The 60577-nt window shown below is 49.0% G+C and overlaps 2 protein-coding genes across 3 annotated transcripts; one reads left to right on the top strand and one right to left on the bottom strand.

The window, feature by feature from the left end:
- Positions 1-27173: 27173 nt before the first annotated feature.
- On the bottom strand, positions 27174-54001 carry NSDHL (NAD(P) dependent steroid dehydrogenase-like). The gene is made up of 8 exons (XM_068533611.1): positions 53918-54001; positions 47307-47421; positions 43458-43616; positions 36618-36764; positions 33292-33420; positions 30695-30837; positions 29360-29462; positions 27174-28542 (listed from the first exon to the last, which is right to left on the bottom strand). Exons 2-8 carry the CDS (start codon positions 47376-47378, stop codon positions 28210-28212), a joined length of 1086 nt encoding a protein of 361 aa, XP_068389712.1. The 5' UTR covers positions 47379-47421; positions 53918-54001; the 3' UTR covers positions 27174-28209.
- Positions 54002-54204: 203 nt separating this feature from the next.
- CETN2 (centrin 2) lies at positions 54205-58329 on the top strand. 2 transcript variants are annotated; one of them, XM_068533049.1, is made up of 5 exons: positions 54205-54319; positions 55180-55338; positions 55597-55725; positions 57132-57269; positions 57703-58329. In XM_068533049.1, the coding sequence occupies exons 1-5, from the start codon at positions 54221-54223 to the stop codon at positions 57790-57792; spliced, it is 615 nt and encodes a 204-aa protein (XP_068389150.1). In that variant the 5' UTR covers positions 54205-54220; the 3' UTR covers positions 57793-58329. The 2 variants fall into 2 exon arrangements, with proteins under 2 accessions (XP_068389150.1, XP_068389151.1); XM_068533050.1 differs by lacking the exon at positions 54205-54319 and adding an exon at positions 54374-54456.
- The last annotated feature ends 2248 nt before the right edge of the window (positions 58330-60577 follow it).

The raw sequence follows: 60577 nt of genomic DNA, 5'->3' as shown, positions 1-60577 counted from the left end.
GTGGTTGAGAATCTGCCTGCCAATGCAGGGGACACGGGTTCGAGCCCTGGTCTGGGAAGATCCCACATGCCGCGGAGCAACTGGGCCCGTGAGCCACAACTACTGAGCCTGCGCGTCTGGAGCCTGTGCTCCCAACAAGAGAGGCCGCGATAGTGAGAGGCCCGCGCACCGCGATGAAGAGTGGCCCCCGCTCGCCGCAACTAGAGAAAGCCCTCGCACAGAAACGAAGACCCGACACAGCCATAAATAAATAAATAAATAAATAAATAAATAAATTTATAAAAACAAAACAAAACAAAACGCGTGGGCCTTGACAGGGCGGCTCCTGAGCGCCCCCTGCTGCTTCCAAGTCCTCCTCCTCCAGGAAGTTTTTTCTGATCCTCCCCTACGCCAGACGCCCACAGCCCCTTGTGCTGATGCCACCTCTGTCGCTGACTTATGCGTGTCCAGAGGGTGGAAATGAACAGATCCAGAGCACCTACTGTGTGCCTGGCCCTGTGCTGGGTGCCTCTCATCAGCTCCCCACAGCTGAGTACAGAGCCCCCAGCCTGGCCCCGGCTTCTGAAGGCCAGGCCAGGAAGGCACACGGGCTGGGGCTGGGAATTGATGGAAAGTGGGGGTAGGGCAGGTGAGGTGGATCTGCTCCTTCTCATCCTGGGGTGGCCCAGGGGTGATGAGGTGAACAGGCCAAGTACCAAGGCCAACCTGCAAGCTGGCTCCTGGTCTGTGCATCCATCTCCCGGCCACTTGCTTCTAAGTGGTGAGCAGGGCCTCTGAGCTGGCCTCTGAGCTGCCCCTGGTTTTTTGGATGAGGCAGTGGAGACCCTGGGAAGGTAGGACACTCTCCCCCACCCTCCGCCACCTTCCACCACAGCTCTAGGTGACCTGGTGAGGAGGGAGTGGGAACCCAGAGCCCCTCCCTACTGTCCAGGCCTATTGGCACATGGGGCCCTGCCCCCTGTCCCCAGCCAGGTACCACGATCAGAAGTCCAAAAGGCCATGAGGCCCAGGCACGACTGGGTCCAGGTGCCAGAGGCCTGAACCACCGCTAGGTGGGTTGTGAGGGGCTCTCTCTCAGGGTTCGCTGAGTGGTCCTGAGATGCGGCCTTCCACGATGTCAAGACTAAGTGCAAATGGCCCAGTGCGAACACAATTCCTATTGTGCCTCAGATGTCCCAAACCCCAGGCACAACCACCACCGACCTCATCTGAGACCCCAGCAGCCCTGGGTCTTACCCCCTTGGACCGTGGAGCTGCTGCCTGGGCGCCCCCGGCTCAGAAGCAGCAGAGTGGACAGAGCAGCTGAGCTTTCAGTCTCTTTCCAAGGCAGAGGTATCACTCTGCCTTTCCAAAGAGGACGAGGCTCTTGGCTCCCCTGCCCCCATGAAACAATCCAGCCACAGAGCCTGCTCACTGCAGATCCCGTCGATAACACCCAGCGGCGCTTGATTCGGCGCCTTCTGTCTGAGAAGCTACCTTCCCAGTGGCCCTTCAGGGACTGCCCTGTGCCCAGCACATGCTCACCACAAGCAACCGGTGAGCCTCCTGCTCTGGGCTCCAGGGTGAGCTGGACTCTGGGTCTCAGTTTTCTCATCTATAAAATGGACACGGGGAGAACTAGCTGATGTGAGATAGCACCCTGGCTCCAGGCCATTTACTAACAATCAAACCCTCTCTTCCAGAAAGAGTGAGGACGCCAGGACCAGGCCAGCCTTAGGTGCCTCTCTCCTTAGTCTCTTTGCTCAAAGTGAAAACCAGAAAACTAAGTACCCTGCCTCAGCCGGCGGAAGCCCAGGAGGGATGCTTAGAGAGGGTAAAGATTATGGATGGGGAAACTGAGGTCCCGAGTTGTCCCTGTCACCCGGCTCATCACTGGCCGGGTTCCCCCCGCTGACTCTGCCGTCCGCGCCAACGGCGACTCGACAGCCCTACCTGGCACAGGTGCCCGGCTCGCGGGGCGGGCGGAGGGTCGGGCGGGCGCGGGGCGCGGGCTCCCTCAGGTGGGCAGCGCCGGCCGGACGGGGCCGGGCCGGGCCGGGCCGGGCAGCGGACGCGGGGTGCGAGGCGCGGCGGGGAGCGCGCAGGGCGGCGAGGAGACGCGGACTGGCCTCCGCCCGCAGGAGAACAAACAGGTTTTCTCCTGCGCCCGAGCCTCGCCCCTCGCCCCTCCCCTCGGCCGGCCCCCTTCCTCTGCCCTCTCCCGGGGTAGGTAGATGCGCCTGGCACATTCCGCGCATTCTCCCGCCAGTGTCCTCGGCCCGCCCGCCCCTTCCCGGCCCCGCCCCGCGGAGCTGCTGGAGAAATCAAGGCCGGGGCTCCCCGCACCGAGCCCAAAGCGAGCTCCAGAAGGCTCTGCAGCGGTGGAAAACTTCCAGGCAAATTCCTCCGGGCTCGCGGCCCCGGGCTGGGAGGCCTCCGCCACGTGAAGGGCCCGGGCTGCCCAATTGCGCCCCTGCCCGCGCCCGACGCGATCTGGCCCCCGCTCGGGGCGATGACTTGCACAGATGCTGCGGGTTAATTCTGTCGAGAACTACTGTTCCTAGATCCATTTTACAGATGGAGATCCCAGACAGGGGCGGGGAGGGGGGCTGGGGGCTGTCGGCTGAGATCATGCAGGAAGTCCCGGAGGCCGGGAAGGAGAAGAAAGTGAGAGAGCCTGCTCCCCGGCCGCGCCTGAGAAGTTCTCACCCTGGAAAACCATCCTGGGGGGACTTGGGGTTCCCAAGGCACTGCAGTGAACACCCTGTCAGCCAGCCAGGCCACCCCCACAAGCTGGGTGGGGAGACACAGGCAGACCCCGAGGGCCAGTGCAGTTTGATAAGTGTCATTCAGTCCTGCTTTTGGAGTACTTGTGTCATTGTCATGCTTGTGGAGTACTTGTGATGGTTAAGGCACTGGGCTGGGGGCTAGGATGGAGGGAGCGTCAGAAGAAGCCCCTAACCCTACCTGTGGGGCTTGTCCAAGAGACCGCACAGAGTTGGCCTATGAGGATGACAGGATCAAAACGATGGACCAACAGGTTCTTCTTCATCGATCCCTGCCAAATCGATGTCCCAAAGGGCCCTCCAATCCATCCACTTCTCTCCATGCCCACTGCCATCACCCTAGTCCAGGCCTGGGCTCCAGGATCAGCGTCCTCCGTGGTTTCCCTGCCTCCGGTCTTGCCTGCCTCCCCATCCAGTCTCCACACAGAAGTCACTTTAAGACTTTACACGTGGCTCCACTGCCTGCAGCTCTTTGATGGCTTCCCATTGCTCTCGAGATAAAAGGAAACTCTTTAAGGGGCTCAAGGATTCGGCTGTGCCGACCTCTCTCTGCAGACCCAGCCACTCTCTCCCTCGGTTCAATACATTCCAGCCACACTCACCTCCTTCCGCCTTCTGAATGCATCCTGTCTCCTTGAGACTTTTGCTCTTGGCACCACTCAGACTCCCTAGAATGTACTTTGTCCCCTTGTCTGGTTAGTGAACTCATAGTCATTCTTCAAAACTTTACTCAAGTGTCTGTAAATCCTCTCCTGACTCTACAGGCCACCCGGGGTGGGGCGGGGGGGAAGATCACTTCCTTCTGTGTGCTCCCCCAGTTCCCTCTGACTACATCAATCAAGCATAGTGGCTGTCACCTTTTATTGTTCTAGATGGTGAGCTCGGGGAGGGTAGGGCCCTGTCTGAGTCATCACTGGGACATGGAGACCAACATGGCAGGTTGGAGGGGATTGAGAGGTGATTGAAACTCAGGAAGCTGTCCTTGTTCTTCTTGGGCTTTATCAGGTAGGGAGGAGCCTGCCCTGTGTTTGTGTGAATATGTGTGTGGGGTGTGAGGGTGGGGATTGTATATAAAGTATAACGTCACCTCAGTTCATCTGTGTCTCTGGCCAACAAACGTTTCTCTGCTTCCAGTCTGGTGGCCAGCATCTAACACCTTCCCGCCCCCTGACCTCAGGCTGCTGGCGGCCATGGACTTGGCTTGGCATCCTCGCTCCCAAACATACTCACTATATGACCTAGGGTGTGTTTCCCCGTCTCTGGGCCCCCTTACCCTTCCAGAGCCCCTAGCTTAAAGAGGTAGAATGGAGAGGACAAGAGGTGAAGGAATAGAGGTAAGGATGAGAAAGAGGGTGGCCCTTCTCTCTAAGGCCACCAGTAGGAAATGGCAAGCTGACTCCCGAGCCCTGAGTCTGGGTTAGCCAGCTAGAGAGTACAAGCAAGAGTGCTGTTCAAAGCCACCAATGGCCAGTCAGCGAGGGCTGCCTTGGGCTGGGCTGCCCTGGGGCCTCAAGCTCTTCCCATATACCGGGTGATTCAGCCCCTGCCAGGTCAGATCCACCATGACAGTGCCAGTCGACCTTTCCTTAACTCCTCCCTCCCTGCCAGGCTTCCAGGCCCTGCATCTGATCTTGCCTGCAAACGGGTTTGACTCGAATGGTAAGTGCCTTGCCCTGCCCTGCCCTGCCCTGCCCACCTGTTCGCTGTCCCAACACAGCCCCCACCGCCCCTGCCAGGGCCACCCCAAGCCACATCAGCCAGCGTTCGTCAGCCTCCTCTTTGACTCCTTGCCCTCGGGCACGTGGACCCAGACACACCAAGTGCTCTCGTCCCAGCAGGCCACTGCACGAGATGTCCCCTTGCTGGTGACCTCCCACCCATTCTCAGCCATAACGCTGGCTCCTTCATGAACTTCCCCTTGGCCTAGAGCTCGAGGGCCAAGACCCTTGTGGCTGCTGGCTGCCCCCAGACTGGGCTCTACCCCTGTCTGGCTTGAGCTTGGCCCTGTCCTTTTCTACTCTCAGCTCCTCCTGTGCCTTGACACCCATCTCTAGCGCCAAGGCTGACCAGCCACCCAGGCTCTGGCAGAGTCCTCCTGAAGGCCCCCAGCTCGAGCAGTCTCCCCGTGACAGGCGGGCCCTCAGCAAGGCCCTGCTCTGAGGCTACAAGTGCTGCCTCTAAGTAGGGTGGGCTGAAGGGTAGGGCCAGGCTGGGCTGCCTGGAAGGTAGAGGCAGGAATGGGCAGGTGTTGACCCCCTATATGCTGAGGGGAGCCATGAGCCTTGAGCCGGCAATGGAGGCAGATTCTTTGGGAAGCAAGCAAATGACAGGGGGACAGGTGACTGTCTGGAAAGAAGTGGCCAACAGTACTCCTCAGCTCCAGGATGGCCCCATTCAGATCTCCAGGGCTGGGAACAGAATCCAGGCAAGCCAGTCTAGCCGAAGAGTTCCCAGGTTAGGGAGGAGGACCATGGGTGGGGCCCTGAAGACTGTCAGGCCCCAAAGCCAACACAGGCAGAGTGTCCCCACATTGGAGGGGACAGGAGACCAACAGCTGACCCAAACCCTGCCATGGTGCAAAGGGGGAAACAGGTCCAGAGAGGGACGGCATGCAGCAGCGGCCACACAGCCAGTCTGAGGCAGAGCTGGGACTAAAAGCAGGGCTCCAGTTGCTGTGGATGGATCCCCCACCCAGCTAGGGTTCTCAGGTTCACGTGGAGGGAGGGCCGGGCTCCTGTTGGCACCCTAATCCCCTCCCTCCTTCCCTTCTGCTGGGGCCCGCCCTGACACCTCATCCTCCTAAGCTCTTTAACCAGTCTCCACTTGCTGGGTGACTCCATTGGCCCCAAGCAGGGTGGGTCCCCTCGGGGCAGGGGTCCCCAGGCATGGTTGTAGCCACAGGGGCCCCTGCGGAGTCCCAAACCTGCAGGCCAGGCCTCTGAGTCTGTAAGCAGCTCTCCGTGTTGCTGGGAGGTGGTCCGACCCTGCAGTGCGTGGACTGAGACCCCGCCTGCCTGGTCTTGCCTTTGAGGCCCCAGCCCTACCCTCAACCTGCACTGCCCCTCCCTGGCATACATACATACTCTCACTCACCAAATGCCCCGTTTAGGACCTCCTGTCCCCCACCGCACTGCAAGCCCCACCACAACCAGAGACCAGTCAGACCCAGTCCTGGCTTGGGGTAGCTCCCAGTCTGGTAGGGAAGGCAGACCAGTTCAGCTCCAAGGGGCAGAATCCACACCCGAGGATTTCTTGCTCTGTGGACAGTGGCCCCGCCAGGAGCAGGAAGGTTGTACAGGCAGGCCTCCCCAGCCACATGGACAAGTCCCACCCCTGCAGCCTGGACTCCCCACTGCCTTTTGAATCTACTACTTTGGATAAGCCCAGGAAACGCTCAGCCATCAGTCTTGGCCTGTGTGACCTGATGCCCCTGGAACGCAGACTGCCTTTTGTCTCTGGCTCTGAAGCAGCCCCAGGCCAGGCCTCCGGAGCACGAGTGCACAAGCCGAGCCAAGGCCTCGCTGGCAGATAATCCCCACATGCCCTGAAGAATGGCTTTTTGCTGCTTTAAGAATCATCCACAGATCGGAAAAAGAATGTTCTAATTGGAAAACCTCCCCGCCATGGTTTTCCGGAGTTTTAGTACAGTTGGCCGGCAAGGAGGCTCCTGGGATGAGGAGGAAGGGAAGTCATGAGGAGGAGAAAGTGGGCTGGCTGCCCAGCGCCCCCTCGTCCCCCGAGCTCAGCAGCCTGGGGAATCTGGAGGCTGTCTGGTCCTGCTGGGAGGCCCTCCCCCGAGCCGGGCCCAAGCCCTGTCCCCCAGGGACCCCACTGTTGCCCCAGAAGCCGCCCAGGCCCCCAGGACCCTCTGGCAGGACCGATGCCCACTGGGCATTGTGAGCATGGGCCGAGAAGAGGAAAGGTGTGGAAGCAACCATCTGCTCAAGAAACAGGAAGGTGCCCCCAGACCTGACTGGGGCCCTGGGCTGGGAGACCTAGCCGAGGATGCAGGATGCATGGGAAAACTGACTTCTGAACAGCTAGATCTGTCTGGAGAGGGAGGACTCTCTCGCTCAGGGGCCCTGCTAAGCCTGGCCTGGCTAAACCACTCGTGGCGGGAGCCGAGGCCACAGCGACCTGAAGGGCTGTCCAGCTCCAAGAGTTGCTGATTTGTTCCTTTGGGTCAAGCATTGACCTTGCACTTGGGCAATGCCCACCTGGGAAGGGGAAATGCAGTGGATCCTTGAAACTCCTTCACACGGGAGCGCCAGGTTACTGAGACTCACCTTAGTTTTTCCAGAAACCTCCCTGTGTGCTTAGACAGTAACCTGTACTTGGGGACTATGAACTTGAGCACATGGCTCTAGGCTCCCTGGCACTGTGCCCTCCACCGCTCCCCTTTCTCCCCCACTTGCCCCCTTTGTGACCTTGAAGACTGCAGCTCGCTCACCAGCACACCTCTGTAGAGCTCCACTGGCCACACGTGGCTATTTAAATTTAAATGAATTACAATGGAATAAAATTGAACCTTCAGTTCTTCAGTCACAATAGCCACATTTAGCCCCATGGGGCCAGTGGCTCCTGGAATGGACAGCACAGATAGAGAACAGTTCATCACCGCAGAAAGTTCTATTGGACATCGCCACTCTAGCTGCTTCACTTCTCCTTAGAGGGAAGCTCTCAACTTCCTCCTTAACTGAAGCCGGGGTCCCTCCACTAAGCGAGGTGCCCCCGTAACCTGACCCAAAGGACGCGTTTCCTTCTCCCATACCCCACCTACTTTGGGGTAGACTAGTCTGTCCTTGGATGAAAACCTCTCCTCCTTCGAGGCTCAGGCCAACTGGCTAACGCACTCTCCAACATTCAGTCAAGTCTTTGCAGCGGGCTCATTCTTCTTTTCCACCCAGAGGTCACTGCATGTGAGAAAGTGATTGGGAGAATGGGACAGGACAGCAGTGATGTGGCCTCCCAGTTCTTCGAACCTGACATCTCTGAAGACCCTGTCAAGTCCACTGCAGCTGCCTCTTCCCACAGGCGCAGCCTACATCTTGTTGTCACCTCTGGAGACTCTATGCGGGGCTTCCACTTTCTGACCCCTGTCTCCTCTCTTTCTGCTGGGCTTGTTCAGCTACCTCCTGATGAAAGATACCACCAACTGTCTTTCCAGCTCATGGGGACCTCCTGTCTGTTGGTCTGCTTTCTCCCCATCCATTAGCCCTTACTTCCCTTCCTTTCTCTCCCTATCCAGCATAGAGTCAATGGCCCATCACTTCAACACCTCTTTTGCTAACATCTGAATTTCCCTTGCTTTGCTGTCCCTCTGTCACCTCCACCTGACACTGCATCGAATCTGGACAAATCTAAACATCTGCTTTCCTCCTGCCTGCCCCAAGGTGATGAAGGTGCTGGCAAAGTTCACACAATCATGCAGAATGGTGCCAGTGTAAATTCCTGGATCCCACCCCTTCTCACCTCCGCAATGACTTTGTCTTTGTAATTATCCCTTTCTCTTCTGCATCATAAGAAGGTCCATTTTATTTGGAGAAGAAGAGTCTCACTTGACCCCACTCCCACCTCCAGTTAGTGCCCCATTTCTCTGCTCCTCTACTGAGCAGAACTCCATGAAAGAGTTGTCTACACTCTCTGTCCCTGCTTCTTCTCATTCTCTCATAAACCCATTCCCATCAGGATTTCAACCCTACTGCTCCCTTAAAATCGTTCTTGTCAAGGTTACCAGTGATCTCCATGTTGCCAAGCCTGGTGCTCACACCTCTGTCTTCGCTTAACCTCTAAACCACAGTTGATCACTCCTTCATTCTGGAAAAAACATGCTTCTCTTGGCTTCCCTGACACTCCACTTCCCCAAAGGTATTGAAGGTTAGGAGCACAAACTCTGGAACTGGACTGTCTACGTGCAAATCCTGGCTGTGCCAATTAATAGCTGTGTGACCTTGGGCAAGTTACTTTCCCTCTCTAGGTTTCCATTTCTCACCTGTACAAAGGACGTGAGAATACCAGCATCTACCTCCTGGGGTTGTTGTGAAGGTTATACTGGTAACAGATAAAAGTACTAACAATAGAGCTTGTTACATGGAGAGATGCTCAATGAAATCACCACATGGCTGTTGATGGGGTTCAAGACACACTACCCCCAAACATGGCACCTTGGCATGTTGACTATTTTAAGATGAAGGAGTTTGAAAAAATGGCAGAAGCAAGAAGGTCTCTCTGACCTTCCCCACACTCCTGCCCTTCTCCCTGGAAGCAGGTCATAAGACCCTCATGTGAGAGGTGCCCTCCCCATACCTGGAGAGAAGGAGTATCTTTATCTCTAAGACAGGGGTAATGCCAGGAAGAATCCACACAAACAGGCCTTGCTAAGTTCCCCCCAGTTTACTACACTTTGCTCAAACTCTTCATCAAACCTAGCATCAAAACACTCAGGATTAACCATTCCTTCAGGTCTTCATTTCCTTATGAAGGCTCCCAAGCTTATGTTAAATAGATGTGTGTGCTTTTGTCCTGTCAATCTTTCTTTGTCAGTCTAGTTTTCAGACCTAGCCGGGGACCCTGAGAAAGTCGAGGAAAACTTTTTCCTCCCCTACAATGTCCAAGGGTTGACTCAAACTAAAGACATACAGATAGAGCTCTTGTGCCCTAGTCCACACCCTCCAAACCTCTCTTCTCTAGGTCTTCCTCATCTCCATCAGTGGCACCTCCCAGATGTGCACGTCCAAAGGCCCAGGTGGCAAACTTGATTTTCTTTCCTTCCCTCATTGCCTACATCCCATCAATCAGCAAGTCCTGATCCCGGCTCTACCTCCAAAATATACCCAGAGCTTGACCACTTTTGCCCACTTCCACTGCCACCACCATCCTAGTCCAAGCCATCACTCTCACTCACCTCCTCCCTCGTCTTCTGGCTTCCACTCTTGCCCCGCTGCATCTACTCTCCTCGAATCAGCCAGAGCAGTCTCCCCCTGTGCTCTCAGTCTGAGCGATACGGTGACTTAATTCACCCAGCTCTCCAAGCTGGAAATTGGGGTACCATCTGAGACTCCTCTTTCCCTCTCTCCCTCCAGCCTCTTCTCCCAACTCTCAAGCTCCAAGGTCCCGTCACACTGGACTTCTTGCTGATCCCCACATAAGCCTTGTTCTCTGTCTCCAAACCTTAGTGTTGACTGAGTTCTCCCTGCCCTGGTTAACTCCTACTATGTGCACACCTCTAGCACGAAGTCATCCCTAACCACCAAGACCCAGCACTCATTACCCTGCAGCGTCACCGTCTCCTGTCTCTCTCCTCCCTTCCACTTGGATGTAGGAAACATGTCTCATGCTCACCTGCTCACCCAAGCACCTGGTAGGGTTCCTGAGCGGGCACACAAGAAATATTTGCCAAATGAATGAAAAAAGGGATAAACGTTCATGTCAAATGCGGTGTATTATCAAATAATGCACTGGCTTTTCAAATCAGTGAACTAAAAGTGTATCACTCAGTAGATGACGTTGGAATGACTGGCCATGTGGAAAAACAAGCTGGATTTCCTACCTCATACTCCACACCGAAATAAACTCCAGATGGCTCAGAAATTTCATGTAAAAAAAAATGAAACCATAAAAGTACTAGAAGGAATCCTGGGGTGGGGACGGCCTTTCTAAGTATGTCATGAAAACCAGAAACCATAAAAGAAAAGACAGAGAAATTAAAAACTTCTGTATGGCAAAACCCATCATAACTGTAGTTAGACAAATGACAAACAAAGAAGAGTTATTTGCACTGCATGTGACAGGGAAAGACTTAATTTTCCTAAAATAAAAAAGGGCTCCTTTCAAAGCGAGGAAAATGGGCCAGCAAAGAAGGGAACAGACAATTCACAAAAGAAGACTTGCGGGAGCCTCCATTAACATCATGTGAAGGAAATACAAGTACAGTCTCAGAGAAGTTCAAGTTAAATTAGATCTGCAAAACCCGGGGTTACCTGAGGTGTGGGAAAATGGTCACCCAGGGGCCCTAGAGGTGGGAGGATTAATTGTTGTGACCTTTCTAGAAATACATAACAAAAAGAACGTTGAAGACTCCCTTTGACCTAGCAATGCCAACATTCAAAAATTCCTTCTGGGACTTCCTTGGCGGCCCAGTGGTTAAGACTCCGCGCTTCCACTGCAGGGGGCACGGGTTTGATCCCTGGTCCAGGAACTAAGATCCCGCATCCCGCATGCCGTGCGGCGCAGCCAAAAAAACAAAACAAAACAAAATAAAACTGATTCATTGTGCTGTACACCTGAAACTAACACGACATTGTAAATCAACTAGACTTCAATAAAATTAAATTTAAAAAAGATTTTTAAAAATTCTTTTTATTATCTGATATATATATAAAATGACATATATGTATATTATATAAAATGTGATGCATCTAAACATCTACCCACCAGCCAGTGCCATTATCTACACCTTCTGCCCTCTGTCCTAGTACTTGGGATGACCTGTCCTGGCTTGGGCCCTTGATTCCATCTCCTGCCACCTAGTCAGGGACGGCCTGCTAACATTTTTTTTCCTTTTCTCCTGGGTCATCAATTATTTCTTCTTGGCTGGATCATTCTGATCAGCATGCAAACATGCTGTAATTCTTCCCGCCATCAAAAAGCTTTTCCTTGCTTGCATCTTCCCCTCCAGCTACTCTCCATTTATTTCCCTTGTCCGTTTCTCCGTAGCAATCCTGGAGAGAACTACCTACACTTCCTGTCTCTGACTCCTCTATCTCATGGCCAGCACTTCACAGAAATGGCTCTTGTCAAGGTCACCGGTGCTCTCCATCTTGCGAAATCCAATGGTCAGCTTTCAGTTTTCATCTTACTGGATATGTCAGCAGCATTGGACACAGGAAACACTCCTTCTGGAAACACTTTTCACTTGACCCCTTCTCATTGTCCCCACCCTGTCCAACCTCTTCACTTTGGAGGGTCCCAGGACTCAGTCCTTGGAACTCTTCTCAATGATGTTCATTTTTATGGTGTTTTCTATCCATCTTGTGCCTTTAAACACCATCTGAAGACTGGCAACTCCCAAATTTACATCTCCAACTCAGGCCTTTCCCCTTAATTTCAGATTCCTATATCCCAAGGCCTATTACAGAAATGAAATCACACTATACATGCTGTCACGTATCTCATGGAAACTGCTTTTCCCTATTCTATGCATGCCTATTAGGCACTGTACTTGGTGTCCCAAATGAAACTCCTTATCGGCCCCTCCAAACCTGTTCCTTCCACAGTTGTCCCCACCAAAGTTAGGGATACAGAAATCTGGCCACTTCTCCCCATCTCTTCTATTTGGTGGTTTTGCTGTTAAGAACAAGGCTGCTCTGGAATTCTTGTACACATCTGACCACCTGAGGGCCACGAGAAGGGGCTATTTCCTCCTCACAGTAGCCCCTCTGAGCTACTGGCCACTGCCATGTCAACACACATGGCTCAGTCCCTTCACAGAGCACGTCACGTGGTGGTCGTGTGGTTTGCCTCTGTTTCCCCCACAGCCCGTGAGCTCTAGAAGGCAGAAACCAGCTCCCATTCATACCCCTCCTCTTCGCGACAGGCCTGGGGCCTGGCACACACTCAGTGCTCAGTAAGTGTTGGGTCAACGGAGTGGAATCATCTCCAGTATAGAAAGAAAATGGAGATGCCATTTTGCAAATGCTCAGTTTCAAAAGTCAAGGTAGAGTCACAGCTGGAGGTGTCCCAGCATCACTGTCCAATCCGTCAAGTGGGGCCCTCCCCAGGGAGTGGCTTGGAGGAGGTGACACTCTCTTGGACATATACCTTCTCCTTAATAGAACAGCCACACAAAACACAAAGCGTATGGGACTTCACAGTGCCCACCTCCCTCCCCTCCCCCACTGTGGGCGGCAGGCACCCAGCCTTCAGCTGTCCTTGCATGATTACTGAGTCTGGCCACTCTGAACACTTGTGTGAGGATAATATTTGTAGGAGCCCAGTAAATACTTGGTATGTTTTTTAAAACAGGTTAAATTGTGCTTTTTCAAGTTACATCTTAAAAGTCATACATACTTGCTCTAAAATATCAAAATTGCGTAGGATTGTATGAAGTCGCCCCAGAAGGTGATCCTGGAGCCTCCTCCCCTGCCCTCTCCCCATGACACAGGACAGAGGGAAATGACATTGGGAGGCAGGCCTCAGGTGGCCTGCACATTTGTCTCGTACGGGAGACAAAACTGCAACAAGTCACTGAGTCCTGAGGCAAGAACTAGTGCCAGTTGGGCGAGGGCAGAGGGCTGTTGGGGGAAAAGTGAAAGAGATGGTCGTGGGAAGAGTGGACTTCAGGGGAGCCTGGCCACGGCGGAGGCCCATTTACAAAGGAGTTCCAAGCTCCCTTGAGCCTCAGGCCTCAGGGAAGGAGGAGACAGAGATGGCAGGTGAAATCATGTCCTCCTGGGGTGGCAGAGAGCTCCTTCAGGTCATAGGTCTTGGCCCCTGGCTACACCACAAGGGACATGGGCTGCTCGGTCGATGTTTGCAAAAAGATGGAGAGAGGGAGAAAGGGAAGGAAGTGGGAAATCTCCTGTCGATGAAATGCCACCAGCATCAAGGTTCTTTGCCGTTTATTCCCTACATGTAAAAGCTGGACTCACAGCAGCTTTTCCAAGCCCCCCCTCACTATGAAATCAAGACTCCATGTAAAACTAAGTAAACGTGGAGTCACATTTGTCCGTCTTCAATTAGCTCATCTTGTGGCCACTTTGGTGCAGGTTTCTTGCAGCAGCAGGAACATTCCTATGTGGCTGGGATAGACTTTCATCTCCTCTTTCCCTGGGCCCCACTCCCAGCTTTGACAAGGGAGACCGCCACCAGCCCTGTCCTCCCTAGGTTCAGAGGAGCTGAACCGTGTGGCCCATCCACAAAGAGAGAGGCAGGTGTTTGGGGGCATTAGAACAAGAAATGGGCCAAGCCCAGAGGGAGTTTGGGTCGGGAATGGGAGAGACACAGAGAGGGTGCCTGCTTGCTTCAGTTGCTTGCGCGAATGTTTTATTTGGGACTTAGAGAAGCCTCGTTAAATAACTGAGGAAGGGCGTGAGACTGAGGGGCCTGTGCAACAATCAGGTGGAGAAGACTGACTGACACTCAGATATTACAGGGCTGGGGCTCGGAGGCACTGTCCAGGGTGGAGGCCAAGCGTCTGCGGGCAGAGGTAGCTTGCGATGGCCGCTGGGCAGTAGGGGAGGGTTGAGTGTGTAGAATGATAAGGAAGGCCAGGGAGGAGCCCCACCCAGCTAAACTGAAAGGGAGCCCCCATGAGGAAAGAGCCTTTGAAGAAGGGGTCAGAGATCAGGCATCAGCAGTCACATTTGTCAAGACTCATCCAGTTGTCAGGAGCAGCATACTCAAGGCAGCCTGAGCAGAGGGGAACAGGATGCCTGCAGCTCTGACCTGCTTGCTCCCAGGGGCTATTCGCAAATGATTGATTTGTTCCCATTAAGAGCCGGGCACTATTCTAGCCCCCCGCTGAAAATGAAACATGCGACATTAAGTGTCCTCACAGTCTAAAGGCATCCACCAACAGTGGCAGCCAGATACCTTCCACTGAGATGTTCAAAATGTGGCAGTACAGGCCTTGCCATTGTCACCAGCCACTGCCACAGCCCCTCCCCACCCCCATGCCTCTCCCCACCAGGGGAGATAAAAGAGCAGGGGCTGGCTTGCCCATGACAGGGGACTGACAGTGGAGATGCTCCCAAAGAACCCTTAAAAGAACTCACAACACCTCCCCCCGCCCATGAAAGCGCCAGCATCCCTTAATTTTCCCAAAGAGGGTACAGTGGCAGGAGGGTCTCAGACAGCCAGGGTCTCAGGGAGGATGCACTGGGCGGGAGGTGGGGAGGGGAGAGTTAAATCCAGTCTGAGATTGACATTTTAGTCTCCTCTGAATTTCAATAACCAAAAAGGAGAAACTTCTGAAACCTCACCTCTGCGGGCAATACTATGATTATCCCCATTTTACAGATGAGGAGACCGAGGTCCAAGGTCACACAGCTAGTGCATGGTAGAGGTAGGGTTTGAGCCTGGGCTGTCTGCAGAGCCTGGACTCCTAACTTCCACATCTATCACCTCACTGGGTTCAAACAAATAACCCTGGAGGACTGCGTGGGGAGTTTCAGGAAGTTGGAAAGGATACCAAGGATATGAAGGTAATTGAAGGACGTGCATTGAGTTCAAATGCATTTCATTAGAAAGTTTGACTGTTGGTGTGCTACTTACTTCCCAAATTGAATTTCATTATTTATATTAATATGAATTGGCCCTGCAAGACCCAGTGTGCAACTGCACTCTGGTGCCAACACGCTTGGTCATGATATAAGATCCTTTGACTGTGGCCACTTGGCTAATATTTTGTTGAGGGTTTGTGTGTGTGTGTGTGTGTGTGTGTGTGTGTGTGTGTGTGTGTGTGTATTTATGGCGAGTGGGATCGGTCTGTCATTTTTCTTTTCCATTCTGTTCCTATTAGGGAGCCTTCCTTCTTTTCCTAGTCTCTGGAAAGTATTGTTTTTGTCAGACTGGAATTTTTTCCTTGGATGATTGAGAGAATTCACTACTGAAACCATCTTTGCCTGGAAGTTGTGTTTGGCCGGGGAGTGTATCAGTCAGGGTTCAACCAGAGAAACAGAGTCAGTAGGAGATATATAAAGATACGTATTGTCAGGAATTGAGGGCTGGCTAGGAAGGCCAAAATCTGTAGGGCAGGCTGTGAGGAAGGACAGGCTAGAACTCTCTACTCTTAAAGCTTTTCAATGGATTGAATCAGGCCCACCCAGATTATCCAGGATAATCTCCCTTAAAGTCTACCGATTATGGGCTTTAATCACATCTATAAAATACCTTCACAGCAACACCTAGAAGAGTGATTGAGTAACTGGGGACTGTAGCCTAGTCAAGTTGGCACCTAAAATTGGCCATCACGGGGTGGGGGGACTTCTAATTGCTGATTCAATTTTTAAATGGTTCTAAGACTATTTGGACTTTTCTAAGTTGCATTTTTTTCTATGAATTGTATTTTATTTCAAACTTTCTGTTTTTGCTCATAATTTCCTCTTATTATCATTTAAAGTCCATAGCATTTAAAATTACAGCATCTTTTCTATTCTTGTGCTTTCTGTCTTTTTTCTTGATTAATCTCACCAAAGTTTTGCTAATTTTATTAGTCTTTTCAAAGAGTAAATTTTGGTTTTGTTGACCCTCTGTATTGAGTTTTTTTTCTTTTTAATTAATTTCTGTTCTTATCTTCATTCATTCATTCTTTTGGGGGGTTTATTTTGCTCTTCTTTTGCTAATTTCTTGAGGGGAATACTTAGCTCATTAATTTTAGCCTTCTTTCTTTTTGAACCACACACATTTGTGGCTAAAATTTCCCTCTAAGCCCGACCTTGACTGTATCCCACAAATTTTGGTATGTAGTATTTTCCCTATCAAAACATTCAAAATATTTTCAACTTTCTATTATGAAATTTTGACCTACAGTTATTTAGAAGCATGTTGCTTAATTTCCAAACATGCCACAATTTTTCCAGCTATTTTTTGTTACCAATTTGTAGCTTAATTGCATTTTTGTCACAGGGTATATACTTCAAATGATTTCAGTCCTGCTCCCTGTAGATATTTTTCAAGTTTTTCATTCATTTCCTTAAACATAATAAATGTAGTTCTTTTATAGTATGTGTCTGATAAGTAATGGTGTTTGGGGGGTACCTGCCACAGGGGAGCCTAGGAAGATGGGCAAGTATCATACTGTGGAGGATATTGAATATCTCACTACGAGCTAGAACATATTATTGGAGGTCAGTATTGCCCACCCTTTAGTCACTTGCATGCTATTTTCACCAATTTTTGCCATGAAAAGAAACATTACAATAAAAAGGAAATAATATGACAAATCGTCTAAAATATTATTATCTGATGAATGCTTTAAGGCTGAGGTCTGCTCTCTTATTGTTAAAAATAGAAGATTTAGCAATCTTCTATTGTTTGAGGACCTAGTGAAACGTTAGCACCACAGTGCAAGGCAGTAGGAAAAGGATGGATTTTCCAATAAATATTATCTGTAACATGACATTAAAAACACTTTTCTCATCATTTTGCAAAATCATCATTGCAAAAATCATCAATGGATGCTAAATATAGGGGAGGGGGCAAGTTTCATGAAAATTATTTGCATGGTCCTGAAGTGTCTCTTGCAGATTGCTTATTAGTTGTAAGGGGGGAAAGTGTAACTACACAGGGGAGAAATTGGCTATCACTTTGACTGGGCAATCAAAATTAATATCATCTAGATGACACACTTATAAGGACACAACGTCACCTAGTTGTGTATTCATACGCAAAAAAATGCTGATGAATCCCCACTGCACATCACATAAAAAAATTAGTTCCAGACAGGCTACAGATCTAAATGTGAAAGGTAAAACAACAAAGCTTTTTGAAGAAAAACATAGGAGAATATCTTTGTGAACTTAGAGTAATCAAGGGTTTCTTAAACACAACAAGAAAAGTGCAAAGTATAAAATAAAAAATTGATAAATTGAACTACTTGAAAATGAAGAACTTCTGTTCATCAAAACACACTGTTAAGAAAATGAAAGGCCACCCCCAATATGGAAATCTTCACAATACAGAAATCCAGCGAAACACTCGTCCAGAATATATTAAACAAATAACTACTATAAATCAACAAGAAAGACAGACAACCCAATAGGAGAGCGGGTAAAAGATCTGAACAGGTATTTCACCAAAGAGCCTAACCAAATGGTTCAACATATGGAAAGGTGGTCAGTCTCATTCATTCTCAGGAAATGCAAATTAAAACCATGAGATCTAAAATTAAAAAAGACAGAGAATACCAAGTGTTAGCGAGGATGTGAGGGCAACTAGAGCACTCATGCGTGGCTGGAGGGAGGGTAAATGGGTACAAGAACTTTAAAAGACTGTTTGACCTTGTCTACTAAAGTTGAATATGCATGTTCTCTGACTGTTATAGAAGCTTGGCGTTTTCACTCACCATACCTCAGAATGTGACTGTAGTATTTGGAGACAGGGTCTTTACAGAAGTAATTAAGTAAAAATGAGGTCATTAGGGAGGGCCCTAGTCCAATATGACTTCTTATGAGAAGAGGAAATGAGGACCCAGACACACAGAGAGGGAAGACCATATGAGGACACAAGGAGAAGACAGCTGTCTAAATGCCAAGGAAAGAGGCCTCAGGAGGAACCAGCCCTGTCCACACCTTGATCTCAGACTTCTAGTCTCCAGAACTGGGAGGAAATAAATTTCTGTTATTTAAGCCACTCAGCTTGTAGTACTTTGTCATGGCAGCCTGAGTAGACTAACACAGTATACATTCAACACAACTGCATATATATGTGCAACAAAAGGCACACACAAGGAATATCCATAGCAGCATTATTTATAATAGTCAAAAGCAACCCAATGTCCATCAGAGCATTTCTACAGAACTACAAAAGAATGGATGAGGCTCTCAAACATAATGTTGAGTGAGAGAAGCCAGACATATAAGAGCACATACTGTGTGGTTTCATTTATGTAAAACATAAAAATGGGCAAACCTAATGTCTGCTACTAGATATCAAGAGAGTGGTTCCCCTCAGGGAGGGGACATGGCAGATGGACTTGTGGGGTGCTGGTAATATTCTGTTTCTTGATCTGGGTGCTTTCGTACAGATAGTGTCCTCTTTGTGAGCTGACATCAAGCTGCACACTTATGTATGATACGCATATTCTTTTTAGTGTCTATTTTGCTTCAGTACAAAGTAAAAAAACACAAGGGCACCAAACTTGGAGGTTTTGGTTTTTTAAAAAATAATCTGACGGATTGGAAGAGAATTGGGCAGGGATGGCCTTCCTCCCTTTGTTATTGGATGGCGATGGTTTTTTACCACCGATGGTGTCCCAGGGCACCCACTGGGACACACCTGTGAGGGCAGCAGGAAGCCTTTGCCTAGTGTTTGGTGGGGATTGGCAGGAGCCCCTGGTTGTTGGGTGGGGGACAAAGGGAAGCCTGTGCGGAGTCAGGGAGACCTGGGCCAGGGCTGCTTCCCTCCTCCAGGTTAATCAGTGGCGTGCCCACTGTCTAATCTATTGGGGCCCCCAGTGCTGCGGGGACAGCCCCAGCCCTGCCCCTCCCTGCCATGCCCAGCGGGCCTTGGTCTGAGTTTCTCCCCACTGACTCGGGGCAGGCTCCTGCCTCCAGGCCTTGCAAGCAGCTACTTGCCCGGCTCAAGTACTGATCGCCCGCTGAGGTCCTGAACATAAAGGGTGGAGGGATTCTTCTCTTTGGTTCAAGGCAGGGGGTGCCCAGACCCTGAGGGTCGCAGAACAACAGAGGGCCATCCTGTGGTGGAATACTTGAAGGTACACCTGAGTTTTTGTAGGCTGTTGTTTAGAACCTCCAGTAAGACCATTTCAGTGATGTGGAACAGTGCAGGGCTGTGTGATTCTCTCTCTCTCTCTCTCTCTCTCTCACACACACACACACACACACACACACACACACACACACATACACGTTTAATCACAGAAACCACCTGGGTCACATGTGCTTGACTGACCAAGAGTGCCCACAGCTGGCCGTTTTCTGAAGCCCGTGGAGCTGAGGGGTAGAGGGGCCTCCCAGAGTGCTGTTCCAGGGATGGTTGTGAAAGGCGCAACATGTTACCACAAGATGAAGCTCACAGCCCAGCAGTCACCAGACTTCACTTGTGGCTAGATCTGGGCACAGAATGGAGATGATGTCATTAGAGCTTCACATTATTTCATCCAAATTAGCCGAGAGTTAATTAGTATGTCCGGAATGCTTTGAAGCCGAGGAGTGCTGTTTATTCACGATGAGCAAGGCTTCTGTCCCTCACTTGCTGTGAGGCCACTAGGAGATAAGCGTCAAAGCGCGTATAGGAGTGTCCTGGGGCTGCCACAATAAAGTGCCATACACAGGGCACGGTGCGAGGGAGCTTTAAACAACAGACATTTACCTTCTCAAAGTTCCGGGGGCCAGAAATCTGAAATCAAGGTATGTGCAGGGCTGAGCTCCTTCAGAAACCTCTAGGAGAAAATACTTCCTGCCTCTTCCAGCTTCTGGTGGCCCTAGGCTTTCCTTGGCTTGTGGCCGCGTCACTCCCACCTCTGCCTCCGTCTCCACATGGCAATCTGTGTCTCTCTTTCCTCTCCTCATTAGGACATCATCTTATCGCATTAGGGTCCCCCTGAATGCCCTCATCTCAACTTGCTTATGCCTACTAAGACCCCATTTCCATATCACGTCACGTTCACAGGTACTGGGGGTTAAGGCTTCAACGTGTCTTTTGGAGGAACACGAGGCAACTGGTGACAGTGCCCATCTGGTCTCCAGTGGCCAGTGAGAGCTTTATTCCTGTGACTTTCCCTCCCTCACTACTTTCCTCAGCACAGACTTCTAGAAGGAGCTGGATAGAAGACTCTAGGATGGGATTAGCATTGTAATAGCTATTCTTTCATGAATAGGCTTTTCTTCTTCGACAAATCTCAGCCCTCCCTGAGTCTTGGCCCCTTATCTGAGCAATGAAGGGGCTGACCTAGGTGCCCTCACTCAGTTCCAGACCCTAGAGGAGGAAGCTCAGCCGACTGGGTGCTGGACTCTGGCCCCTGAAGACTGCTAGGCAGAGCCTGGCTGTTCCCAGGCAGTCTTAGGCCAAGTTGGACTCATGGAACTTGGGTCCTGGAGAATTCCTTCAGCCCTGGGTAATTACTGCTTTCTCATTACTGTATTGCTGGGCTTTCATGCCAGTGGCCTACTACAGCAGAGGCCTCCTCTAGCTAACCCCCAAGGCAGCTTCTGCCTTCTCTTCAATTCCATTTAGCTCAGCTCTGTGGAACACTCATGCTGAGGTGGGCAGAGGTAGGCTCCAGGGTGCCAATGCCTGTACTGGCAATTCAAGGGTCACAGGGAGGTTCTGAGTGGGCCCTGTCTTGGAGGACTCATTAGCCTAGAGGGATGCAGGTATAAGAGCCAGGAATCTTGGGCTAGTGCCAATGGTAGAGGAAGCAGGCACAGTGGGAGCTTGGGGGAGGGCACAGCGGGACCTTCAACCGGCCAGGCTGCCAGCCCAGGCAAAGGGGACAGGAGGCATTCCAGAGAGAGGCCCTTACATGCTACCACGGGTCTCCCTCTAAAGCTCCTGAGCAGAGTGCGCGTGGAACCCCCCGGCCGTAGATGTCAAAGGTTACCTTGGGCCCCTCCACACCGAAATCAGCCTCTCAACATCCAGTGGTCTGAGCCAGAACTGGTTTGGAAAATTGAGCAATCAGACAGTCATGTAAACAGGACAGGGACCTCTGGAGCCCTTGGCGCTGCAGTGGCATGGGGCACCCTCTCCTGAACAGCCTGTAGTGCCATCGAGCCTTGGGTCTTGTCCCTGCCTCTCTTGCAGGGCCCAGTCTCTACAGGTTTGGTATCAGCACCACATGGGCCCATATTGGGAGCCCCTTTAGTTGGCTATGGCTAGATGGCCTTTGGCTGGTTGGCCTTAGCTTTGCCTCTGAGCTTCATTCCCCTGAATGCTAATCCCAGCCCCAGACAGGGCACAAAGGGCATGTCCAAATCCCAGTCCCTCCCCTACTGGGACCCAAGGCCCAGTCCAGGATCAGAGGCCCTGGGCCCGGGCCTGGAGGCAGTGCTGGAGCAAACACTTGCTCACCTGGGCCACTGGATTCTCACGCCTTTCTGAACCCACCCTACAGATCCACCCACATTTCTCAGCACCTTCTAAGCCAGTGCCATCCTATTAGTGACCTCTGTACAGGTTTTACAATCATCACTTGTGCCAAACTAGCCCAGTGAATGATCTGAATAATATTTGGCAGACAGAGCTCCAGGGATGTAGCAGTTTGCTCAAAGCCCTTGGCCCAGCAGAGGCAGGTTAGACCATTAGGTAGGCAGCCCTTTGGCGCTTTACCCAGGGCCTCGTCTCTTCCAGCCAGCTCTGCAGGAGCTGCCCCACACTGGATTCATGGCTGTTGAGCCTATCAGGACTTGTCTTCCCTTTGGCCCCCTCTTCCAGCTGGAGGCCTGCCACATACCTGGGCCCCAGTGCCTCCCATGCCTCAATGGCCTGCTCAGCACCCTCTGTGTGCATCTACCCATAGTGTTGCAACTCTACCTGGCCGCCGCCTAAGCTAGTTGTCTCACTGCCTTGCACTTGGGTTCAGACAGAACTTCATGCTTGACTGGTTTTGCCAGACGAATCTTAGAGGACCAGGACACTCCTACCCCACTGACCACCAGCCCAGAGGAATCCCTTTCTAGATCCCACGTACCTCATTAGCCACTGTGGTAGGTTGATTAATGGCTCCCAAAGATGTCTACATCTTGAGGAGAACGAGATGTGGCAATGGAAACAGAGACTGGGGTGAAATAGGCAAGAAAATGGATTTTCCCCCCAGAGCCTCCAAAAGCAACCACCCTGTTGACACTTTGACTTTCTGTCAGTGTAACTGATTTTGAACTTCTGACTTCTAGAACTGTAAGAGAATAAGTTTCCATTGTTTTAAGCCACTAAGTTTGCGGTAATTGGTTACAGCAGCCACAGGAAACTCATACATCTAGTATTCCCATCCAGTGCAGGGGTTAGGGGCTCAGGCCACTCAGGATTATCCTGGGAGAGTGGAAAGCCATTGGGGAAAAGAATGTTGGGCCAGAGGGCAGCCAGCCTGGGGTTAAGGCACAACTGTGACTCCATCAGCTGTGTGTCTTGAGAAGACCCCTCTCCCCTGCCCAAGGCTTTGGGCTTCCCTGTACAAAGTGGGGCTCAGAATAAACAGGATTGTCGTGAGGATCAAAGGAGAGAACACTGATCCGTGTGTCTGTTCATCCGTATATTTGGGAATGTGCTGGCTGAGGAGGTGCTGAACAAAAGCCAGCCCTCTGCCCTCCTCCCCAAGACCCTGCTCCTGTCATCTTGCTCTGCATTCCTCTTTGGCCTTTTCTCCAGCCCCCTCCTATCAAAATCATTTAACAAATCTGGAGTGTCATTGGTGTGACTAGCATCATCTGGGTCAGGAGCTGGAGGGTTCTTTAAAGTCAAAGAAAATCCGCCCTTGAGAAGACGACCATCAAAGAAGAATATGGAGGGGAAGATGAAGGAAGGATTCGAGTTGCATGAGCAGGACATGGAAATCTGCCTTGGGTACAAGAGTACCACTGACTGACAATGCTTGCTGCCTCAGGCTGCAGCTTCTCTGTGACCACTGAGCCCAGTTGTAATGAATTGTGATTCTGTCATTAATAACTACCTCTTCCTCCCTCACCAGACCGTGAGCTCCATGTCACTCTCCAGGGGGCAAGAAAGTCAAAGCTCCTTGACCCCTGCAACCTCATGTCCTACCATTTCTAGCCAGAGCCCACGGTGGTTCCCTTAGCCTGGAAGGTGGAATGCTATTCTTCCTCAAGTTGGCCAAATCGGTCTCATTCTATTTTGCTTTGTTTTGTTTTGTTTTTCTGATAGTAGCCATCCTAATGGGTGTGAGGGGATATCTCATTGTGGTTTTGATGTGCATTTTCCTAACGATCAGTGATGTTGAGCAGCTTTTCATTTGCCTGTTGGCGTATTGGTCACTCTTAAGCAGAGGTTGGCGAACTTTTTCTGTAAAGACGAACTATTTTAGGCTTGTGGGTCACATGATCTCTGTCATAGCTGGTCAACTCTGCCGTGGTAGCACAAACACAGCCATTGACAATATGTAAAAGAATGGACGTGGCTGTGTGCCGATAAAACTATATTGACCAAACCAGGCAACAAGCAGGATGTGACCCTGACTTCACAGTTTGCAGACCTCTGCTCTTGAGGCAAGGAGCATTTGAGTTGTTACTTTCTCTGTGGGGCTCACTGAGAGTAAGGGCTCTACCTTGGTCACTTCTGTATCCCTTTGGACTTAGCAGGTGGTCAGTTAATATTTTCTGCATTGATGGTCCCCGACTTCCCCCGCCACAGCCAATGGCACCTGTGTCTCCTAGTACCTGCTAGACAAGGCATATTGCAAGAGTTAGTTGGGAGACAGGCTGCAGTAGAGGACAAAAGGAGGGACCCTTTCCCCTCCGTTTCTCCCTTACCCAGGTCACTCTAGAAAGTTCTGTGGGCTGAAGCAGCTAATGTGAACAAAACTCCTGGGGCTGAGTGGGTGCGAGGCAGACACAACAAAGGCAAGTCTAATTTGTGTCCATCATAATTTGGAGTTTTCCGAGATCGACAACTAGGTAGTGCTTATGGAAAGAGGTGAATGCTGGTGATGGAAGGTTCTAGTGTCTCCCAATATGCCTCTTTTCTTTCTCTCCATTCCTAAATATCTATTTGTGCCCTTTGAGTCCTTCACTTTGGAAAGCCTCAGATGAGAGCCTGTGTCCCTTTGTGGTGCGTTAAGCTGCCTGAATCTAGATGGTAACATGGGGTGCACTGGCCTGGGGAATCGGGAGCGCATGGTCCAGCCCTGGCTGTGCTCAGTGCCTGAGTGCCCTTGGCTGTGGCTGCTTCTCTCTGGGGCTCCCCCAGCTGGTCAGTGTGGGTGTTACTGGCTTTCTCCTCTCAATGCCCTTCCAGTCTGGTGACACTTACTGATCACCTTCTCGGGAGTAAGCACTACACAGGACTCCAGGGACAGAGAAATGAATCAAAAGCCCCTGGCCCTTGAGCAGTGTAGCGGCTCATAGGAGATCTGGGCAGCTGAGCCAGTGATTACTGTATGATTGAGGAAGTGCTCAGACGGCAACGCGGGCCAGGATTTGTAGGAAAGCCAGAAGAGAGAGATCCTCATGGGGGAAAGCTGCGAGGAGGAAATGATGCTGCAGGTGAGGTTTGAAAGAAGAGGACGCGGGCCCAGCGGTGCAGAGGAGTGCTGCTGAGGAGACGCGAGGAGCTTAGAGGCTAACTTGCTGGGGTTGTGTGGAGGGAGGGAAGGCGAGCGAAGTCACATCGAGAGGCATTTCAGTTCAGTAGAAGGGAGAACTTTCTAGCACCAAGGCTGTCTCGCCCAGCAAGTAGAGAGGAAGCCTAGAGCTCCTTGTCAGTGGGGAGAAATGCACGCCAGAGTTTAGAGGGCTGTGGCCAAAGGCCTCAACCATTCCTGTCCTGTCTGCTGAGCCAGCCTCTGCCTTGGTTCCAGTGCTTCCCTGGTGTGGAGTCATGGGCCCCACAGATGGAACAGCTGGCCACAGGCAACCCCTGTCCCAGGAACACACGCAGACGGGGATGCCCATGATGCCTGGGAGCCCCAGTCTGGGCCCTGCCCCCTCGGCTTGTCTCTCTTGGACCCTCCATTCAGGGCAGGCTTCTCTGCAGCTGCTGGCCCCCAGCCCACTGGCTCGAATTTTGTGTTGGGCCACAGTCATCTGTGAAAAGCTGATGACAGCTCTGTGCCTCTCCTGCCAAAAGACACACACTCACAGATGCCCCAAAGGCCATGTCCAATTTATGGGGTTCACAGACCTCCCGAGTCCACACACGAGTGCCAGGCCTGGAACCTCTGCCCCAACTAGGCCCGCTGGCTGCTGTTCCCCATTCCTTGGACTGTTTCCTCTGCTTGCAGCTGTCACTCTAGGATTCTAAGCCAGGCAGGTGCTTACCCATGCTTCCTGACCTCCCCTCTGTGCTGTGGGGACACTGGTTGCCTCTGCCTCCAAGGAGCTCCTGCCTGGTGTGGGTAGGAGAAGGCACACAGAGGGAATACAGTAAACGACGTAAAGATCGAGAGCCTCGGGCTGGGAGCCCAGAGGAAAGAGATGGTTTCCAGTCGGGAGGATCGGGGTAGGCATTGGCGGGGGAAAGGGAGCTGGCTATTCTGGACTCGGGGCCATATGGGGGAGAGGACACTGCAGGCGGCGGGGGCAACCTGGGCAAGGGGATGGATGACAGGGCCAGAGAAGTCTGCCTGGAGCACAGCAGGTGGGAAGCCCAGGGGAAGAAGCTGGCAAGGTGGACCCGCTGAAGTGTTTTCGGCAGAGGAGAGGCAGGATCTAGTTGTGTTTTAGGAAGGACACCTGTATGGGCGTAGAGTCTGCATTGGAGGGGACAGACAGATCAACTCAGCCGTCCCAGTACACCTGACCCAGGTGCGCACGGGGCCATGTGTGGAACTAGGTCAGCATGGATGGGGAGGCGAGAGGGCCTGAAACAAGAGAGCTCCCCAGTGAACATGCAGAACCGGGCCTGGGCTGGTAGCTGTCCCCAAGCTGGGAGACAACGGCCGTCCCTCAGGCCTGCTGCTGCACAGGGGTCGGTTATCCAGCGTGTCATTTTAGGGGCGTGCACCGCCAAGGCTGTGGTCGGCAGGAAAGGGACACGGTGGGAAAGTGGAGGGAGGGCGGTGGTCCAGGGGTCCGGGCAAGCTCAGTCTTACGGGGGCTGACGCGAGGTTCTAGCTGTACTCAGTGACCTGGTGCGAGACCACTTCAGTTGTTCTGAACCATTGGGGGGCTTGTGAAACAGAGTGCCAGGCCTGCCATCCAAGTCTCAGTTCAGGTCTGCGGTGGGGCGCCAGTGTCTAACAACTTCCCAGGGCTGTGCAGAGGCTATGCTTTCCTGGCTGTCACACTTTCTTCAAACAGGTGGGGGGCCGAGAGCATTTTGGTCCTCGGTGCTCCTCAGCGAGACCCGCCAGCTTCAGTCTTCCCGGCCTGAGACCCTCCTTCCGGTAGCTCCAAAAGCGGAGTCTTCCCTTCAATGCCCTGGCCTCCTCCTCCCTCTCACTCCCCAGAGGAATCCTGACTCCTTTCCAGGCCCTTCCACTAAGGCTCCATTTCTAGTTCCATGGACAGCCGCATCATTGCTCAGAGTTTTGTTACTTCCTATCTGGTCTCTCAGGCTCCACATAGGGTGGCTGGAATGAGTTTGTGGGTTTTTGCTCCCCATTGCTGGAACTGTCAATGGTCTCCCAGGGCAACCAGATAAAGTTCAGCTCAACCAACCTCCAAGGCCAGCTGGACCTTTCTGTACTTCATTGAATCTGAGAGGCAACACATTGCTAATGAAACTATGACAAGCCAATGCCTGTGAACCTTACCTTTTACCTTGAAACGCCATCTAGGGGCCTGCACCTACTTACTCTTTATCCATCCTTCAAGGCCTTGGCTGGAAGCCACGTATCCTTCCTCTGAACTTACACCACCTCGTCTCGAGTGTGTCTATCATTTCCTACCTGCTATTATAGGGGCTTGTGAACGTATCTATCTTAACTCCTCTGTTCTAACTGCCTTAGGGGCAAAAACCCTGTTTTATTTCTGTTTGTGTCCCCCCCCCCATCCCAGTAGCTCAGTTTCCCCCCAGGTGGGGGTCAAGTTCATATCACACAAACTGCACGGCATGTACAATACCTTCACTTTATTCCAGTCTCCCCACCCTTGCACAAAGGCAGAGAAGCAAACAGAAGTCTTTAAGGTTACATTTCAATGAGTCTGAGAAGAAACCAGATTCTGTAAGCAGAACATCAGAAAATAAAGAACGCTGAATCACTATATGTGCTGACTGTTGGAAACTGGCCTGAAGGGTTCTATGCGCATGAGCTGCAGGGAAGTAGCCCTTTCTGCATCATCTCGTGCTGTTTCTGCCCAAACTCCAAGCAGATAAAGGAGGCACTCTTCTCTCTGACCTTTTCCATGGCTTACTGTCAAACTGCCCAATGTCCCATGCTAGGAGAGGTGCTAAACAGCTTGAAACGGCATGCCACTCGGGCAGACCACCACCTTGCCATTAAAAGGACACAGGGCTCTGTGGATAGAGAGAAAGGTGTCCATGAAAGAATGTTGTATGAAAAAATACTGCAGGCAGGCACACCAGCTGTACCTGAGAGAGAACTTGGGAGCATGTAAGGAGATGAACAACCGGTAGCTTTTCTCCCCAGGGATTTGGGGGGTTTACAGTCATTCAAGCTTTTTAAAAGTTGTTGCTCTAAACTCTGGGTCTATTTAAAATGTACACTTGAAGCCTCACCATGTGTTTATAACTTCTGCTTTTCTCTAGGGTATCTGTCATCTGTGGCTCCTTGAACAGTCTGCATGGAAGTAAGTCTAGGACCCCCTCCTCAATCAGCAAATGGCTTGTTTCTTCCCTACGGCTTGATTGTTTACAAAGCCACTGGAATAAGGAACCCAGGAGGAAGCGGGTGGGGGAGAGGGAGAGAATACAGAACAGTAGACTAGGAAGCTGCCCTATTTTAAGAAATCCAAATCCAGTCCTACGAAGAAACGAAGAAACGTCTGCTGATTTCGCTGATTTTGCCACCCTCGGAGTCACAGAAGGGTGGGTGTGCTCTCATAGAACCGGCCGGAGGAGAAAGAAACTCACTGGAAGGAGAGAGTCGTCGGCTGGGGAACGCGTGGAAGGGCCCGGGCTCCAGGCCGCCTCACTCGACCTTCCGCAGGTGGTGAAAGCTCTGCACAGTCCTGTCCACGGCGTCATCCATGCTGACCAGTGGCCGGTAGCCCATGACCTTTTTGGCTTTCTCACAGCTGTAGTAGTGGAATGTGCCAGCCAGCGCGACCCGCATGGGTGTGAAAGTGGGCTGAAGCTGGATTATGGGACTGATTACCGTCACCAGGAGGGACACCAGGAGGGCTAGGTAGTAGGCCACCCAGTAGGGGATGTGGTACTTGGGGGCCTCGTAATTGAGGCCTGTCAGGATGCGGGACAGGAAAGTCCAAAAAGGGATGGGCTCATCGTTGGTGATGTGAAAAGCCTGCAGGGGGGAAGGAGAAGTTAGGAACTGCTCCCCAGCAGGATGGCGCAGCAGGCCATGCTTGGAGCTTGGAGCTCAGCCAGGACCAATATTTTGAGAAACCAGTGGCCACTCCCTGCCTGCCCGCCCCAGTTCCTTTGCAAGGCAGCTCAAAAGTGAGGCGGTTATTAAGCCTACACAGATCGCAGCATTTCACGTGGTCCTCAAGTCTGCAAATATGAGCCAGTGGCTGACAGGCCTTTTTGATTTGCAGCTGCAGGCAGCTTTCAGGCGATGACAGGATTTCAAGCGAAGCTTAGATTGCACTTGGGAAGGTACGTTTGTTAATTTAATAATTGTGTTAATCATGGTAAATGCAGTAAATCATCTTATCTTCAGATGCAACGAACGGGTCATATGACATTTCTGAAATGTGCTGTCTTTGGTGTAAACTAAAAGCCATACCACCATACCCCCGCCACACTGAGAGTTACAGGAGTGGGAAAATGGCAGAGGTCCAGGAGAAAAAAATGAGGCCCAAATACGGGGGATTCCAAAGGTAGGAGTGAGAAACAAAGAAGACGGGGGCCCTAGGAGTGGGAGTGAAACGAGCCCGCGTGTGCTCTCTCATCTCTGCGTGAGAGCTGACCTCACCCTACCAGAGGGGCGCAACCGTGGCCCAGTGGGATCCTAAAGCAGGTTTGCCAGGATGCAGGGTCACAGAAGCCATTTGCCAGTGGGTCCGATCACTGGGAGGAGAATTGTGAAGGCAGGCGGACACACAGGGCAGGAAAGGGTGGGCCGGCTGCTGCCGAGCAGGTAGAAGCAGGTGCCTTACCTTCCCACCCAAGGCTGTGTCTCTGGAGAGTTGCTCTGCAGCCAGGATGTGTCCGTGGACCACGTTCTCCACGAAGGTGAAGTCCACCAAGTTCTCCCCGTTCCTGCAGGTGCACAAGGAATGGGTTCCCTGCACCGGGAGCACGTAGCTGCACACCTGGTAGAGCCCCTGCACATGGACCCAGGGCCAGGGCCCGCCTTGGCAATGCCGGCCCCTGGCACACCTGGGCATCCATAACAGTTGAAGATGTGCAGGAGGCCAGGGCTCCTAGGCCCTCAGGGCCAGTGGGATATTTAAGGGCCCACCAATGAATCTGCAAGTCCCATGCCCTGCGTGCTCCATCCCAGTGTGGCCAACACTGGTATTGTCTGCTCTGGGCTCTAATTAGGGCAGCAGCTCTGAACTCCCTCCAGGGCACTCTGGGCTAATGCCTTGCTCTGGCCTCAGAGTTTTCTACTATCTCTTTCTAATCCCACAGCAGGGAAGCCAAGTGAAAGGCAGGGAGGCAAAGTGGCAAGGCACAGGGATAAAGGGGGAAAGAAAGGGAGAAAAGAGAAGGAAGGAAGGAAGGAAGAAAGGAAGGGAGGGAGGGGGGAAGGAAAGGTATACTGGGGACACAGTCCCAGTCTCATCACCTGCAGCGGCCCTCCCACCTGCACTTGCCCAGAGGAGGAATATTAACACCTCCCCCGCCTTCCTAGATGCAAGGAGAGCGAAGGGCTTGGCCCTTAACCCTGGGCCAATTGTTTCCCCTCTGAGCCTGTTTCCGGAATTTCCAAACAGGGACACAAATATTTTCGCAGCCTACCTGAGAGGGTTCATGGGGCAGAAGCGTGTCCTGCCACAATCCATGTCTCCCTGGAACCTGTGACTATGACCTTATCTGGAGATAAGGTCTGTGAATATGTAATTAGTTTAGATGATGTCACACTAGAGTAGGGTGGGCCTTAAACTCAATGACTGGTGTCCTCATAAGGGACGTTTGGATACAGACACACAGAGAAAAGAATGTCATGTGAAGATGTAGGCAGAGACTGAAGTGACGGGTCTACGAGCCAAGGGACGCCAAGGGATGCTGGCAACCACCCGAGACTGGGAGAGAGGCCTGGAACAGACTCTCCCTCAGAGCCTCCGGTGGGGGCCAACCCTGCGCACACCTGGATTCTGGAGTCCTGGCCTCCATCACTGGGAGTGAATCCATTTCTGTTGTTCTAAGCCTCATTTGTTGTGGCAGCCCCTGGAAACGAACAGCGGGCAGTAGAGAAGGCCACGGAAGGAAAGAGCCGACTGTGTCCAGGGCAGGGGGTGCGGGTAGGAGGAGAGCAGCCAACTTACCCGATCATGAACTTCATCTTGCCTTTCCTGGCCGCCTCGATGAGAATGGGGACCAACTGGGGGTCCCCTGGGCCAAAAATGCCATGAGGGCGGATGGCTGTGGTTACGAAATTCCGGTCAGGATCGTTGGCACCCAGGACCGCCTGCGGGAGAGCAAAGGGACCTGTGGGCTGCAGACATGCTCCCCGGGGGACAGGTCCTCGCACGGGGGCACGGACGCCGCCCACTGCCCTGGGCTGCAGACCCACGTCAGCGACACTTACAATTCGGGACTACTTCTGTATCCCTTTCCCCACTCCAACACCCAAATCTGAAAACACAGGAGAGAGCTGGGTCGAAACCAGTAGAATCCAACAGAAAGGCCTGGGTTTGGGTTTAAACACTAAAATGCGTGAATGCAGCAGTTTGTGGAAAATATCTGAGAGATCCAGTTAATGAGTTAGCTGGGGGCCTTCAGTAAGGCTGCTGCCACCAAACCAGCTCCTGACTTAAGCTCCATGTGCCAACTGTACGTTTCCACCAGTCCTGGGCTGTTGTGGTCAGAACTGAGTACCACCTCCTAGGAAGGGACTCTGATGAACCCAACTGGGCCAGGAAGAAGGGGCTGAGAAGGTGGAGGGTGTGGGAGAAACAGGGCAGCAACTCAGTAGCTAAACAGATGAACCAACATGTCGGGTGAATCCTCAGAGCCATGTTCTGTGTGGCTTAATGTACAAGCTAGAACTTAAGGGTTTCACGTACAGAGAAACAAGTTTTGTCTCAAAGGGAACAAAACTTCCCAAAGGATCTGATAGGTTGTTGTTAAAAATGGGGATCACGATGGTACTGCTGCCAGGGCTGTGTGCTGCTGAAACGAGATGGCCCACCTCACCTAGGATTTCTACTCTGTGGTGGCAAAATCCTTGTTCACGTTTTGGTCCAGTGAGCTTAAGCTACTTGTTGACTGCATTCACAATGATCGGAGTTACCCGAAGGTGGAGCTGCCTCTCCTCTCCCCACCAGGCCCTGGTCCCCACAGCGACGGAGGAAATGACTAAATAAGCCTTCAAATGCCCTCTAGCCGAGGCTCATCTCTGTTACTAAAGAGAAGAAAGCTCCAGGAGTCCTAGGTAACACCACACTCCATCTATTATCTGTCAGCACGTTTGAGAGCCGACAGCGGCTTGACATCTGCCGCCAACTGGAGGCTCCAGGACAGTTACTGCCAGAGGCGTTTACAGGCTTAGCTTATTGCCAGCAGAGCGCCCAAGAGTCAGTGCAAGTGACATGACGATGGTCTGAACCACAGCTGCCACTTGCAGCACCTGAGCCCAGTGGGCGAGAGACCCAGGAGCCCTGGAGGAGGGTGCACGGGGCCCAGTGGAAGCTTTAGCGCTCCTTGGGTCAAGTCTGAGCAGGTGGGAGCTACGTGAGGCTCTCTGTGCTCCAAGGAGCAGGCGGGCAGACCCAGGACTGGAGCTGGCAAAAGGCTAGGCCTCCATCCGCTGCAGTGGGAAGCCCTTGGGTCTCCCGGCAGATGAGCTCTTTTGGGACTTTCTGAGTTGGAGTAATAGCAAACAGATGGGAGGCGGCTGACACTCGGGCTGCGCAGGGGGACTCTGGCCAATTTGGCGTTAAGCTCTGGTTCCATACGTACCGGCTGCGAAAGAAAACCTCAGTAGGCGTGGCCCGCTGCCAACAGCTGGGAGAGGCAAACTCACAGCTGCCTGGCTAAGGTGAGCTGCCTGTGGCCGATGAGCGTCCATGGCCTGCAGTATCGGGTGTCCTCAGGGTAATATTCTCCTGGACGTTAGTCCCGGAGCTGGCTACTGTCACAGCCTCTGTTACTTGGCCCAGACTGCTGCTACAACCAGGGGCTCCCTGGTGAAGCTGGCTTGCCAAGTGGAAAAGTACTTTTCCTTAAAATAAAGCAAGAGCCTTCCATTGTTTAACTTCAAAAAAAAAGGAGGGAGGGTGGGAGGGAGGGAGATGCAAGAGGCAAGAGATATGGGAACATATGTATAACTGATTCACTTTGTTATAAAGCAGAAACTAACACACCACTGGAAAGCAATTATACTCCAATAAAGATGTTAAAAAAAAAAGGACAGGGGGTGCAAGAGTGCCACTAGGAAGGTGTGTTCAAATCAAAACACACTTGAGTGTTTAGCCTGAGTTCTGCCTGCCACTTTGGGTCGTCATAAATTGTCTGATTTCTGGAGCAGTTCAGTAAACTTGCATGGTATAGATGTTGAGTGCAGGCTCTAGAGCTGCGCGACCTCAGGAAGCTTCCAAATCTCTCTGCACCAACTGTCCTCCGCTGTAACCTGGTGACGATAACAGTACCTGCCTTACGGGGTCATTGCGAAGTTTAAATGAGGCAGCTCCTCATAAAATACACAGAGTAGCGTCTGGCCACGTTAAGCTATTATGTTATTATTTTTTCTGTTACTATCTTTGAAATTGAATTCCATCCACAAATTTTACTTCCCAATTTACATATTAGGCTTCAGAATACTAACTTCCTATGTTCATAAACATTCTTCTTAAGAATCTAAATTCTGTAGACGTTCATGGACCTCGTCTGTCACTCACTCAACCAGTTCGCAGGTACGTACTCTCTCCTGTAAGATCTTCGTCTCCGTGTAGTAGTCAATGGGTTTCATGGCATAAGGGAGGTCTTCGGTTCCATTTTTGATGTCGACACCCTCAAAGATGACACTGGCACTGCTGGTTAAAATGAGTTTCTGGCAGAGGAGAACAGAAGATTTAAAAATATGAGTCAGGAACGATCGCTGTTTAAACACCACGATGGTCATGTAGGAAAGAGAATCAAATGGCACGTGTTCACAACCCTTGCCCCATACAGATTCTTTACTATGATGCCTTCCCTTTTCAGGCCTTCTTAAAATAATGCAAAGATCACCATCTTTTGCAGGTATGAGGATTTGAGACACATTATGGTATCACACTCTAAAACAGTGAATTTCACATTTTCCCCCCTCTTATCACAACCAAGGGATAGAACAGACTTCCATTATTCATGCTATCTCACTATGGGAGTGATTCTCCATGGGGGAAGGATAGCCCACAAACTTCGAGGGAGATGCCTGTCTGCAAAAGACCCTGGTGATTCCGATCCCAACCTTGGCACGTCAGCACACACGAATGGGCACATGCACATGCCCACTGGTGAAATGCTATTTGAAAGGAAGTTGCTTTCTTACGAGGGTTCCTAGCTTCTAGCTATCTGGTTAAGGGCAGCCCATTCTAAACTGAACACCATTAGCTCGAATCACATCTTTATCACTTTTATTCAACATGGTCCTGGAAGTCCTAGCCAGCATGGTAGGATAAGGGAAACAACAAAGTATAATGATTTGAAAAGAAGGAACAAAATTATTGCCACTTACAGGTGTTGCAAATGTCTACATACAAAGCACTACGAATATACAGAAAATATTAGAGTTCAGCAAAGTTGCTGAGTACAAAATCGATATACAAAATTTAACTGTGCTCCTACGCAGTAGCAGTTGAAAATGTAATGTGAAAGATATTTCAACCACCAAAAGCAAGGTACGTGGAATAAATTTAACAAAAGATGTACAAAACCTTTATGAAGTAAAGTATAAAGCTCTATTGAAAGGCATTAAAGAGAGAGATAAATAGACATATTATGTATGTATTTATGGATACGGAGACTCAATATTTGAAAGATATCAACTCTCTCCCAAATTACCTTTAGGTTTGAGGCAATTACAGTAACATTTCCAACAGGCTTTATCAAGGAACTCGACAAGCTAGTTCTAAAATGTATATGGGCGAGCAAAGGGCTAAGAATACACAAACAAATTATTTTTTTTTTAATTTTGTAAAATATTATATTTTCATGTTTTTAAACATCTTTATTGGAGTATAATTGCTTTACAATGGTGTGTTAGTTTCTGCTTTATAACAAAGTGAATCAGCTATACATATACATATGTTCCCATATCTCTTCCCTCTTGCGTCTCCCTCCTACCCTCCCTATCCCACCCCTCTAGGTGGTCACAAAGCACCGAGCTGATCTCCCTGTGCTATGCGTCTTTATTCCTGTCCAGCCCCTAGGTTCTTCATGACCATTTTTTTTTTTAGATTCCATCAAGGGACGACATCTATTTGTTTCATTGGTCTATTACTTGTCCTTGAGCCATGTCTGTTGCTCAATAAATGAATGGAAAAAAGCAGTTGTTCCTTCGAGAGTGGCATGGACATATATACACTACCAAATGTAAAATAGATAGCTAGTGGGAAGCAGCCATATAGCACAGGGAGATCAGCTCGGTGCTTTGTGACCACCTAGAGGGGTGGGATAGGGAGGGTGGGAGGGAGGGAGACGCAAGAGGGAAGAGATATGGGGATATATGTTTATGTATAGCTGATTCACTTTGTTATAAAGCAGAAACTAACACACCATTGTAAAGGAATTATACTCCAATAAAGATGTTAAAATAACAAAACAAAACAAACAAAACAAAACAAAAAAACAAAAACAGCAGCAGTGTAATTCACAGAGCTCCAGTTATACAAGCATGGTAGAGAGTAGTAAGGAGTCTGGGATTCGGCATCAGAGGGTCTGATGTCTCAGTCTGGTTCCTCACATATTAAGCAACATTAGTAGCCCCTGGTTACCTATGGAGGAGCAAATCAGGTGACAACTGCAGGAGAAAGGGTCTTGTCATTTGCAAAGCGTAAGGGGTCACGATTACTATAACTGATCCTTTCCAGGGCACCGAGCCCCAAAGAGCTCCTTTCCCGCCTGTTCTTGTTATGCCAGCTGGCTCACTTCAGTCTTTTTTCTTGTTCACACAGCATCTGTGGCATATGTCACTGTGAGAGTCGGGGGTTTGGCTGATAGGAAGCTGTTTTGTCCAGTGGCTGGTGCCCCATAAAGGTGATCCAGAGAACCAGGGTTTATAACAATGCAGCAAGCTACAATGTGGTGGACACTGTACCCTCTCGGGTCTGAGTTATAGCAGGTTTCTATTGGCTAAAATGAAATAGTTTGTTTTCCTTTGAAAATATAAGCAAAGTCTGGAAAATAGTATGATAGTTCCTTAAAAGGTTAAACACAGAATTACTGTATGATCCAAGAATTCCACTTTTGGATATTTACCCCAAAGAAATGAAAGCAGAAAGTGGAGCAGATACTTGCACACCCATGTTCACAGCAGCATGATTCACAATAGTCAAAACTTGGAAACAGCCCTGGTGTCCACCAAGGGATGAATGAAGAAACAAAATGTGCTCCATCTCTACAGCGGAATATTATTCAGCCTTGAAAAAGAAGGAAATTCTGACACCTGCTACAGCATAGATGAACCTCGAAGATGTTACGCTAAGTAGAGTAAGTCAGACAGAAAAGGCCACATGTTGTTTGATGCCACTTCTATGAGGTTCTTAGAGTCAAATCCACAGTGACAGGAAGCAGAATGGTGGGCGCCAGGGGCTGGGGGAGGAGGGAACTGTTAGTGTTTAATTGGTACAGATTTCAGCTTAGGATGATGAAAAAGTTCTGGAGACGGAGGATGGTGGTGGTTGTACAGCAGTGTGAATGTGCTCAATGCCAGTGAACTGTACACTTAAAAATGGTTAAAATGGTAAATTTTATGTTTTATATATATTTATATTATATATATATATATATATATTTAAGCCACAATAAAAAAAAATACAAGCAATTTCTAAATTTTGTAGCTCTTTAACCAAGACTAATAAACCTTAGGGTCCTCAGATGGTCTGTTCAGATGCTCAGCAGGTCCCAGGGCTGAATTTCTAGGCTCTTCACAACACTTTAGGAAGCAAGCCTGGCTAGGCCCAGGAAGAGAACAGAGCCCTGGTCCCCACACACTTGGAAAGGGCCATCACACGTTCCTGACAGCACTCATTCCAGCCTTCCCCTTACCTGAACCCCAGCCTCTTTGCAAGTTTCAATGACATTCTTGGTGCCAACGTAATTTACTCTGTAAAAGAGTTCCTTGTTGTTACCGGATGGTGGGGGCGATGCGCAGTGGAAAACTGTGCTTACACCTTTCAGAGCTGGGTACAGATCCTGGAGAAGCAAACAAAGACCAAAAAATCACTCCTGCTTTACACAAGTAAACACCCTCCTCACATTACCACTCTCCAATCTGGGGCATGTAGGTGTCTTGCCCTTTAATAATTCTACAATCAACACAGAAATACATTCTCATTGTAAAAGAGTCAAACAACACATAAGTACATGGCACAGAAACCATATTGTCCCTTTAACCGCCCCCCTCCCCATTACCTGGGCCCAAATAAAAACTGGTTTGGGGCAAGAGAAGCCTGTGGGATCCAGAGAAAGGCAGCATCTTTGCCTTTGTGCCTCATGGGTGGTGGGTGGGTGGGGCACAATTCAGGGCACCTGGAGTTAAAGCTCCTGGGGAAGATGAGCCCATAGATACACATTATGAATCATATGAAAAGACAGTGTAAATCCCCAATACACAGCAGCATTCCTTTCTGTGAAACTAGACATAAAACAGTAACCTGAGACAAAAACATGGACGTTCAATTTATTGCTACAGGGAAGCAGAGCTCCTGAGATCAATGGCTGATTGCAGATCTGGGGCAGGAAACAGACAAGATAAGCCAGGAACACCTTGTCGCACCAGAAAATAATTCCTGTTGAAAGGACTCGAGAGCCAACCTGAAGACGCTCCCACTAGCCAAAAAAGAAGGGACAATTTGATCCCCAGTAAGAGTAAGAATTCCTTTTGCAAAGTGGCAAATAAAGGGAAAGAGTCAAGCATTTAATCTGCACAAGGTACAAAGATTTGAGCTAAGAAATAAAGAGAGAATAATAGCGTGTCACCATTTTGTGAAACCTTAACTAAGTAATAAGATCTAGGAATGATCAATAGATACTAACATCACCAAAAGAAAGACAACCATGAATTATGTGCCTAGATCCACCGATTATTAGCATTTTGCCACAATTCTCTCTATGTAGACATGATGGTTTTCCTTGAAACCATTTGAGAGTAAGCTGTAGACATCATGCCACTTAGCCTCTCAAGTCTTCACCATCCTCCTAAATAACCACAAAACATTGATTGTATGCAAGAAATGTAACAGACAGGATACTCCTATCCAATAATTAGTCTCTATCCAAACTTCCCCAACTGTCCCAATAATGTCCCCTCAATTTGGACTAGTCTTTTAGATTTAATACTTTTGGCAAGAATGTCACACCAGTGACATTATTATCTTCTCAGGGCATCACCCAGGAGGAGCAAGACGGCTGTCTGTCCCACCTTTGGTGATGTTGATCCAATCATTTGGTTAACGTGATGGCTGCCAGATTCTGCCCATCAAAAAGGTACCTTTCCCTCTGTGTAATCCACTACTATTATACTTTGTGAGGCTCAAAGTGTCCCAGATTTGGCCAGTGGAGGCTCTTCAAATTGGTTCCTGTGTCTTTTTGACATATTCTCATTAGTTTTTGAGTACTTCCTTAATTTTGTCCTAAGAAAATATTCCAGGCTCACCTTATACTACCTACCCCTGCCCCAGAGTCCTGCATAGGCTATTTTCCCAAGAAGCCCTGGCTCCTATTATGGGCAATGGCGTATAGAAAGCAAAATCTGAGCACTAGGTGTGCTTATGGCTATTGGGGTATCAATCCATGATGCCCTAAAGGAAAAAAACCAAACCAGAATCAGATGCAGTCTTTACTCCACTAGAAATATAATACAAAGCATAGATATGACTTCAAATTTTGTAGTAGCCACATTAAAAAAGGAAAAAGTGGGAATTCCCTGGCGGTCCAGTGGTTGGGACTCTGTGCTTCCGCTGCGGGGTGGCTGGGGGGGCCTGGGTTCAATCCCTGTTCAGGGAACTAGGATCCCGCGAGCTGTGTGGCACAGCCAAAATAATTAAATAAATAGAAGTAAAAAATAAAATAACATAAAAAAGTAAAAAGAAACAGGTGAAAATAATTTTAATGTATTTAATATAATCTACACAGACATGTTCAACAACACCACGGGGTTGAAATCTGCAAGATCCAGACCATGGTTTATGATAAGCATCCATTATTCAATGAACAATCTAAAGCTTTAAAATGTGAAAGGGAACTTATAAATTAAGAGAGACTTAAACACTTCATTCCTGTCCTGCCCCTTCAGTTGACTGCAATATTCCTCAACCTTTTTGGTTCCTTATTTGGAAAGACAACTATACAAAAACATTGTGAGACATTCAGAGATATCTGAACACTGGTTAGAAATTTAGGAATTGTCAATACGTTTTAGGTGTGGTCATGGAGTTGTGTTTTTTAAAAGGATTCTTATCTTTTAGCAACAAATACTGAAATATTTACAAAAAAAATGACAAGATGTCTAGGTTTGGCTTTAAAATAATCTGAGGGTGCGGAGGGGATACAGATGAAACAGGCCTGGCTGTGAGTGGATATGGAATAGAGGGAATCTATAAAATATTATAAAGACAGAAGGAGAAAGAACACATGGAGGAGAGACTAAGAGACATGTAGAATATAACGAAAGACTTTACTGTATGTCCAGTAAGGCTTCCAGAAAGAATGGGGGTAGAGTCAATATTTGAAGAATTTTCTCAAAATGAGGCCCACTAGGTGCTGAGTAGGATTCTAAAAGAAAACTAAAATTCAGACCTAGAGATATTCTCTACAGACCATAAAGGACAAAAAAGAAAATCCTAAAAGTCATGAGGAAAACTCAGCTGACCTACAAAGGAACGATGCTCAGATTGAGCGATGGGGGGAAAACTGTGAAACTAGAATTCCACCTGCAGCCAACTAGCATTTATGAGTGAGGGGAAAATAGAGACATTTTCGGGCATAAAAGGACTCAGCGAGTTTACTGTGTACAGATATTCGCTGGGGAGAATGCTACAGGAAATGCTTCAGCAGGAAGAGGAAGGAACCTGGGAGAGAGAAATGGGATAGGAGACGTGCTGATGAGTGGAGACTTCAGTTCATCCCTCCCTCGTCCTTCACCATCTTCAGGGTGAAGAAAATCTGGAAACGAAATACTGGCAACGATAGCATGGGAGTTGGGGGGAAGTGGTTTGGAGGGGAGCTGAAGTTTGCTAAGGAGCCTGTCTCCTTTGAGGGGACATGTCAGTGATCAAATGCAAGCATATCCCTGCCATCAAGGAGGGTACATTCTCTGGGCGGGGGGCACAGATACCTAAGTTTACACAGAGTATATCAGCTAGTGCCAAGTGTTACACAGAAACACAAAGCAGAGTAAGGGAGATCCAGAGGGGCTGGATGCTCAGCATAAGGTGCTCAAAGACTTACAGGAATTTCCCGAACAAGCTCTGCGGTTCACGAAGAGCATTCCTGACAGAAGGAGCAGCGAGTGCAAAGGTCCCGAGGCAAGAACTCAGTTGGTGAGTTTAAGAAGCAGTAAGGAGGCCTGTGTACCTGGACCGGAGCAATGAGGGGGAGTGTGGGAGCGGGTGAGGTTGGATCACGCAGGGCCTTGTGGGTGATTATTCAGGTCTGTATGTTTGCTGTAAATAGGACTGGACACCCCTGGAGGCTTCTGAACAGAGGAGCCCTGAAGTCTGATTTATGCGTTAAAAGGGTGGTGGCTTGGACCAGGGTGGTAATGGAAGGGGTGAGAAGTTGATGGATTGGAGATCTACTTTGAGAGTGGAGTCAACAAGATTTGGTGATGGATGGGATCGAGGGTATGGAAGAGAAAGGAATCAAGGATAAATCTAAAGTTTCGGGCCAAAGCAATCCGAAAGACAGAGTGGGCATTTATCAAGATGGTGAGGACTTTAGTAGGAGCAGGTTGGCTGTGGCGGGGGAGGGGGCCAGCTTGTAGCAGGGAGCCAGGAGCTGAATTTTAGATACAGCACAAAGAGAGATACCCAGCAGGCAGCTGGAAAGATACGAGGCTGGAGATCTCAAGCTTGGAGCTTATCAGCTTCTAGACTGTATTTAATCTGTGAGCCAGAGTGGATTCACCAGGACACTAAGTGTGCTTGGAGAAAAGAGATCTAAGGAATAAGCCCTGGATCCTGCCAAGTTTAGAAATTACAGAGATAAGGAGACTGAGGAGGGGCAATTGGTGAGGCAGGAGGAGAAATGAGCGGGTGGTGAGTGAAGAAACTATCAGATGCTGCGGAAGGGTCCAGGCAGATGAGAAGCACGGTGTGGCCACCAGATCTGGTCACTTCCAGGTCCCTGGTGGCTGCGTCAGTGGCTGTTAGGTGAAGACCTAGCTGGAGTGCTGCTATGAGGCAATGGAGGGAAGCAGTCAGAGGTGCTGAGAACAAATGGCCACGAGGGGAAAGTGGGGCAGTAGCTAAGGCCGCATCAGGGTGTTCTGTTTTCTTAAGACGGTGATGCTGTGCTGATGGCTGGGATCTGGTAGAAGGACAACCTGCTGATCAAGGAGAGAGGGTGGAGAATCCCTAGAGGAATCACCAAGTAGGGGAGAAGACACGGGCTCTAGCTGCTGCCTGGACCATTTCCAGGGCTAAGCACGTGCAGAGTGTAGGTCTGTGGATATGGTGCCGGAAGGTACATGGGCCGCTTGAAGACCACGACCGTGAAGAAAGAGGCAACAAGCTTGTATTTTCTTCTCCAGCCCCGTTTGGCTGCACAGAGACCCCCCCAGGGAGGTAGAACTGGATTTAACCAGGGCTGGGGTTTAACCCAGGAAGTACAGCATGATGGGGCGGTTTATGTGTCCATGTGGCTGTCTCCATTCTTCCAGCAGACACTAGTCCAGGGGCTGCTCTGAAGATATTCTGTAGCTGTGGTTAACATCTACAATCAGTTGACTTGAAATCAAAGGAGACTATCCTTGATAATCTGGGTGGGCTTCATTCAATCAGTTGAAAGGCCTAAGAGTAAAACCTGCGGTTTCGGTAAGAAGAAAACCTGCCTCAGGACTGCCTGAGCTTCCAGCCTGCCTGCCTGTCCTGCAAATTTCAGACTTGCCAGCCCCCACAATCCATGTGTCCCTGGTTATTTCTCTGGAGAACTCTGACTGATACATACAATGAGAAGAAAAGGGTAAGAGGGCTGAGAATCATGCAAGAGAAAATCAGCCATAGACTTGGCAGGGAGGCTCTGAATGGGGTGAGGGATAGTGGGAAAGGGCCAGATGCCTGGGTGGGTCACAGACCTGGTAGAGTGGAGGTCTTAGAGGCTGTGAACTGGAAAGGCAGGAGCTGGGGCTCACAGTGCAATGCCTGTAAGTGAGATCACGGAGAGGACACACTTACTGGGGATGACCGAGGTCTGGGTCTAGGGAATGACAACAGGAGTGGAGGCCACGGCGAGGGTACTGGCAGGATCATATGTGTGAATGCTGAACCTGCCAACAATTATGATGAGGTTGACCTTGGCCAGGAGCTAAAATCACTGAGAAATGAGATGGAGTCACCTGGGAAAGGGAGAGGGTGGCTGTGGGTCATGGCCACAAGGAAGGCTACTGGGGTATGTACAGCCTGCTGGTATTACCTTCAAAGCCAGAGGGAGCTCACGTCAGGGTCAGAGAAGCAGTGATGACGAACAAGGAAGACTTCTACCCCATCTCCAGGCCCACAGGTGGGGAGGGTGGGGTAAAGAAGACAGCCTGGAATTTGACAGGGCTGCAGGGGAAGCCATGGCCTTAAAATCCAAAACAAACAAATAAAACTATAGCCAATGATGCCAGAGCCAAGAAGAAGAGCCCAGTGACAGGCTGAAGGAAGCCACGGTGATACATACAACAGGCAAAGCACTGTCTCCAATAGAAAGGAATTACACATCCCTAGGGAAAACAAGGTGAAGCCAAAGGCAAATGAGCGAAGGTCACCGACACGCATTTCACAGGGGAGGATCAGCAAAAGGCATGGAGCCCAGCCACCCATGCAGGGAGGACACGTGACACTAAGCATCACTGAGGTAGCACTTCACACTCTCCAGAATGGCAATACCAAAAAGTCTAAGAATACCAAGTGCTGGCCAGGACATGAGCAATCGGGATCCTACCACATGGCTGTTGTGAACTTAAATGACAACATCTTAAAATTCAAAATATTAACACCCTTATAACTCGGCTAAATCTTGAAAACATTAAGGGAAAGAAGTCAGTCACAAAACGACAAATATTATGATTCCACTTATGTGAAGTGTCCAGAATAGAGATGGGAGATGTATGGTTGCCAAGGGCTGGCGGGGGGGTGGGGAGGACAGGAAACGGGGAATGACTGCCAGCAGGCCTGGGGTTTCCTTTTTGGGTGATGACAATGTTCTGGAATTACGTAGTGGTGAGGGATGCGTCACTTTGTGAACAGACTAACACCCACTGAATTGTGCACTTTAGACATGTGAAATTTATGGAATGTGAATTATATCTCAATTAAAAAAAAAACTCCAGCAATTGCACTTTTGGATACACACTCTGGGGCCGCAGTCGGCACACTATGGCCCGTGGACAACTTTTTGTAAATAAAGTTTTATTGCTACTCAGCTACACCCACTCATTTATGTATTGGCCACACTTACCTTCGAACTACCAGGGCAGAGTGGAGTAGGAGTGACAGAGATGACAGTTACTCATTCTCACTAGTAACAGTGTGGGTGTGTGTTAAATTCTTTCCTATAACTTTACAATTTTTCAAAAAAACTTTTCTTTTGGAAACAACAACTTGGCTGGCCTCTGAGCAGGGTCAGTCTGGTAGTCTCCCTTCAGGGGCCTGGGGCAATCGGCAAGGCTGGGTGGTCTGTTACCTGTTGGCTGCAGAGGTCGCCCAGGAAGAACTGCACGCGGGGATCGTCGAACCCTTGCCGAATGTCAAACACGTTGACAGCGTAGCCTCTTGCCAGCAGCTGCTCCACCATGTGCTGCCCCAGGAACCCAGAGCCTCCGATCACTGTGCATTTCATGGCCTGCAGAAAGGGAGGGATGGCAGGGGGGATGGGTGTGCTGAGAACTGGAAGCTATTGAGGGCCTGGACTCACAGACCCTGAGCCACTGCGATGGCAGGTCCATCGCTTAGTTTGAAACTCTTCTTGAACCAAGTTGGAAGCTTCATATAATTCTGGTGTCCTATCACCAATGCCAACCTTCTCTCCTGCGATCAGGAGAGACAGGATAGCAAATGATACTGAGGCAGACTTTGGTTAGACAGGACAACCTGAGGGGAGTGCCCTGGCGGTCCAGTGGTTATGACTCGGTGCTTTCACTGCCGTGGCCCGGGTTCAATCCCTGGTCAGGGAACTAAGATCTCACAAGCCGTGCAGTGTGGCAAAAAAAAAAAAAAAAAATGACACCTTCTTGCTCCCAATAGCTGATCCATGGGCACTTCTAAGGCAAAAAGCAAACAAACAAACCAACCAACCACACACATGAACGGAAAAACAAAACAAATCAAAACATGCCACCCACTCAATTGACAGTGTGCACTTAAAATATCAGAAAGAAGAAAGCAGAGTTTCCTTACTTGCAGGGGAAAGTCAGCCCCCTTTGCTCCCCAACCACTATAGGGCTGGCTGTGCGGCTTTGGGCTCGTCACCTAACCCCTTCTCGCCTTAGCACATCCATGTAAGTCTGTGCTGTCGCCTGATGGGATCTCCTGGTGGGGCTGCAGGGAGGATGGGTGAGCTGTCCATCAGCCAGGCCCAGGGCTTTGCTTCCCCTTCCCTGAGCTCTGAGGAAGTTGACAAATTAGGGGAGAGCTATGGTGTTTACATTTCAGTTTCCGCAACACGTGCACTCTTTTGGCTAAATTCCAACTCTGGTAATTGGGGATAAAGGAAGGACAGTGCACCACCTGCAGGCACTTAAATATTCTGACTCCAGGGAGTCGATGCAAAACTGTAGCTGGTGTACGCTGATGAAGCTGGCTATAAGGGTCCCCGATGAAGGACCTGTTATATCCCTCCTCCCTGGGGTCTTTGGAAAACCATATCTGGGCTTCCTTCAGATGACAAACCCCCATTCTTCCCTGAGCTCACGTACAGTAAATCAAAGTTGGGGATGGTAAGTAGAGATCTTAAAGAAATTCTGCTCCTGATTAAAAAACCAACCAATAGGGCTTCCCTGGTGGCGCAGTGGTTGAGAGTCTGCCTGCCAATGCAGGGGACACGGGTTCGAGCCCTGGTCTGGGAGAATCCCACATGCCGCGGAGCGGCTGGGCCCTGTGAGCCACAACTACTGAGCCTGCGCGTCTGGAGCCTGTGCTCCGCAACAAGAGAGGCCGCGACAGTGAGAGGCCCACGCACCGCGATGAAGAGTGGCCCCCGCTCGCCGCAACTAGAGGAAGCCCTGGCACAGAAACGAAGACCCAACACAGCCATAAATAAATAAATAAATAAAAATTAAAATGGAGATTTCTTTAAAAAAAAAAAAACCAACCAACCAATCAACCTGCTATGTATGCCTTAAATGCCTATATAATTGAGACATGCAGGAGACTACAGGGGTGCCAGAGCCTCTTCTATGGATCTGCCCCTCTCAACCTGTCGTCCCATCTGGAATGGTATTGTTACTGGAGTCCACCAGGCCATCTGTAGATGGCTCTGTAGCTTTAGCATCATTTGTTCAGGCATTTGTAATCTCCTGACAGAGTCAGCCTCACTATGCCACCCACCCCCCCACCAAATTATCTTTTAAGCCCATTCTTGTCTATGCTTCAATTACTGCCATATACATGTAATCATAGCACGCTACATTATTTGCACCTTTACTAAAATTTCTAACACACCCCCAGGTCATAGGCAAATGAAATTATACAAATCCCACTTGATCCCCCTTTCGGCAATCCCTTCTCCTCCCACTCCCCCCAAGTCAGCTGCACAGGCAAATGCAGTTTTTTAGAATAACTCTGAGCCTCCTTGCTTCCCAAGCTACTTTTTCTTGGTTTAGTAAAAGTTTGCCTGAGCCCAAAGAGAGTCTGAACTAGACATGTCTAAGGGCATCCCAAAGGATTTCAGAGTCTCTTGTTTATATTATCTGCAATCTCTAGTTACAGTTGTTTCAAAAGGTTGATAGTCTAACTTTAAAAAAATCAAATAACCTTGCTATTATGTCCAGTGCAATTTCGTTTCATGATTTTAAGTGTGAGCAATCCGTACTCCTCTCTTTGACAGTGACATGGATTTTTTTATTATATTGAAATGTTGCGCCAATACTGCCTGGGAAGCGTGGGTCAGCAGCTGTGCCACAGAGAGTTTTGTAATGATGAGAACGGAGCTGGCATTTACCCCAGAAAAGTCAGATGTGGGATGGAACCATGGTATTCGGTTACAGGAGATCATGTGAAATAACCACTTAACTTTTCATGGCCATGAAAGATGGTATGGGGCAAGTGGGCCCAGCAGACAAGAAGGAATATGCACTAACAAGTAAGAATGAAACTCCAGACTGGAAACAGGTAGCGAGACTCAAGAATGGGTTACTGCCGGGAGTTATAAAATCGACATCTTGGAGACAGTTTTAAGAATAGGAAAGAAAGCCATCTAGACATACTATTTCATTGCAATATGATCTTGAGATAAGAGAATGCTACAGGTCACTGGGTTTATTCCAGCCTTTTCTGTTTTCCCTTGTCTTTAGCCGTGGGCCGTTTTCTCAGAGAAGTCTTACACAGAATGTATATATAAGTTAGGGTGAAAGTGTTCTTTTTATTTTAGTACTTTGTGTAACTTTTACTTCCTATAAAGTCAATCAATGAGAACGAACAACCATCCGAATCCAGATCTGTTTTTGGTTGCTGAGTATCAGTAAAATCCTGATTCACACAAATAATGAACTACAGATGGCAAGGAGCTCTGGTGGTTTGTCTGAGCACTAGAATCTCAGATTAACCCTCAACTACGGAGGCATAGAGAAGGCCTTACTCTGAGCTGTACACTAAAACCAGGGTGATCTGGTGACCTCTGGCAACCTCCTGGGAATCCTTAATTTACTAACATTTGATATAAACACGTTTTTTACTTTGGTGTGATTTCATTTCTGAAGTGTTCGTTCAGCAAAAGTGAATCCAACCCACCCTGTGCAGATCTTTATGGAAAAATCTCCAAGAGGCCTGACAATTCCTTCAAGTCCCTTCTGACACTTGCGATGCTAGATTTTAGGAGGCCTTGCTACCGCCCTTGTTGGCCCTGGAAAGGCTTCTGCCATTCTACCCAGAAGCACAGTCTAACCTGCTGGAGGCCACGTGAAGGCAAACCGAGGCACCCAGCTGACAGCCAGCAGTTACTGCCATGTGTGTGAGGCTGCCTGGAACATACACCTCAGGGTCCCCACGAGAGCGGCTGCGAGAGCAAGCCCAGGGGAGACCCACCAAGGAACCCCCGCCCCCCGCTGGGCCGAGCCCAACCGGTAGAATCGTGAACAAAGAAATGGGTGTTGTTTTAAACCACTACATTCTGACAGAGTTCGTTACACAGCAATAAATAACTGGTGCCTTAAATAAAGATATATATCTTCTATAAAGAAACAATACTCAACATTGATTGATTTAATAAATGAACCAAATACGATTTTTAACCCATAGCTACATATCAATGTCTTGTTGGTATGTATGTGCTCGACTTTCCCCTTACCTGGTTTTGGTTAACCCTTTTCGTACTCACTTTTGGAATGTCTTCTGTCAAATGTGTCCATGTGCCCTGGTCTCGTACTGGCTCACCAGCTGCTTGTTCCATTTCAGCTGCAAATTTGGCCCTGTCTGCAGTCAACTTTTCTCTCCTTAAAGACATATTTAGAGACAGACATGTTATATAAACTGAAACATCTTTTAGCTGTTAGTGTTTTGTGTGGATGCCCCCCCGCCACACACACACACATGGAGTTTTCACAAAGAGCTCAACCACAGCTTCAGCTGCTGGATGAAGCACTCAGCGAACATTCCTGTGATGCAGGCTGCCCTCAGAGAAGGGCCTGACTGGGCCCATAACTCACTGTATATTTGGCTACAGGCAAAACAGGAAGCCAGTTAAATAATCTCATTCATCAGTTACAATGAAAAGAATATGTCTAACATCCCAGCTTTTCCCACAGCACTTCAATTATTGTCTATTTCTCTCGTGTCGATCAGTAGACTAGTAGACGGCGGCAGCGCAGTGGGAAAACGCACAGACCCGCGGAGGCCCGGGTTCCAGTCCTGCCACTGTCAGAAAGTGTAGCAATCTGCTCAAGCCATGTCTCTTGGCTGCAGCTCAATAAAACAGACTCAGTGCTCATGCCCACGGTGCCAGGGCATGGGGTGCTGGGAGGAGGAGGAGTAAGAAGAGACAGAGCTCTCCTTCCTGGTGGGATTAAAGCCACCCTGACCACACATAGAACTCAGAGTGTCTGGGGCCATCAGAAACCCTCGGGAAGTGGTCAGAGAATGGTGGGGACCCAGCAGTTCATAACCAGGAGACAGTAGCGAAGCATAGCAGGTGATAAAGTCCCACAACAAGACCAAACCACTGAATTGCAAACAAAGAGAAGCCGTTCAATTTGGGGTTACAATGCATTTGGTCTTGCATCTGCTTTCTTGGCAGTGGTCAATTCACCTAAGTCACAGATCCCCTAACACCGGGGATGGCAAAATCCATGACAAAGAAAGTCTAACTGCTTGCAAAAGGCTAGATTCAGAGAACACTCTTCAGTGAGGAGGTGGCAGGCAGGCAACCCAATTACACACACACACACACACACACACACACTCACTGCCATGTGTCCCTGTAGGAGCTGATTTTGTGGCCTGGAAATGGATGTTAGGATCCTCAATGTCTGATGGAGCCATTTTGGGGAAACATATTTCTGCAACCATAATGGAAGTTATCAGGAAATATATTTCAAAACCTCATTTTTCACAGAACTTTTTAGAACGCACATTAATGAATAAGCAAAGTTCACCTGTAGTTCTATGCTTATCCCGTCTGTCTTGTACACCATAATCCTCTTTGTGTTGGCAGATGGCCCTGTCATCTGTTCTCCCTAAACAGATGTGGCTGGTGAACTTTTTATTCATTTGGTTCAATGTGCATCAGCCAGGGAACAAGGATCTGGGCGCCTGCACCAAGGCCTAGCGAACAGTGTGCCTAGAGGTCCTGTCTTGCTCACCACTATATCCTGGCCCTCACACATCCACTGGACTCATGAATACACGGTGTGTGTACGCACCCATGCTTTCTGCTTTCAACCGCATACACACAGACACCCATCTAAGATGCAGGAGCTTCACTGGGGGCAAATGGGTTTGTTATTTTTCTGGTGGTGTTACACTCACCAATACCCACTGCTGGTTTCTTACTCAATCTCTCCTGATACTCAGGGAAGCATGAGGAAATGAGAGGGCAGACAGCATTTGGAGTGCTGTGGTCACAAGCCCAGGGACACCTGGAGCCCCCAGAAGTTGGCAGAGGCAGGAAGGATCCTCCCCTAGGGCTTGCAGAGGGAGCCTGGCCCTGAAACCTGGATTTCAGACTTCTAACCTCCAAAACTGTGAAAAAATAAATCTCTGTTGTTTGAAGCCGCCCACTTTGTGGTACTTTGTTATAGCAGTCCTGAAATCCAGTTAGCACAGCCGCCAATTCCACAGCTCCCCTGTACTACTACAAAAGCAAGAAGCCTTAAAGCCTGTTCCCTTCCTTGATCTCTAGGGGAAGACCTGGGAGGTGAAAGAAGAAACCCTTCCTGCTCCCGTGGATCCATAACATAACTTTCAAATAATGCACATACAATTCTCAGCAAACCAGCCTCTTGTAAAAACAAAAACAAAATCAAATCTAATTTGTCTCAAATTATATACAAATTATTTTAAAGTTTGTAAATACTGTAAGCCAGATAAGAATTTTGGTGATACTTTAGTTGTCTCTAGAGGCTGGGTACCCAGGTCTAGCCTAGGGAATGAATCAGATCCCACTGGCAGCCCCCCTCCCCTGCAACCTAAATCCCCCATGTGATATATGTTCCCGTCCAAATGAACACCAAGAATAGTTGTGATTTAACAGACATTTCTCCAAAAGAGATATACTTTACAGATGACCAATGAGCACATGCAAATATGCTCAACCTCACTAATCATCAGGGAAATGCAAATCAAAACCACAGTGAGCAATCATCTCACACCTGTTAGGATGGCTATTATCAAAAAAACCCAGAAAACAGAAAATAACAAGTGTTGACAAGGATGTAAAGAAACTGGAACCCTTGTTCACTGTTGGTGGGAATGTAAAATGGTGCAGCTGCTGTGGGAAACAGTATGGTGGTTCCTAAAAAAATTAAACATAGAATGACCATAGGATCAAGCAATTCCACATCTGGGTACATACTCCAAAGAACTGAAAGCAGGGATTTGAACAGATATTTGTACACCCATGTTCATGGCAGCACTATGAACAGCAGCCAAAAGGTGGAAGCAAGCCAAGCGTCCATTGATGGATAAATAGATAAAATGGAATATTATTCAGCCTTAAAAAGGAAGGAAATTCTGGCAACTATGGAATGGGAGAAAATATCTGCAAAACTTATATCTAATAAGGAGTTAATCTCCAGACTGTATTAGGAACTTCAAATCAATAGTTAAAAAAAAAAAGAAAAAAAAACCCAACCCAAACTAATAACCTGATTAGAAAATGAGCTTAGGACTTGAACAGACATCTCTCCAGAGAAGACATACAGATGGCCAACAGGTACATGAAAAAATGCTCAATGTCATTAATCATCAGGGAAATGTAAAACAAAACTTCAATTAATACCACTTCACCCCTGTCAGGATGGCTGTTATCAAAAAGTCAAAAGATAAGTGTTGGCAAGGATGTGGAGAAACTGGAACCTTTGTACACTGTTGGTGGGAATGCAAAAACGATACAGCTACTGTGGAAAACAGTATGGAGGTTCCTTAAAAAATTCAAATAGAACCACCAAACCACCATATGATCCAGCAATTCCAATTCTGGGTATATATTCAAAAGAGTTGAAGCCAGAATCTTGAAGAGATATGGGTACTCCTAAGCTCACTGCAGCACTATTCACAATAGCCAACATGCAAACAACCTAAGTGTTCATTGATGGATGAATAGATAAAGAAAATGTGGTATATACACACAACGGAATACTATTAAGCCTTAAAAAAGGAGATTCCACTATATGAGACATGGATGAACTTTGAGAACATTATGCTAAGTGAAATAAGCCAGTCACAGAAGGACAAATACTGCATGATTCCACTTATATGAGGTATCTAAAGTAGTCAAATTCACAGAATCAAAGAGTGGAATGGTGGTTGCCAGGGACTGGGGGAGGGGGAAAGGGGGAGTTACTGATCAATGGGCAGAAAGTTTCAGTTAAGCAAGATGAGTAAGCTCTAGAGGTGTGTTGTACCTATTGTACATTCAAACATTTATTAATATGGTGGATCTCATCTTAATTGTTCTTACAACAATAAAATAAAAATGAAAAGAAGGGACATTCTGACACATGCTACAACATGGATGAACTTAAGCTAAGTGAAATAAGAACCTTGGAGACATTATACTAAGTGAAAGAAGCCAGACACAAAAGGACAAATACTATATGATTCTACTTACATGAGGTCCCTAGAGTAGTCAAATTCATAGACACAGAAAGTAGAAGGGTGGGTGCCAGGGGCTGGGAGAAGTGGGAGAATCGGGGAGTGATGCTTAGTACGTATAGAGTTTCAGTTCTACGAGATGAAAAGAGGTCTGGAGACGGATGGTGGTGATGGTTGCACAACAATGTGAACATACTTAATGCCACTGAACTGTACATTCAAAATGGTTAAAATGGTAAATTTTCAGTTCTGTCTATTGTACCACACATACACTCACACGAACAGCTGTAAGTGAAAAAATAAGACCCCAAAGAGCAACGTTCTAAGGGCTGGCATTGTTAAGGTTCACACATCAGAAGCCTCAAGTCTTTTTCCTTTAAAATGATAGGTCTCTGAATTAAAACCAGTACGTATGCCCTTGTTCCTCTATACACACTGGGACAAGGTCTTAGGCTAAAAAGAATCTAGGAAGAGAACCATCTTCTATTAGGGAAACTCAAGTGCCTGGCTCCACTTCTGGGCAAGGCGGAGGAAGGCCACTGATAGGATTAGATACAGAGAGAAGGGAGTGAGCCCATCACCGCCTTCCTGCTGGGGAGAGTCCCCAGCTAGTGAGTCCTGGGGACAAAAGGACGGGAAAGTCTGTCCATTTCGAACCAGATAGAGACAAGTGTTCCTTCCTTCGCAAATGTGGGAGACCAGGCTCTTTGTGAGGGGGAAATCCAGAGCAGCTCAGAGGGGTGTGTTGGGGTAGTTGGGGCCTGGCCTGCTGCTGTCCGCAGACTCAGTGCAGGAAGCTAAACTGTGGCCACCGCGAGCTCGGTATCCTAGTCTGTGGAAGAACGACGCCTGTCTGTGCAAGAAAACCGCCAACAGCATCCAAGGCTTCCCACCACTTCCCCCAAAGTCTCAATCAGCTCAATCTTGTCCTTTCATGGATCTGAGGTGTCTCTGTGCTTCTGTCAGTCATTCATCTCTCTGCTGGTCTATTTACTTTTAGGACCCAGAAAGGCCCTGATTTTGAATTCGTGGTGGCCACTGACAAAGCCAACAGCCTGCCTGAGAGCTTTAGCTTATGCTGTTCCCTCCACCTGGAATATCCCCCCTGTCCTCTCCACAGTGAGATGCTCTGCTCAGCTGTCACCTCTGTGACACCTCCTCCCCCTCCCCAGGCAAGGTGAGCAGCTTCCTCAGAACAGGTTTCTGTCCTCATCCCAGCATAGCACACAGCTTTAGGCTTTCTCCCCGCCACATCTGTCCTGGCCCGCCAGGCTGTGAGCCCCTGGAGGGCCAGCAAGGACCCTGGAATGGAGAGTACGGGTTGAACTGTGCTGCTGCGGCTGGTCTAAGAGGCCTCATCTGTAGAGCAGCGATCCTTCCCACAGACTTCAGAGTTGCTGTAGGGCTGAAACAAGCCCCAGGGGTAAAAGGGGAGCTGTAACTTGTCAAAAAGTTGTAAAAAAAAGCACCCTGGTGTCAGCTCACTCACTCATACATTCCCTCGTTCACAAGGCCATTGCCAAACAGAACCTTGCACAGCACAGACATTCAGGGAGTCCAGCATCTGGGGTGGGAGTCAGGCTTAGCAGAACATTGCAGAAGTGCCTTTGACTTCCGATGAGGGTAAACCCAGGCGGGGAGGCGATCCCTAAGTCAAGTTCTAAGGCCCTGGGGGCGTGAGTCAAACAGAGGGGGTGGTTGTCTGGCTTGTACTCATAGGGAGGCTGCTGCTGAAGGCCTGAAGTGGGAGAGGAGCAGCAGAGGTGGGAAAGAGAAAAGAAACGGCATTTAAGGGGGAAAATGGATAGAACTTGGAGGCTGGTTAATGGGAAGGGGGCACGAAAAGAGTCAAATATGACTGCAAGGTTTTGTACCTGGTTTATGCTCAAAGAGGAAGAGGGTAAAGGGCAGAAGGTCGGCGAACACTCTCGTTTAACGAATGTCAATAAACCTCAGGCTTTTTTCAGCCTGAGAAACTTATGCTTTGTCCCCTGCCCAGAGGGGAAGCAGGTAAGGGCTGAGAGCCAAGAAGTGCCCTTACACTGAGCTGGCTGAAGGCAGACCGTGGACCTCCAGCTCCACTGCCGCAGCAGCTCCGTCTCATCTCATACCCTGGCGCACGTCCCCTTGTAATTCTCCAAGCAGGTCTCACACTTCCAAAACTCCTGTGACTTTGCTCAGGAGGTGTCTCCGCCTGCAATGCTCCTCACTATCCACCTTGAGTGTTTGGGTGTCAAAAAGAATATATTTTGATGACCTGCTCCCTCTCACGCTCATATCTGCTTCACTCCCTTCGAAGTCCGCTCCCAGGCCTCCAGCTCACTTTCCTGGGCTGCTTTTAGCCAGGCGAGAACTAAAGTGATCCTGTCTTGGAACCTACTTGAGAGGCAGGGGGCGCTCTTGAAGGGACACGCTCAAAGAAAGAGCCTCAGCTGCATTTGGCCGCTAACTCCCAGACGTCCGAACCTCTGCGACAAGGCTTGGCACGTCCCTTCCCTTCTCTGGGTCTCAGTTGCCCCGTGAGTACAGTGTCTGCTCCAACACGAAAGGTCACGGTCTTCTCTGGCCTCTCTGACCCTAACTCAATCTCAGGCCAGACCAGAGAGTCCCCGACCCGGATCGCCCCACCCAACCCTTCCAGTCCTGTCGCCGATACAAGGACGAGGTCGCAACCCTTACCCGTCCGTAGGCGGCCCCCTGGCTGTCCCCAGCGCGTCCGCAGCCTGCACCCTCACAGCTCCAGCGGCCTGCAGCCACCCTTTTCTCCCCGCCCACGTGAGCCGAGGATCTGCCGAGGCTCTTCCACCAAGGGAATTGGCTCGGTTCGGTGCTGGCTCAGCCAATCAGCGCTCGCGGCGTGATCCTGCCCAATGAGGCCAGGCCGCGAGAGCACAGCCCCCCGCCCTGCGCCGGGAGTTCTTCGCGTTAGCCCCACCCATTCCAGCCCTGTGCCAATGGGGAAGAGCAGCGAGCGGTCCGCCAATGGGGAGAGACGCCGTGCGCGCGGGGCGGTGGGAACGGAGCCGAGTCACTGTGTACGTCGGTTGCCGTAACAACGGGAAGTGGAGTCCATCCGCGATGGTGAGTGCGTTCCGCCGTCTGGAGCCCCGCGTCCAGAGGCTGAGCCCTTCCCAGGCCTTGGCAAGGCCCCGCCGCCTCTCCTGCGCGGTTCTCGGCCTTGGCGCACTCCTTCTTCCTCTGAGAGCTTTCCCGGAAGGGTAGGGTAGAGATGCCGGCTGCCCTGCTGGGCCTGTGCTTCGTCGCTGTCTCCCCTTCAGCCACAGCCGCCCCCTACCCGCCCCTCGGGTTCCCCTGGCCTTCTCCAGCCCCTTCGGTGACCGTCCCTGGGCAAAAAAGACTCGGGTTCCCCCCAGGCCCCGACCCCTCTCTGACTCTGGCCTTCTGGCCGCCGCTACCAAAGTTTCCACACAGAGCTGGGGGGCAGTTTATTATGTTTGATTGTTAATGCATTTAAAATGTTAAATATAGGGACTTAGGGTAACGCCTTGAGCTTCTTGGAGAGGGCTCAGATGTACCAAGGGGATTGAATTTTATTATTCGATATTGACAGAACATACATCTTACCTTAGTAATATTTGGCCTAAATCTAGAAGTAATCAGAAAATCGGAGAACTTAGGGTGAAGCGGAGTAGCGTTCTAAGGACATTTTTATAATTAGTCCCCAGATTCAGGGAGAGCTGGTTATCTGTACAGTTCTCCCTAGTCAGCTCCTTGGCTAGCTCTCTTTTGGGATGATTTTTCAATGAGACGTCCAAAAGAACAAGGGATCTCCTTGCTTCTACAAACAATAGTTTGTTAAGCAAAGTTTTGGAATTCGTTGGTATGAACTATCTTAAAATGCGTGTGGTTGTAACTATTTTATGTAAAATGTGGACTCTATTACTTAATATTGTGCTTCTGTGTTTGTAAAACATATAAAGGCCTCTAACTTTAAGAAGGCAAACATGGCATCAACTGCCCAGCGAAAAAGGATGAGTCCTAAACCGGAGCTTACTGAAGAGCAGAAACAGGAAATTCGAGAAGCTTTTGATCTCTTTGATGCTGACGGAACTGGGACAATTGATGTTAAGGAACTTAAGGCAAGCCTTATACATTCCTGCTCTGCTGCCTTGACTTTTCTCTGCCTCTTTGTCTTCTGTGCTGTGTTTTCCTGTCTTTACTTACCTCGAGAATTATTAAATAAAATTGAGTGCACATATCAATTTGCTGAATGTTAGAGTGTTTCCTAGTCATTTGAACAGTATTGTGGCAGATGCTGGCTTAACCCCCTCAGCACTGTCATTCTTTCGCTCCTGGGTTTAGATGTGCCTATTGAGATGATCCTCTTTTTGTTGTAGGTGGCAATGAGGGCACTGGGCTTTGAACCCAAGAAAGAAGAGATCAAGAAAATGATAAGTGAAATTGATAAGGAAAGGACAGGAAAAATGAACTTTAGCGACTTTTTGACTGTGATGACTCAGAAAATGGTAAGTTAGCTAAGATGATCAGCATATTTGCCACCAATAATGGTGGACAAATTTGAATCTCGATATGGAAATGTCTTCATTGAAGAAAAGTTAATACAAACTGGAGCGTTCAGATAAAGGAGAGTATTTGTGACTGAGAATTAGGATGTTTAGGTTCTACTTGGCTTTCTTCAAGGCCACAAAGTCACAGGAAAAGTCATTTTACCCTCTAAAAGGAAGTAAAAGTATTCCTGCTATCATGTTTTTTTGCTATTACCTTTCTCCAACCGGTATGTCAGTGTGATAACCACAAGCAGTAAAACTTTTAATGACAGCAACAATATTACAGTGTCTCGCATTTTGACAGGACAAAGTCCATGTATTTAAAGTTTGAAATTCTTTTCTCTCCTATTTGTCGTTATTCTGGGCAGCCTCAGCCTGAGGCTGTGTTTTTACTGCACTGAGGATTTGGTCTTTCACCACTTCCAAGGTTGAATTCACCCATTTTCTAGTCTCTTGGGTGTCACCCTTTTAAAGGGTCCAAATGGTCCAGAGAGACTCTAAAATGACACCTTACCAGTCTACCTCAGTCCCCTGAGTGTCCCACCCAGGAAAGGTGTTCACATTGGTCCATTTCTCTTTTGTTGACCTCCTGGCTCCTCCTTAATGTGGCTCAACTATGTTCTACTGGCCTGTGGAAAAGTAACTCCATCAGTGTTTCAGGTGTGCTTCCCAGGGCACAGGCCTGTTCCTACTCTAATAATCCTGTTGCTTTGAAATTATCTAATCACACCTATATTTTTCTTCAGGGACTAGTTTAAGAGTTCAGGAAGTTTAACATTCTGTAACAGCATAGTAAAGCTGTCCCACATTCAAGGTTGATTCCCAGATTGCTCTTATTAGAGGCTCTCTCTATCTTTAGCTACCTTTCAGGAATATTTGGACTTGGAGCTCTTGGAGATTTTACTCTTTTCCTCTGTTAGAGTACTTGGGATCCCAGTAATGCTTTGTGATCTCATAACAAGTGAAATAGCCTTCTCTTTCCTCCCTTCCCCTCCACCCTCACCAAGAGGATCCCTCCTCCACCAGCTTAAGCAGTATATTTCCCCTAAATTTAACTCCACCATCTGCTCGTACATCTTAAAAACAAATCTACTTTCTCTTTGGTTTATACAGAAAATGTTTTAAATACAATCCTTTATATTTCCTTTTTAGTCTCTGGGTTTGTAATAATTTCATCGTTTGTCCCCTTTTTCTACCCTGGTTGATGTGTGATCTTCTGTGATCGAGCCCCTGTGGTCATGAAGGCTGTTACCAAGATGTCTGTGCAGGGCAGGGGGTATGGGCGGTGGTGGGGCTGCAGGAGCCGAGTAAGTATGAGTCACGAGTGTCTCCATATTCATGTGTTTTATGTTCTACTTGTTAAGTCTGAGAAAGATACCAAAGAAGAAATCCTGAAAGCTTTCAAGCTCTTCGATGATGATGAAACTGGGAAGATATCGTTCAGAAATCTAAAACGTGTGGCCAAGGAGTTGGGTGAAAACCTCACCGATGAGGAGCTGCAGGTTTGTGACGCATCAGCCTGGAGCCCTGTGTGACTTTTCTGAGTTACATTTTCTCTGGTTACATAGGAAGGAAAACTAGTGTGTTCTCTCGTCGCTCTGTTGACCACTTAATTTCTCTTTCGATAGTGTGACAAACCTATGGACGCTGCTCCCAGAAAAATACACACGTGAACAATTTTACTTACTATTTTAGGTTTTAGGAATCTTCCTAGTCAACATGATCGTTGAGCTCCCTTCTAGGTGATACGCGTGTGGCAAAGTATGGCTTGGTTTTCAAATGACTTTTCAGGAACCAAGCCATTATAAAAAGCAGCACATTTGCATCAGGTGGACCACAATTGTCTATTCATGTAGCATTATAAAAGCCTATTACTTAGTCACATTTTCATTTCATTTATGAATTAATCTAACCGGAATCTTTTCTGTGCTGCAGGAAATGATTGATGAGGCCGATAGAGATGGAGATGGAGAAGTCAATGAGCAAGAGTTCCTGCGCATCATGAAGAAGACCAGCCTTTATTGAGATCAGTGTCATCTTTTATAACACAAGCACGTGGAACTCGATTTCGTGCCTGCTGTTGTGTGAAGCCTGGTTTTTGAGAATGTAAATTATTTTTCCCCCACTGATCTCTCTGTATGACCTTAGTAATAACTCTGAATCTATTTTCAACTTTTGAAAGTGTTCTTTGAAATTGAGGTTCTTTGTAAGGTGACCTGCTGACTGCTTTAATTCCCCAGGGCAGAACGAGAGCACGTTAGAGTGGAGAAAAGAGTCTTTGAGCTTTTGCACACCTGCTATTCTGCCTTGTATCGCTTAACTCTTGTCCCGCATTCCCACATTTATGCCACCGCAGAACAACTTCTTCACAAGCACATGTTGTACTTGTGTCACCACAAGCAGGGGGCATCTCTTCAGTGGTTCCAATTTTAATTGGCACCTGAGTGCAGCTTTCTCTTTTATAAAACCCAGTGAACTCTCTTACTTGCATTTGGATGTGTGTGGGTGTGTGTGTGTGCGCGCTATTTGTTTTGTCTTCAAATAAAATCTTTCTTATTTTGAGCTCTTGTTCTCTAAGCATGACTTCTTTAGCCTTGACTATGAGTTCAGCTTCATTATTTCATTGAATGTAGCCTGGTAGATCCCAAACTCCTTGCCAGCCCGTGAACAGAAAACAAAATGATCCTTTACTATGGACGTGAATTGTTTTTTGCCCTGGGAACCCATCAGTTTCTAAAATTAGTTGACTGTTTTGCATAAGCCTAAATGATGCCCTAAAACATAGTTTTGGCAAAGTGTACAGCTGGAAAAGAGTCTTATTGGTAATTTGTGCTTGGGACAAATTGGGGAAAGCCAGGTGATTATGACAGTAGGTTGAGCTTAGCCAACCTCTGGTCAGTTTATTTGCTGGATGGTGTCTCAGAATCTCTGTGTGGTTCAGGTCCAGTGACCTTGTCCAGCTCCCTCCTGGCCCCGTATGGGATGACCTATAAGAGAAATCCTGGCAGATGGCGTTAAAGTCTCTGCCCCAGGCTGAGGGTGAGGAGCAAGAAGGGATGAGGAGGAATGGAAAACTGATTAAGCTAATTTCATATCAATTTTTTTTTAGTGCAAGTATATCCCATTTGGACATTTTGTTGTTTATTCATTGTTGGTCTGAAATTCAACTTTACCTGGGTGTCCTGTATTTCAACTAGCAACCCTGTGTGGGGTGCATGTTAAAGAGGTGTGACCGTGGGCCTCATCTCTGGACACCGGCATCCTGGAGGACTTGGGGGTCCCCTGGACAAGTCTCCTGCAGAGGGACTTCTCCTTGAGAAACACTGAGGTATGTGGGGGGACCCCAGAGTAGCTTCAGACCTGGGTTCTCACAGGGGCTCCACCACTTTCTGGCTGTGTAATTTGGGGCAAGCTGCTTCTCTGGGCACCTCAGTCTCCTTGTCTGTGAATAGGGAGAAGAGTGGTGCTTAACTCAGAATCGCTGGGGAGGGCCAATGAAAGCTTAACAGAAAGGGCCTGGATTTACAGTGCCAAGAAGGAGGCATTTCAGGAGTATTTGTTCTCACTCATTCCTTTGGTATGGTTGTCACAGAAGCTTTTTGTTAAATGTGGGTCCATGAAGCTTTTATGATTACTGTCCCCAAAGTCGAGTTGACAGCATTTCCTGTGAGGAGTTGACCTTTGTCATATTGCTGTGTTTTAATAAGAGGCATATGATCTGATAAAAGACGTACAATATTGGAAACGAGTGAAAAAACAGGGCCCTACTTCCCATTTCACTGTTAACTGTCACCCTGGAAACATTCTTATCTCCTCCTGCTTAACGTTCTCCTAAATGAAATAAAGTCAGAATCTCTTGGAAGGAGGGAGAGTGGCAAGTAACATGTTATCCCTAAGGATAAGGACAGACATAATGTGCTTGCCATATCTATGCCTGGCAGCCATTCTAAGATAGGTTTGCACGAATCAGTGGATGTGCAGAGTCACAGGAGGGTCGGGAAGATGGGGATGGAGGAGGATCTGGAGCCAGTTCACTGGAGGCAGAAAAGAGCTGCAAGGGGGTGGGGAGATTTGGATGGAGAGGAGGCTGGGGTCAGTTCATGTGGGGCTGGATCAGATAGACTGATGGGATGGGAAGGATGGGGAGGGAGTGGTAGGCGAGGCTAGCGCAGGTGCAGTTGATGCAGAGAGTGTAGGGTGAGTGTAGGGTCATGAAAAGGGAGCGGAGTAGAGGTTGGTTCATGTGGGGCTGGACCAAGAGATGTAGGCAGAGTGGTTGGGTAAACTCTGGGCAGTGTGGGGGTGGATAGGGAGGGAGAGACAAGGTAGGTCAGTCCCTGAGGATGGATGGTCTACAGAGCTGGAGGGGGATGGTGGGGGATGGGCAGGGAGAGAGAGGGAACGGGTCAGCCCTTGTGGGTGGACCAGAGATGTAGGGGGAGTATGGCGGGGTGCACTGGGAGAGGTAGCCGAGGTCAGGTCAACTGGTGATGGAACAGAAAGGTAATTGGGGACTGGGAAGTAAGGGACTGAGGTCCATCCATGTGGGTTGGAAAAAGTGATGGGTGGGGAAAGGAGAGGGAGAGGGAGAAAGGGTTGGTTTCTGTGCAGACGGATCAGGGCTGTGGGGGCTTGGGGGTGATGAGGAGGGGAAGGGAGCAGGTGTTAGATCATGTTCAGCTGGAACAGAGACCTATAGTGGGATTGGGGTGATGGGGAGGGAAAGGATACATAGTTCAGTTCATGTTGGGCTGGACCAGAGAGTTGTGGGAGAGTGGGGGCAGGATTTTGATGATACAAGATTTTGACT

This window comes from Eschrichtius robustus, chromosome X (assembly GCF_028021215.1).
Source record: "Eschrichtius robustus isolate mEscRob2 chromosome X, mEscRob2.pri, whole genome shotgun sequence".
Taxonomy (NCBI): domain Eukaryota; kingdom Metazoa; phylum Chordata; class Mammalia; order Artiodactyla; family Eschrichtiidae; genus Eschrichtius; species Eschrichtius robustus.
This window is presented reverse-complemented; position numbering and strand designations above follow the sequence as displayed.

What these genes read in the sequence shown, in the direction of transcription:
- CETN2 (XM_068533049.1), top strand. Translation starts at nt 54,221, where the DNA reads ATGGGGAGAGACGCCGTGCGCGCGGGGCGGTGGGAACGGAGCCGAGTC. An exon ending in TTGATGTTAAGGAACTTAAG is followed by an intron (nt 55,339 to 55,596) that starts GCAAGCCTTATA and finishes TTTTTGTTGTAG; the next exon opens with GTGGCAATGAGGGCACTGGG. An exon ending in CTGTGATGACTCAGAAAATG is followed by an intron (nt 55,726 to 57,131) that starts GTAAGTTAGCTA and finishes CTACTTGTTAAG; the next exon opens with TCTGAGAAAGATACCAAAGA.
- NSDHL (XM_068533611.1), bottom strand. Translation starts at nt 47,378, where the DNA reads ATGGAACAAGCAGCTGGTGAGCCAGTACGAGACCAGGGCACATGGACA. An exon ending in GCAAAGAGGCTGGGGTTCAG is followed by an intron (nt 33,421 to 36,617) that starts GTAAGGGGAAGG and finishes CTCCTCTGCCAG; the next exon opens with AAACTCATTTTAACCAGCAG. An exon ending in ACACAGCCTTGGGTGGGAAG is followed by an intron (nt 28,543 to 29,359) that starts GTAAGGCACCTG and finishes TCCCCCCTGCAG; the next exon opens with GCTTTTCACATCACCAACGA.